Source organism: Zea mays, chromosome 9 (genome assembly GCF_902167145.1).
Source record: "Zea mays cultivar B73 chromosome 9, Zm-B73-REFERENCE-NAM-5.0, whole genome shotgun sequence".
Lineage (NCBI taxonomy): Eukaryota > Viridiplantae > Streptophyta > Magnoliopsida > Poales > Poaceae > Zea > Zea mays.
In genome coordinates this window covers 159,898,754-159,966,775 of record NC_050104.1, presented here as the reverse complement: position 1 = coordinate 159,966,775, position 68,022 = coordinate 159,898,754, and the positions used below count along the sequence as shown (strand labels likewise).

General features: G+C 44.7%; 7 protein-coding genes and 1 long non-coding RNA gene across 16 annotated transcripts; 3 read left to right on the top strand and 5 right to left on the bottom strand.

Annotated features, from left to right (window-relative positions):
* Window positions 1–2,745: 2,745 nt before the first annotated feature.
* LOC100382328 (putative CBL-interacting protein kinase family protein) lies at window positions 2,746–7,522 on the bottom strand. 2 transcript variants are annotated; one of them, XM_008660602.4, is made up of 14 exons: window positions 6,844–6,971; window positions 6,653–6,715; window positions 6,491–6,562; window positions 6,184–6,291; window positions 6,010–6,090; window positions 5,721–5,774; window positions 5,496–5,621; window positions 5,321–5,410; window positions 5,068–5,190; window positions 4,167–4,277; window positions 3,856–3,972; window positions 3,689–3,745; window positions 3,423–3,497; window positions 2,746–3,331 (listed from the first exon to the last, which is right to left on the bottom strand). In XM_008660602.4, exons 2-14 carry the CDS (start codon window positions 6,692–6,694, stop codon window positions 3,248–3,250), a joined length of 1,140 nt encoding a protein of 379 aa, XP_008658824.1. In that variant the 5' UTR covers window positions 6,695–6,715; window positions 6,844–6,971; the 3' UTR covers window positions 2,746–3,247. The 2 variants fall into 2 exon arrangements, with proteins under 2 accessions (XP_008658824.1, NP_001168548.1); NM_001175077.1 differs by lacking the exon at window positions 6,844–6,971 and adding an exon at window positions 7,203–7,522 and having other exon boundaries at window positions 3,017–3,331.
* A 7,710-nt stretch (window positions 7,523–15,232) lies between these two features.
* LOC100282436 (uncharacterized) lies at window positions 15,233–24,396 on the bottom strand. 2 transcript variants are annotated; one of them, XM_008660378.4, is made up of 4 exons: window positions 24,157–24,396; window positions 22,813–22,983; window positions 22,020–22,141; window positions 15,233–15,796 (listed from the first exon to the last, which is right to left on the bottom strand). In XM_008660378.4, the coding sequence occupies exons 1-3, from the start codon at window positions 24,244–24,246 to the stop codon at window positions 22,058–22,060; spliced, it is 345 nt and encodes a 114-aa protein (XP_008658600.1). In that variant the 5' UTR covers window positions 24,247–24,396; the 3' UTR covers window positions 15,233–15,796; window positions 22,020–22,057. The 2 variants fall into 2 exon arrangements, with proteins under 2 accessions (XP_008658600.1, NP_001353360.1); NM_001366431.1 differs by lacking the exon at window positions 15,233–15,796 and having other exon boundaries at window positions 21,984–22,141.
* Window positions 16,836–18,585, top strand: LOC103639596 (sodium/hydrogen exchanger 2). The gene is made up of 6 exons (XM_008662329.3): window positions 16,836–16,978; window positions 17,063–17,304; window positions 17,370–17,416; window positions 17,506–17,572; window positions 17,672–17,772; window positions 17,866–18,585. Exons 1-6 carry the CDS (start codon window positions 16,861–16,863, stop codon window positions 18,029–18,031), a joined length of 741 nt encoding a protein of 246 aa, XP_008660551.1. The 5' UTR covers window positions 16,836–16,860; the 3' UTR covers window positions 18,032–18,585.
* A 6,725-nt stretch (window positions 24,397–31,121) lies between the features above and the next one.
* LOC103639595 (NAC domain-containing protein 37) lies at window positions 31,122–37,634 on the bottom strand. Of its 3 annotated transcripts, XM_008662328.4 has the most exons (5): window positions 37,454–37,634; window positions 37,127–37,236; window positions 33,314–33,488; window positions 32,884–33,158; window positions 31,122–32,230 (listed from the first exon to the last, which is right to left on the bottom strand). In XM_008662328.4, the coding sequence occupies exons 3-5, from the start codon at window positions 33,465–33,467 to the stop codon at window positions 31,592–31,594; spliced, it is 1,068 nt and encodes a 355-aa protein (XP_008660550.1). In that variant the 5' UTR covers window positions 33,468–33,488; window positions 37,127–37,236; window positions 37,454–37,634; the 3' UTR covers window positions 31,122–31,591. The 3 variants fall into 3 exon arrangements, with proteins under 3 accessions (XP_008660550.1, XP_008660546.1, XP_008660548.1); XM_008662324.4 differs by lacking the exon at window positions 37,127–37,236 and having other exon boundaries at window positions 33,314–33,494; XM_008662326.4 differs by lacking the exon at window positions 37,127–37,236.
* A 7,537-nt stretch (window positions 37,635–45,171) lies between these two features.
* LOC103639594 (transcription factor RF2a) lies at window positions 45,172–47,164 on the top strand. Its single transcript, XM_008662322.3, has 4 exons — window positions 45,172–45,993; window positions 46,148–46,280; window positions 46,375–46,459; window positions 46,837–47,164. Exons 1-4 carry the CDS (start codon window positions 45,389–45,391, stop codon window positions 47,025–47,027), a joined length of 1,014 nt encoding a protein of 337 aa, XP_008660544.1. The 5' UTR covers window positions 45,172–45,388; the 3' UTR covers window positions 47,028–47,164.
* A 179-nt stretch (window positions 47,165–47,343) lies between these two features.
* LOC100191448 (uncharacterized) lies at window positions 47,344–53,245 on the bottom strand. 2 transcript variants are annotated; one of them, XM_008659773.4, is made up of 13 exons: window positions 52,777–53,245; window positions 51,566–51,738; window positions 51,379–51,482; window positions 51,109–51,192; window positions 50,632–50,735; window positions 50,469–50,555; window positions 49,860–50,062; window positions 49,530–49,731; window positions 49,393–49,443; window positions 49,211–49,309; window positions 49,042–49,101; window positions 48,831–48,952; window positions 47,344–48,727 (listed from the first exon to the last, which is right to left on the bottom strand). In XM_008659773.4, exons 1-13 carry the CDS (start codon window positions 52,987–52,989, stop codon window positions 47,578–47,580), a joined length of 2,652 nt encoding a protein of 883 aa, XP_008657995.1. In that variant the 5' UTR covers window positions 52,990–53,245; the 3' UTR covers window positions 47,344–47,577. The 2 variants fall into 2 exon arrangements, with proteins under 2 accessions (XP_008657995.1, NP_001335657.1); NM_001348728.1 differs by having other exon boundaries at window positions 47,368–48,727; window positions 48,831–48,955; window positions 52,777–53,013.
* Window positions 53,246–54,019: 774 nt separating this feature from the next.
* LOC103639592 (probable LRR receptor-like serine/threonine-protein kinase At1g12460) lies at window positions 54,020–58,171 on the top strand. 3 transcript variants are annotated; one of them, XR_559552.4, is made up of 4 exons: window positions 54,020–55,486; window positions 55,574–57,175; window positions 57,425–57,710; window positions 57,800–58,171. XR_559552.4 is itself a non-coding variant. In XM_008662321.4 (2 exons), the coding sequence occupies exons 1-2, from the start codon at window positions 54,288–54,290 to the stop codon at window positions 57,090–57,092; spliced, it is 2,718 nt and encodes a 905-aa protein (XP_008660543.1). In that variant the 5' UTR covers window positions 54,020–54,287; the 3' UTR covers window positions 57,093–58,171. The 3 variants fall into 3 exon arrangements, 1 of the variants encoding a protein (XP_008660543.1); XR_559550.4 differs by having other exon boundaries at window positions 57,425–58,171; XM_008662321.4 differs by having other exon boundaries at window positions 55,574–58,171.
* A 7,102-nt stretch (window positions 58,172–65,273) lies between these two features.
* On the bottom strand, window positions 65,274–67,508 carry LOC103640453 (uncharacterized). Of its 2 annotated transcripts, XR_002749226.1 has the most exons (5): window positions 67,360–67,508; window positions 66,494–66,558; window positions 66,252–66,345; window positions 65,963–66,026; window positions 65,274–65,449 (listed from the first exon to the last, which is right to left on the bottom strand). It is a non-coding gene; the product is annotated as an uncharacterized lncRNA (long non-coding RNA). The 2 variants fall into 2 exon arrangements; XR_002265145.2 differs by lacking the exon at window positions 67,360–67,508 and having other exon boundaries at window positions 66,494–67,352.
* Between the last annotated feature and the right edge of the window lie 514 nt (window positions 67,509–68,022).

Here is a 68,022-nt window from a genome sequence, read left to right as displayed (position 1 = left end):
CTTACGCCTATAAAAGGAAGGACCAGGGCCTTCTTAGAGAGGGTTGGCCGCGCGGGACGAGGACGGGACAGGCGCTCTCTTAGGGCCGCTCGCTTCCCTCACCCGCGTGGACGCTTGTAACCCCCCTACTGCAAGCGCACCCGACCTGGGCGCGGGACGAACACGAAGGCCGCGGGATTTCCACCTCTCTCACGCCCGTCTCCGGCCACCTCGCTTCTCCCCCCTTCGCGCTCGCCCACGCGCTCGACCCATCTGGGCTGGGGCACGCGGCACACTCACTCGTCGGCTCGGGGACCCCCCGGTCTCGAAACGCCGACAAATAATACATAAGCTGCTCATGTAAGCCAATTACAATACATAAAGCAATCTCCCGGTTAATATGCCACTACTTACGCTAACTTAGAATTTTATGTGTTGTAATAAGCAGTGTGTAAATAGTGTTGACGCCTTTTTAGACCAAACAATAATGGTCCCTAGGTCGTCCTCGCAATGAGTTTGGGCTTTAGGGATAATCCCTAGTTTTCGTCCACAAAAGGTCAAGACTTTGAGGAGCGAAATTGTAAATAAGATGCAAGACAAATAACAATATCTCAAATGCGTTCACGAAAGGAAACCTTAGAACCAAAGGGATGATTACTTCATGTACCTAAGATGGATATCCTGAAGGTGGGACACCATCTCTATGATAGCCACCACTTATTTGGGACCAAACAACAACAAACCCTAGGACTTTCTCGTGACGAGCAATGTCTTGGGTTCGGCTCGTACGTCAATTACAATACATAAAACAAGCTCCCTGAGAATTTTATGTGTTGTAATAAGCAGACGCTACAGTCCATAAATAGTAAAGCTCAATACATAACTATATGACACTTAGGATAGTGGAATGTTTCTCTTGCCTTTTGTTCAGAGAGGGCCTTAATTAATTGTAACATCACAGATGATGAACAACTACGTACTACCCAATCTGATATCGTGGCCTAGGTCGGCTGATCTGACGAACATGCAGAAGCAAATGGCCATGGTGTCGATCCTTGACCTATTTATTTGTAGGGCACGTATGAATGAAAGCCACGTACAACCAACAGACTTTTGTGCCCTGATCAGACCTGAGTATGGTATGTTGCTCGGACCACTGATCGAGTGTCAGCAACCTAACATTACCTTCGCTGACATCATTCTCCTATCAAATCCAATCATCTTTTCGTTGGACGAAAGCTCCTCTATAATGCAGCCGTGCTTTAATGGACTGAATTGGATGTTGCTTGAATAGATGTACAAAGCATGAAACACGGAAACTCGGTCTGAAGCACGTTTTTTTTTGTACGATATGAGCTCGGACCGGGCTCGGACAGGAAACTAAGCACGACGGGCTAATACGACACGACCCGTTTACCTTTAAACCCGTCAATCCCGTTTTTCTTTACACTAAACCGTGCTTAGCGACCTGTTTACCTTTAAACCCGTCAATCCCACTTTTTTGCACTAAACCGTGCTTATCGGCCCGTTTAGCCCGTTTTTTGCTCGATTTTTCCGTGCTTAACGTGTCGACCCGGCCCGTTTAAGCCCGCTTCGGACCGAGCTCGGACAGGAAAACGAGCCCACAGGCTTAGACGGCGGTCCGGTTTCTAATCGTGCCTAGCGGCCGGGTCCAAAACAAACCGGGCTTCACCAGGTCCGGGCCGGGCTGGGCGGCCGGTTTGGCCATCTCTAGTTGCTCGCGCTGCCCTCACTCCATTCCGTGGCACGACAACACAAAAAGAATCGGAATTACGTGCTTCTGTACTCAGAATTTTTGTCTCTATAGATTATAGCTGCAATAGTCCGAACAACTTTAATCCAGCCACGGCAAATCAGCACATAGGTAAGTATGTGACGCCAGACTAACTGACAAATCGCATAGGTAAGTATGTGACGCCAGACTAACTGACAAATCGCCCACCGAACTCGCACCGAGTGCCCGACGCCCCACCCGACCATTGTATGACTAGCTCATAGATCATCACTCGTGGAGGTGCTCATGCAAGAAGGGTTGTCTCATCGGGTTTAGGGTCCGAGGAGGGCGCACGCGCACCAGGCATCAGGCAAGGACGCCGACGAAGGGGCGAGGAAGATGTCCCCGTGGAGAAGAAACATCATAGGTTTTAGGTAGTTGAGTAGGAGTCCAACAGGAATAACCACTATATATGGATGAAGGGAAAATAGGAGACCAATAAATTTAAGGCATGTTTGGTTGTATGTCTAATGTCGTGGATTGCTATATATTTTCTATCACATTTGTCTACTATTAGTCACTTAATTTTTTTGTTATATCTTAGCGTATTTAGAAAATTTTGTCATACTTTCATAAGTTATTAACGAGTGAGACTAACACAACAAGAGAAAGGATCTTGCAATAATTATGGCTATAAACTAAACATGTGCCTAAACGTGGCAAGTTGGGTAGATACGTACCCAAACACGCCTTTCCAAACATATGCGCTATAGCTAACGGTATTAGTACTAATATTAATAGCTAGCATCTAAAATTAGCAATGAAGATAACAAGTCCGCTGACAGAGATACTAATCAAAGAAGTCCTAATATGTGCTAAAAATAATAGCGTATCCAACCAAGTACAACTATGTGGATCTCAACATTCCCTACACCACCAAAAAATTACTCCGGCATTTACCTCTTCACCGCTTAACTTTCATCCAAACACTATAGAAAGTGTGACGACCCCCTTCCATTCCTCATTATACATCCAACCAAACATACTTTTACTCCCAAATACTAGAGTTAAGCTTCATACATCATTCTCCATTGTCCATTTTCATAAAACAAAGGCACTCAACCCTGGTGACAACCAAAGCATTTTAGAAACGGACATAGACTTTTTTTTTCCTCTCAGGACACGTTCAGATGTTCTCTCTCTCCTGCTGCACACGTACCCCCATGCGCATACAACAACGGTACATGCACATGGAATGGAAACATATATGCCCCTATAGATGCAAAAACAGCACTCACCATTCAGAACTATTTGACATCCCATTGCAGTGTTCGGAGCATCTCACGGAGGGCCTCTTCATATGTGTTTTGTACAATTGCGCTCATTCAGAAGGAGTTCCCGTTTACAAGAGATTTTGGCTGCTAATGTGGTACCAGTAAAAAAAAAAGCATACAGTACCAAGCAGGTGGTATCACCCGAAGAGGTGATCTATCTGAATGTGGCCTCATGAGGGCTACACAGATTCTCTGGGTATCACTTATTCGTCTGTTTATTATTTGCGTCAGATTCAGCTTTCCACACGATATCTTTCAGCTCCGATGAGAAGTTCTTGTAGAACTGCATGCGATTCCCATGAAACCATGTTAGTTATTTAAAATCACCGAGAAAACGAATATTTGAAAAAAAAAACACATTTTTGAGGACGTACGCTGTGGAACTCCAATGTGTCTCCTCCGGTTTTACGAAGCTCAACCATGTGAAGTGATGGGGCAACCTCAAAAACCTGCAAACGAGTAAAATATGGATACATACATAAGGTAAAGAATTCATATAATAGAATGGTTTACTGGTCTGCTTTTTTTCACTGGTGTGAACAGTATTACTTTCTTCACTTCTTGAAACAGCAGCTAATGTAGGCCTAAACAAATCAGAATATAAATCAAACGTTGCAATTCCTGGGAGTTGTGCCAGTACCTCAGTTGCAACAGATAAGTGACCTTTTCTTCCAGATTTGTCACCTTTCAATTTCATCTGGAAGACCAAATAAAAGTACACATGAATCGTCAATCTTATACGATTATAACGCAAATTCTCATGGAACCCGTTAGACAACCCATTAGTAGCTAGCAAATGTCACGCACCTTGTAATTTTGTTTCCGCACGTTGAAACCGAGTGGCCCACATGCATCCTCTATTTTTGTCATGATCTCCTGTGCTGTGCATTGAGACGTGAAAGATGTTTCCCTCTTTACCATTCCCTACTTAGCACAGGCATGCATTAGCAAGGAATCAAGAAAAGGTTGCAGTGGAAGTACTCATTTTGTTCCCTGACCAAGACTGAGACTTACAGAAGTAGACAATCAACAGCACAATTTTCTCCAATATAATTGTAACTAATCTCTACTATATTCCAAATATGAGGATATAATAGATTCAAAGCTGAGAAATTTACCATCATCTCCTTCTCAAACAAATTTCCAAGGTTGAAACCCTGCGACCTCGAAATAAGAGCAAACGCGTTCATGGATTCCGGTTTCTCTCTTTTCTCTGCCACAAGACGGTCCTAAAACGTAAAAAAAATGAAAGGTAACCGATTAACCGGAGTCTTGTATGCAACAATTAATTGTTGGTTAATTGAGATGTTTGCCATTCAGATATTTAGGAGACATCCTATATCCATTACAAAAAAATTGAGACATTTGAGTAGCCAGAAAAAGAACAAAAAAGCTATTGTGTCATCAAGCCCTTAGAAATTCTCAATCTGGTCTTCCAAAACAAAAAAGTAAGAAATAAAAGGTTCGCCTTATAATACCCTCTGAACGATAATGTGAACAAAAAATAGGATATCAAAATGTTTTTAAAGAACATAATATTTCTTGGGAAGATCTCCAAGGCAATCATCAATTCGAAATGAACCTTTAGTTCGTATTAGCAAACATGGCCATGCGTTGTAACGGAACCCAATATACATATAGGAATCAAAATATGTATCATCGCTAGATGTGGTTTGTTCTAACTTGTATGACTGCAGCCTGCAGGTCATGAGTCCAGGTTATATATGAGATATGTAAGGTGTGGTCTAATAGTATTGGAATCGAACTTTGTATTCACTTTTGCTAAATGTGAGTTGTTCTAACTCGTATGACAATGGATCGTGCAGTCTGGGTACAACATACATGACATGGAGTGCTTGGATAGTTAGAAAGAGGGTACACTCGTGTGACTATGGGTCATGAATCCAGGACCGGGTCACATGCGTGACACGGAGTGCCTAGATAGTTACAAAGAGGTGGACGGAAAAATGGATGGAAAGAATTTTTGCCTCTTTAATATTAGGTGTATATAGATGATACCTCTGAATCATTGAATGCAGCATCAATGTCGTCAAGGCTAACATCTTCACCTTGTTCAAAACGTGGTGGTTTATAATCTTTTTTGAACCATTCATCTTCCAAAATTTCTGCAATTGTTATCCTCTGCAAGAATACATCACCTTTTATCCAACAGTAATGACAGTGACTGGATGTAATCTGGTGACTACAATACAGCAGATAAATGAAAAAAATGAGACATATATTGAAAAGGCACACCTTAATTCACACTTACCGTATCAGGATTAGGATCGAGAATGCGCTTAATAAACTTCTTCGCTCCAGAAGAAAACCATGGTGGGCAAGAAAAATATGCTTGGCAGATCTGCCAAAGGAAGTCAAAGAAAAGTTCAAAGATAACCTGCATTTCACAGGCAAACAAAGATTTTAAGTGTATTAACCGAACTTACCAGTTTGTACAGTCTCATCAGATTGGCATCATCAAAGGGTAAGTATCCAGCCATAAGAACAAATAAGATTATGCCACAGGACCATACATCTGCAGCCATACCATCATAACCTTTATCAGCAAGCACCTGCAGGAAGAGCGCGATGCTTACACATCTTGAAGCAGATTAATCACAAAAGGTAACAATACAAATAAACTGGCAACTGATGAGAGGTGAGAAACTCACCTCAGGTGCTACATAGTTTGGAGTTCCACAGGTAGTATGCAGAAGCCCATCCTCCTGACAAAAACTCAGAAGAGTTAATGGAAATTCTTATCACCTTTCCATGTCTCCAAGCACAAACATTACTTAGGAATAAATTATGGGTTCGCTTTAGAAGGTAGCAAAGTTAAGTGAATGACCCAAAATATTGCTGTAATAAAACTTAAGACGCATCAACTCCAGATAGAAAGAAAAGAGCCTGTATATTGAACACACAAAATCCATGCTTCTAGCTACTGACTAGAGATCATACATTTGTTTGTGGTGCAAATGCACTTAGGCCGAAGTCTGAAACTTTAAGAGCTCCATTTGAATCCAGAAGCAAATTCTCTGGCTGCAAAAGGCATTTATGACATGAGTTACACAGCACCAGCATCCATAGTTAGGAACTGACACATGAGAAAGAGAGCAGGATATTTGGACAGACCTTCAGGTCTCTATGGTACACTCCTCGGCTATGGCAATAATCAACTGCATTTATAAGTTGATGAAAGTATATCCTAGCTTCATCCTCTCCTAGCCTTCCAGAATTGACCTGATAAATTATTAACACCATGTGATGGACGAGCTGCCTAATTGCTAGCATTCATATGAACCTAACACCTAAATAATATGGCCGTAACTATCTATATTCATGCAAGGGTCTGAAAACTAAGCCCGCAGCATGTTAACAGTAATGCCCACAGAGTAAAAGAGTAACAACAATGAGCCACTGAAAGTTTTGAGAGCCTTACGATCTTATCGAATAGCTCGCCTCCATCAACAAATTCAAGAACCATGTATATCTTCGTTTTGCTCGCCATAACCTATCAAATGCACGCATAACGGTGGGGTGGGGTCATCAAAAGGTAATAACGAAACTTGCATCATCACGTCTGACAAAAAAAATAGTATACCTCATGCAGCTGTACCACATTGGGATGTTTGATCAGCTTCATAGTCGAAATCTCCCGCTTGATCTGGAAGAACAAGAGGAGGTGATTAATATTAAGCATTCACTCTCCAAAGTCAGGCTAAACAGTAGATGGGACGGTTCAAGCAGCTTGACAGCAGACAACTAATGTTAGCACATCGGAATGTCTTCAACCTCAATCTCTAGGGGGGGAAAAAGGAGCCCTAGGCGTGTGCAGTTTTTCCTTGTGATCGAAAGGTCACGATTTGGTCGATGCCCCCATCCTTCCTAATTCTCCAAACCGATCAAAAGTTTGAGCAAAGCTGGGATACCCAGACGCATTATTTCCCATCACAGACGTTCCTGTCGACCACGACACGACAGAGACGTCAAGGGGACCATCCCACGTGACTGGCTGCGAACAAATTATGAGTCGCGGAGGCGATCTTTCTATGGCAGCTCCAGTATATTTAAAAATTTCCCCGAGGTTACATATCATATGTTCCACAGCGGGCGGGCGGGCGAGGGGAGGGACGGATCACGGACGGACAGACCTGCTCGACCATCCTGTGGCGGAGGACGTGGTTGCGGTCGAGCACCTTGATGGCGCGGACGGCGCCGGTGCGGGAGTCGCGCGCGTGCTTGACCTTGGCGAAGCTGCCCTCGCCGATGGTCTTGCCGACCTCGTACGGGCCCACCCGCGTCTTCCTCGCCGCCGCCGCCGCTTTGGGCTCCGCCATCCTTCCCTCCGTGGGGGAGGAGGGCGCGCGACGAGGATCGCTGGGTCTGCGTTGGCTTCCTCGGCTGGTTCGACGAGACGAGACAGGGAGAGGGAGGCAGCGGTGTACGGTGGATTTCGCTTCGCCAAGAGTGGTGACCTCCGCTGTCCGCTCCGCGCGCGTGCGGCTTTGTAAAGCCACACGGCGCTGGTGGTCCCGGTCCGTTCTGTTGTGGAGGGAACGCGTGGAGTGAGACGTACGGAGGCGGCTGGCGGTCGGGGCTTTTGCGTGGCGACGCGCGGGTGCCTGGGCGGATTGGGTTTGTCTTGTGCCGTGCCCGTGCGTGCTTATCCAGATCGGGCAACCGGACGGTCTTCTTCTTCCCCCGTGCTACATCGGAGCAAGAATAGTGCATAGAACATAGCCATCCGCCATAATCGCGGAAGCGACGGGCGACGCTGGCGAGACATTGAACCCGAGCTATGCAGCAGGTTCAATGCGGATGCCTCCACTCCACACGCCCGATGGCTCCTTTTTCTAATTCGTTGTCTGATCCATGACGACACCAACCAATCATGGAGGGGTGGTCGCACTCCGACGCCGACCGCCGCACTGGCTCAGCTCCACCTCCACACGATCCTTGTTTTCGACTTTAGCCACCGTTTTCGACTATGCATACAATTACAGCAATAATTCTCAATGTACCAGCACCATGGGAAATGTCATAGTTAGGAGAGAAGTTGGACTACTGAAAAAACAATAAGCTCAAGTGACAGCTTGCAGAAAATAACTGGTACATTGTATTAGCCGAATGACAAAGCCAGTTTTGCATGGGGGTGGGGATGGACAAACATCCCATGGAAAATCTATACTACCTATTAAGGCTCTAAGGGGTAGGTTGCCTCTGCTTGGTTCTGCCTTCCGACGATCTCAACCGTCCAATACGCTTTAGAGTCTCTCAGCCGTCCGATACGCACGCTCTCACCCCCACGCATCGCCCCGCCCCCACCACGGATCCCGCATCCCCCACGGATCCCGCAGCCGCGCCGCAGCCGCTCCCTCCCGTGCTCCCTTCGCGCCCGCCCATGGATCTCCAACAGCGAGCGCCGCCGCCGCCGCCTCGCCTCGGCAAACCCGGCTCCAGGGCGACAGCTCCCGCCGGTGGGACCTCGTGTTCAGCGTCGTGAAGCCGTCCGTGATCCAGCTGCGGGGCCCACCAAGGTCAGCGTCTTCATCGCCAGCAACGACGCCGAGCAGGCCTGCGACTTCAGGATCACCGGCATCTACCACGACGGTACAAACCTTGCACCTTCTTCGACTCTTCCCGTCCGATTTGACTATCTAAAACTGTTGTTTCTGATTCGGTGCGCTGGCGATCTGGTCGCCCGCAGGGAGTTCGTGAAGAAGAACTATGGTGACATCAAGGCCCGCAACCCCTCCCTCCCCTTCCTTGTCCGCGAGTGCTCCGGTGTCCGGCCCCAGCTCTGGGCGCGCTACGGTACGCGTGCATCTATTTCGTCCTCTTTCTCCTGCTGTGGCTAAAGATTTGATTTTTACTGGTTGGGGCATTTTTGGGTGAATTTCATATCTCAATCTGCCCTGTGAAATGGCTCAATCTGCCCTGTGCATTTGAGGGAAGAGGAATTTAGGCAATTATATTTATGAGAAATAAGTTCATAAATGTAAGTTCCATGTTGGTTTGTCATACTCAACTACAAAACTGCTAGAGTCTGTGCAATGGTAACTAGAGATGGCAATGGGTACCCGCTACCCGAAACCCGGTGGGTTTTTGCTCTATTAGGGTATGAGTTTGGGTCAATTTCTGTACCCACGGGTTTGTTAATGGGTTCAAATGGAAACCCAACGGGTACGTGGGCATGGGTTTGTTCTTCCACTACCCATACCTGCAAACTCATGGGTTTTTAAAACCCGCCTTAAAATCAACATTCCTTATAAATATGTATCATAATATTATTAATTGAATATGTTCTAATTGAAATAAACTTCATGTAACAAATTTTAAGCTAAAATTAGTTATCACTTGTTCCTTTTATGCTAACTTATTAATGTATTGATTGTCATTTACATGATGAATTATTTTTTATGTTGATGTTAGTGGGTATGGGAAACCCGTTGGGTACCCGAAACCCGCATGGGTATGGGTTTGGGCAAAATTTTATACCCGTCATGGGTATGGGTTTTTTAGCGGGCGTATTTTTTCTTCGCGGGTATGGGTTTGGGCAAGTAATACCCAGCGGGTTTTTACCCATTGCCATCTCTAATGGTAACCTGTTGGGGCCAATCCGTACGTTTATATGTGCTCTGCATCATCATCCTGGTCGATCATAGTGGTCCATACCAGCATTTTGTTCAGTTTACTGCTAAATTTCTGGTGGAGCTCCCTGTGGTTTTATGTGATGTTCAATATTATTGTAGAGTAGACAATTACAGTCATGGCTAGACTGATCCTCCACACATTCAGTGTCTTGTATTCCCCCTATTCCAAATTAAATGTTGCATTAGCTTTGTCCTAAGTCAAACTTTTTTTTATCTTCGACCAAGTTTATGGAAAAATGCACAACATCTACAACGTCAGATTAGTTTCATTAAATTCACCATAAAATATGTTTTGGTACTTTAGTATTGAACCTGTAGATGTTAATATAGCTTCCTAAATGTTTGGTCAATTTACATAAGTTTGGCACAGAATTAATCTAAAGTGATCTGTAATTTGGAACGCGGGGCATAGATTGTGTTTTGTTTCCTCAGTTGGCTTACACAGTTTGATTTTATATATTAATGACATGATTTAGTTTCACAGCCATATTACAGTTCATGTAGTAAATAAAATACCATGAAATTTGCTCTTAAAAAGTTAAGCGCACTATGACCAGAAGCACATACGAAACTATACTAAACTAGGTCAGGAGTGCTAAGCCTTCAAAAGACTTATGATCTGTTGCTTATAATCCCCAAACCCAGCTTATTCGATATGTGCAGTAAGCTATTCTTTTAACTTAGTATTTTGTGGTCTTTCTAACTACCGAGAACCGCCAGGATTACGGAAATATCATAATTCCAAAAGGTCAAGATACCATAAAACCCTATCTTAGTTTGTGTAACAGGAGTACCAGATGTGGTTGCTGGTGCAGGCTTGGTTTGTGGACCAAAATACATGCAAAGAATGTGAGATGAGGAGGTAACCAAACTGTAATGAGCTTCAAGGAAGATAGCATCCGCTTGGAATGGCTTCATATGCATTAAGCCAACCACTCCCTGGCACAATTTGGAAAGATGTAGGATTAGTATCAGAATCTCACCTCTTAAATTCACTAATGTCTTCTCATGATCCATGCCCTGAGCATTAGGTTTCAGAGGAACTAGATTTTATGCTTCTGAGCTAGCCAATCTGGAATAACTTCTGATTATGGTATCAACTTTATCTCATATTTGCTATTGTTTCATGCAGAAAAATCATGAAGTTTTATTGAGATGCATCAAAGAAAATTTAGCATATAAGGATGGCAAACATATTGCAGCATGTATCATTTAAAAATGTCTTTTGCACTGGCATGCTTTTGAATCAGAGGGGACTGCTGTTTTTTATCAGGTGATTGAGGCCATAAATGATGTCCTAAAGCTAAAATAATTTGAGCCCAAGTATATTCTGTTTACAACAGGTGTCAGGTGTGTCATCGATATAAAATCAATTTGGGATTTTCAGTTTTAGTGCCACTACAGGGGAACGAAGCTGATGGTAGATTACCTTATTGGTTGCCCAATACATCTGTAGTCCAAAGATGCCGTCTCCAAAGAAACATTTTCTTGGAGTGTTAACTGCTATTTTAGTCTTACCAACAGTATGGCTGCGAGATCTTCGAGTACTCTCGTACTTTTCAGGTCTGACTGTTAATAATTTGTTTTTTTTTGCACAGTATTATTAGTATTACTAAAATAAGGATCAAGTGACTCTGCATGGTTTTAACTAATTATTATGCATGCAGCGAGTGGTGTGATGGCAACTCTTCTTGTATTCCTGTCTGTTGGTTTAGTTGGTGCTACTGATGGTATAGGCTTCCATTTAACTGGGAAGGTAGTAAACTGGAGTGGCATGCCCTTTGCCATTGGTATTTATGGATTTTTCTACTCTGGGCATTCAGTATTCCAAACATCTACCAGTCAATGTCTGACCACTCTAAGTTCCCTATGGCACTATTCATATGGTATGCTTGGCTATATTCATGTTTCGGTTTACCTTGTTATTGAATAATGAATATTTTTTCGCAAGGTGATGGTATTTTCGCAAGGCTTCTACCTGTTGCATATGGCCCTTGGATAGTTCTTTTTTTTGCATTTAGCATGCAATCCATTCTTTGTTCTTATCCCTTCTAACTTCAAGTCACCACCACTAGCTGCAATCACATTGCTTTGTTTATTTTCCAGTGAGCTAGCTCTTTTGGCGTCTAATTCTTTTTATCTGTGTAGTACTATATTAATCCAGTCAGTGGATATGAATTCTGCTCTTTGAAGGATGTGCACAGTGCACTGCTATCTTGAACCTGGCGATATTAGTCAGTGCGCCGTGAGACCAAAGAAGAGTAGCATCTGTGAAGTTCATATAATTGAAAGTCAAACTCATGTGAGTTCATTGCATCTTTTTTTATCTGACTACTATATATTCATCCATCAGAAACATTAGAGAAACAAATCCCTCTATTTTGTTTACTGCTTATGAATCTCTACTACTATTAAGAAGGTAAGAGGTAGGCTGCCTCCCTTGTTCTGCCTCCGGTCAATCTACACCATCTGTGTCATCCGTCGGTCGCTGCCCACGCCCACTCGTATCCTCACTCTCTCTGCTTTCTCTCTCACACCCGCAGATCGCTTCTCTCTCACACCCGCAGATCGCGATTCGCGATTACCTTCTCATCCTAACGTCTTCGTCATGCGTCGCTCCCTCCACCCTCGCCGCTGTCGTGGCGTCGACCTCAACCGCACCCCAGCGATCTCCATCCCGACACCCTCCCCTCTCCCTCATCCTCGCTCTTCGGATCTCGGGACTCGCCCCTCGCGCGGCCCCCGCTCGTCTGCCTTGTCCCCGATTTCTCCGACCGCGTCGTTAAGGCGCTCGACCTCTCCATCATCGTCCGCGACGGCCTCGACCTCGTGCGTCGCCCCCCACCCCCACGTCCCTCGACGCCATCGGGTCTCAATCAATGCCGGTCCAGGCCCGCTCGTCCGCCACCCATGGCAAGGGATCCAGGCTTGGGCGCCTCGCCACCATCGCACCTCAACCAACACCACCTCTCGAGGCCACATGGAGAGCAACTACTTTGATCTCTCCGTGTCCTTCCTCTCTACTCTCTAGCTAGCCGCGGCTGGGAGGTGGCGATGGGCAGCGAGGACGTGCTCGTCGAGATTCACCCCCGCGCGAGCTCCGCTTCAGCGACATCAACCAACACCGCCTCTCGCGCTTGCACGGAGAGCAACACCGCCTCTCCATAGTCTATGCTCTGGTTAACATGGCGGAGAGGATTTGTGAGCTGTAAGATTGTTATCTGAGTGGGGGAAAAGGGAACTGTGGCTCCATTGAGGATTATAGTGTTATGAATTTCTTCTACTGCTTTAGAACTCTGCTCGGTATTGTTCTTCGGTAATTCGATTGTTGCATTACTTATAAGGTATGCCTCATTTACTGTTCTTGTTTAGGCACCATAGATCTTGTCATTGTTTGAGTGCAGTAAACCATGTAAATTCTCTCTTATAAGTTGTCCTTTTAATTATACTAATAATCAATTGTCTAAATTTGTTTAGACACCATATTATTTTTTATTGTTTGAGTACAGAAAGAAGTAAACTCTCTTACCTTATAAATGTACTAATAATTGTCTATCTAAATTCAGGCACTTGAAATATACCAACTCGCATATAAGATATACATTCTATTAACGATGCCACACCAAATGTGTACTTCCCTAGGTCGAAAAGCAAGGTCCTGTCATCATAAACTCCTAGCAAATTCATCGATATGTCATGAGAACCATACAGGACAACATTACAGCCTCAGAGGTAATAAGCTTCGTTTTCTATTTGTTTCAGCCAACTTGACTTTACCGGCTTATCTTCTTCCACTTTCTGCCCATTTCCTATTTCATAAATATCAATGTGGTCCCTGCAACTACTTCATAAGCATTTGTCAGTTTGATAACACTGATCATCTGTCCTTATGCCACATACAACACTTCATAAGCAATCTGGCAACATCTACGATGATTGGGATATTCTTCCTCCAAAGAAAATCAAAGACCCTGAAGGCAAGAAGTTGATGTTTAGACAATTCTTCGTGCCTTTGCTAAATACTTTAAAATCTTGGTTGAACTCTTTTCACGGAGGTGCTTCATGTAGCACGATTTATGGTTGCAGCCAGAAGACTAGGACGACAGGGAATTTAGATGATTTATATCAGTATTGTGGTTTTAGTTTTGGGTCAAATTTCAATTTATTGAGCTCGGCACAATAGTTTGGGTCATATTTTGTCCACTATATGTTCTGTAACTCCCAAAGCTTTAAGTAGAAGTATCATTTACTTGTATCACAGTATGAGCCTATATTGTAGTACAAATGATCTTTATCATTGTGGTGTCTGACTTAGATTGTTCTTTGTAGGGTTATGATGACATTCCAAATATGGGAATGTCAAGGATTTGCAAATTTTGAGAGGTTCACAACAAACAAAGGTAATATCCTGCAGAGAAGTTGCTTTCCTTATGAATAGAATGATATGCATTGTCTCAAATGTCTATTGTCTATTAACTTTGCTCTTTGCAGCTGGTTATGCCTTCATAAAGTATCAAAAAAAATCAAGCATTGGCAGCTATTGAAGCTCTAAACGGGAAATACAAAATAGAGGTCTGTCAAAATGAGTTCGGATATCAAATCATTTTTATCCGTTTACATGTGGACAAATTAATTTTAGTATTATTTGTATTCTTTGTTATCATGTATTTCAAAGCATTACAATATTGTCCAGCGGCCACCCCCTGTTCTTGGCAGCCGGCGGCTGCGTCACGACGACAGCCACCTGAAATGCGGATTCTGGTGAGCCAGACGCGCCCAACAGCTTGTCCAGGACCGAGGCGGCTACCTAAGGTGCAATCCGAATGCAGTAGATTTGTGTTTCATTTATACTGGTGGGTGGTGGTATAAGATCAAGTATAGCAGAAGAGATGGTAAATGTTTTAGTTCTAAAAGTGCAGTGGTATATAATTGACTCTCTTATGAGAGAAGTGTACCCTTTACTGCTCTCACCTAAACCTTTTAGTGCTAAAATATGATTGCTTGATTGCCTTCTATTCCTCCAGTTTTCCCCTTCAAAAGGTTCAAGCATATGCTGCTTTGAGAAGGTATGTTTTTTATTCTATATTGCTTTTATAAATCTCTTTCAAATGGTAACTATTCTTTCAAATGGTAAATGTTCTTGTAACTACATCTCCATTTTCTTAATAATCTCTTAATGCTGAGAGAGAGGGATGTAGGGACATCAACATTTATTTGTTTGCCTTGAGATATATCTGCTGAGACACTTTTTTGAGTGTCTTTATAAAAAAACATAGTTCCTCGTTGACGTGGCTGCCTGCATCCACCACCACGCCTCCGTGCTCGCCTTCAACCTCAAGTCCCTACTTGTGACGTGAGCACCCTCGACCCCGTATCGCCTTGGTGCCTCTGTTGTTCTAATGCTTGCGCTTAGGTTTTGCACCAATTTCTGCTTCTTGCTTGCTGCACAGATCATGTTTGTACCAGCGTACCTGATCTGATCTACTTATACATGATCCTATAGTAATGGCAGATCATAGTTCATAAGAGTGCTATAGCACACTGCAACTTCTATGCTAAGATAGCTTCACCATTTCATATCTAAATTACTACATGAACTGAACAATATGTTATGCCACTTCAAGGAGTAGAGCAGTCACCTGAAAAATTGCTCATAACTAATTGTAAGTTTGCAACAACCATTAACATCAGAAATAGTAGACTTCACAACACTTTCATGTATTCCTATATCATACTTTCTTTTCCAATCCAGTGGGGAAGTGAAGGCAAAATAGGGACTCCATCTACTTGACCTTGCCATTTGCGACAGCAGGGGTCGCCGGGTTCAGCTCATCCCAGGCTCAATCCATGTGACCATGGCATCACCGAGCTTGACAAAGTAGGGGTCAATCTTGCCCAGCTTCTCTTTCACTTGTCCAGAGAGGTAGATGTAGCACTGCTGGACGGTGCCCCAATCCTTGGGGATGGTCACGTTCTGGAAGAAGGGGATGATGTCCTCCTGCCAGAAAATGCCCTTGCCTGACAACCATCAAACGAAACCATAATGCTTCTTCATTTTCTGAAATAATTTGATCAGCATCAACAAAAATCACCTACATAGAAAAATAATGAAGTCAACCCATCAGAGGACAATTTCATATACACTAATATAAATAGTGACACTGGTAGCTGAGCACATATATTTCTTCTAAAAAAGGATGAGCACAAATATTTACATCCTAAACAAAGATGGTCTGAGGATTTTTCTTCCAAGATCACGAGGGAAGGTTCTAATATGTTCTAATAATCCTTTTAACATAACAGAATTATTAGTCAATGTGATGAAATAAGTGCTAACACTCTCAGTCTGCATTCATCTTGGATTATGGAACTAATATGCTACTTGTGGGTTTTATTTTGGCATTTGTTTACTACTGTTATGTAGATTGAAAGGAGCTTAAAATCGACCCATGGTTTTTTTTCAGTTTTAAGTTTTTTAATAACACGAGTAATGTTATTTTGAATTTCAGGTTATTGCCTTAGACATTAAAACAACATAGGAAAAAAAATGAGATTATACCTGGAATTCCCGCACTTTGAAAGTGGGGCTGAGAATAGCACACTGGAGAGCACAGCCCCGCGCAACACACTCGCTTGCATTCATGGTTCGTCTCGGCTCCTTCCCAAAAAAATCAGTGATTATCTTGATTATGGCTGGAACACGAGAACCAGATCCGACAACCTCAACAAAGTGCACATTTTCAGTTGTCAAGCCAGCTTCAGCCAAGGCCTTCTCCAAGGGTCTTTTGACACGTACCAGCACAGGTGCACTGATGTGTTCAAACTCCTCTCTCTTAATAAACCCTCTCACATCTTTCTCATCCATCAAGCACTCAATGTTCAGTGGGGCCTCTGGGTTGGCGCTCAGCGTCTTCTTAAGCTTCTCACACGCCACACGCAACCTAAGGCATGCACGGGCATTCTGGTAAACATCAATCTTATATTCTTCTTTGAACTTCGTCGCGAAGTGCTTGAAGAGGGCCTCATCGAAGTCCCTCCCACCAAGAGAACGGTCATATGCATGCGAAAGCATCTTGAGCTGCCCCTTCTTGTAACCGACAATGCTGACCTGCAAGCTAGCATGGCCGACATCAACAAATGCAACGTTTAGCTGGTCATGCTCCGGGAGGTCAGTCTTACAAATGCAACGTTTAACTCACAGTTGATCTCAATAGGCGCTCTAGGACTAATATCAAGGCTTAATATCGGCGCACTTGAACTGGGAGACTATCTTGGTAAGTTCATCACCCAAAGCATAAACACTTCTGTTGCCCATATACAGTTCTTTCTTTCTGACTCTTGTACATCTTAAATTTCAGCACTTGGGGCAATATTCTCGGCCACAGACTCAATTTGCACCTTGCAGGTGTTAAGCCAAGATGAGACACCATTCTTGTACAACCACGTGTTTGGTGAAGGTGTTGTCAATGACGCAACTTCTGTTGTGTTGTTCAATGCAATCCAGAACTTTGATCCTAGAAATATCAGCGGTGCCAAATTACTGAACTTCATTGGCAGTTTCCTTTATCTGTTCGGCTCCAGCACCATTCTTGGAGTAGCTGTAAGTTATATGCTCTTCCGCTTCTAGCTTTGCTAAAGTTTACTGACATGTGTTTTTTTCTGCAGTCTGGACTTCTTAGTGCTTATACCATTAAGAAGTTGTACTTTGGCAGGTTTGTACTAGACACAACAAAAAAAATTTAATTGAAAAATTGATGGTATTTCCACATCTTACATTCCTCTTATTTGACATGCACCCGAGGCATTCAACCGATCGTGAAGTTTCCATTATGATGCTAATGGCTTATTTATCTTCCATGCTAGCTGAAGTGAACACCCTGTACTTTTAACCTCTGCAGACATTTTGCATTTTTTAAAAGCAAACATAGCTGTAAATTGTTATTAACGGGTTGCCTTTTTATTGTAAGTTGCTCGATTTTAGTGGCATTCTCACTGTGTTTTTCTGCGGTATCGTAATGTCACACTATACTTGGCACAATGTAACAGAAAGTTCGAGGGTCACAACCAAGTAAGTAGCTTCATACCTTCTGTATGGACATTTGCTTTTGATCATGCATTCTTTGGTAATGCTTATGCTAATGTACTATTGGATGGATCACAGGCATGCCTTTGCAACATTGTCGTTTATCTCCGAGATTTTTCTGTTTCTTTATGTTGGTATGGATGCATTGGATATAGAGAAGTGGAAGATTGTCGATCAAACTTATAGGCATACGGTCTCCCTCTTTCTCTCTCTTCATTGCTCAACTAGAAGATCTTTCTTCTGAATCTGTATTTTCTATCATGTGCAGCCCGGTAAAGTCTATCGCTTTGAGCAGCACCATTTTAGCCTTGGTGCTGGTTTCAAGAGCTGCTTTTGTTTTCCCACTATCCTTTCTACCAAATTTGACCAAAAAAACTCCAAATGGAAAGATATCTTTTAGGCAGCAGATAAGTCTTTAACTTAGCAACATCTTAACTTCTTATGTTCTCTTGAAACAGTTGTTATGTTCCTTACATGATATTGGTCATTCAGGTTATTGTTTGGTGGGCGGGTCTCATGAGAGGTGCTGTGTCTATTGTGTTGGCTTACAATAAGGTAAATCTTGTGTTTGGTCTATCTGGTTTGAGCTTTGGTCTGGAATTATGTTACTGCTTTTGTTTCCTCTATCCATTCCAAAACATAGGACATTTTTTGTTGTCGTAAGTCAAAATTCTCTAACTTTGACAAAGTATATAGAAAAACATACCAACATCAACAACCTTCATTTCTTAATCTTATATAGAAGTTGCAGTATTTTAGTCTAATAGATGGACATGTTTTAAATTTTGAGGAGACATTGAAACAATTTGCATCATGAAGGCGTTCGACTTAATGTTTTCAAGGTTTTGTGGCAGTGCGAGGCATTTTGGGAGGTGGTGAGCGCCTCGCTTGGCACCTTCATTTTCGTGATGATGCTGTCCTTCAGGCTGCAGTGCCACACAGGTTCGTTTGGCGTAGGTGCTGCTTGGTTTTTGGCGGTGCATGTCGGGTGTTCGACAATGTTTCCGAGGTTTTGTGGCAGTGCGAGGCATTTTGGGAGGGACATCATCATGCCCAACTTGAAGTCGTCCGTGACCACAACGGCGAGCGCGGTGGAGTACAGGGATGAAGTATTGAAGGCGTTGCCGCCAGGTGGTACCTTCTTCCCACTCATGACACTACCTCATAGACAACACAAGTCTAGATGAGATCAGGCTCGCAAGTATGACCTACATGTTGCCATTTTTTGTTAATCTTTTAAACTGAAGCAAAAGTTTTCCCGTGAGATTTTTTCCCCTGGTTGTGTCGCGGTTAGGCGTAATGGATGCCTCTTTTGCTTCTCGCATGTGCTTGTTTTTCCCCGCGTGTAGCAACCTTTGCTTAGCATTCATAAAAAAATGTTGTCGTCCCCATATTTGGATAGATATATGGATCTAATTAAATATCTCGTGCCTATCATAATGTTCACGTTGCTAGCAGATTTAAAAGGGGGTAGTGGGGAAACACCATTTTCCGTTGGTCAAGCAATTAACTCGCCTGAGTTAGTGTGAGCCATTGCTTGCTTTACTGCCACACGGGGGGTCTTGTTGCAGTTATGCAGCTGTCTGATTTGTATACCTTTTCTTGTCCGGAGATTAAGTCGGTATGTCCGGTGCATTCCCATCCCCACCATCTGGTGAGTCCTTTTATTTGTTCTTCTGTAAAAATTTAAAAATGTCTCTTTGTTTTATAGGTGAGGCCAGGAATGAGGATTCATGAACACTGCTATTCAATTATGGTTCATTCAAACATAAGGCATTGGATAAATCATTAACTAAAAAGGTTCCTAAAATCGTTCAAATACTAAACTAACACAATGTTGCTCTATTGTAGGGATTTTTGAAGCACTAACTGCATTCCCCTTCTCCCCTTCTCCCTTCCTGTTGTGCAAAGTCGTGCCCCAAACCCTCTACCATCTTATTTCAGTCCCCACTCTCTACCATCCTACAGGGAAAAACACTAGCAATCTTACATGAGTTCCAAGTTTTGCAGGTCGTTGCTATTGGTGAATGTGGTTTGGATTATGACAGACTTCAGTTCTGTCCGGCAGATATGCAAAAGAAGTATACAATCTTGTTCTCCTATGCACACAAATTGGCATTTAATCTATTCATTTCTGAGTGATTTATTTTGTATTAGGTACTTTGAGAAACAATTTGAGTTGTCTGAAGCAGTAAAACTGCCCATGTTTCTTCACATGCGTGCTGCTGGTGAAGACTTCTGTGAAATCATGACACAGAATTTGCACAGGTAGCATATAATCTATATTCCGTAGGTGGTGTTCCTCAATGATGCCCTGCTGGATACACTCTTGTTTTTAATGAAACAGTTGAAAGTACACTGGCCGTAGGAGTTACCTATGTTTCAATTCACTTGTTATGTTTTATAACTATTCCTTGATCTCTGTGTCTGTTTTTCTCTTTGGCAGATTCCCTGTTGGGGTTACACATTCCTTCACTGACTTAGCAGAAGATTGGGATAGGCTACTTTCTTTTGAGAATATGTTTATCGGTAAAATCTCTTTACCTAGCAATAAAAATCTGCATCTCTTGCAACATGATAAACTTAAGAGTAAAGATAGTCAATTGACCACCCTTTAGGTAGTTGTAACAAGCTATTTCGAATTCTGTTGTAATTCCTCTTTGTGATTCAGTTATGTGTTGAAAATTTCCATTTGGATATTGATAACTGAAACAACTATAAAATTTGATACTCTGTTATTCTTTGTCTCCTAGTGGGGTCAGATGATTATGCATCGTGGTTGCAGGTGTTAATGGTTGCTCTCTGAAAACTAACGAAAATCTTGAGGTTCTACGAGGCATTCCTGTCGAGAGGTTGATGATAGAAACAGATTCTCCATATTGTGATATAATAAATACTCATGCTAGAAGTCCGTATGTAAAATCTGTCTGGCCATTCAAGAAGAAAGAAAAGTATGAGCCAGATTCAACAGTAAAAGGTCGCAATGAGCCTTGTTTAGTCAGGTACGTTGCAACAGTTTGCCATCAATTCTTGGGTTTTCTTGCTCGGTATAGACTGGTTGCTGAGTTTTTAAATATGACAATTGTTTTCCAGTGTAGAGAATATTTGCTTCTCATTTAAGTAATCCATTCTTTTACATGCTTTCTCTGTAGAAGCATCCAAGTAATCCAACCTTAACTCATGCCCTTCTCTGTAGAGAGACTAAACAAGAAACTTGTCTTTTACATGGAAATTTGTATTTCTACCTTGATCAATGTTGTTGAGCACTGATCATTGACTTTTGTGCTTCATTAGCCTTATTCCCTAAGTCATGATTGTTCCATTGTTATTACTGGGAGCTGAACTTGTCAGACTTATCTGTTACTCAAATTTTTATTCTCACATGAATGTTGCCCCTAGAAAATTTGACTTGGAACTATCGGTTTCAGGCAAGTTCTTGAGGTAGTGGTCGGAAGCAAAGGAATTTCTGGCGTAGAAGGCCTGAGTAGAACTCTGTACCACAACACATGCAGGTAAGATAACTTCGTACCAACCTTAGAATTTTCCACTGGTTATCAGTAACTAGAAACAACCCATGTCATAATCATGTTGCTTATTTGTAGCTCCAGCTCTGCTGTGTTCGATAAGTCATCTTTTAATCGATGTGAATACATGATTAATGGATCTACCAATCTTGCAGGCTCTTCTTTCCTCAGGATCTTGACGCGTCTGCTAATGCACAACTTGAGAGTGGTACTGCCGTCCAGGATTGCTGATGTCAGAGTGATTTTTTAAAAAAATGTTTCCTTTTGGTTGGAGTTTAGTTTCGTACAACTTCCAATATGCCTATGAAATGTTTTTGGTCTTATAATTTTCCCTCGCTGCCAATTTTGCCATGTTTCATGAGCCTGATGACATGTCAGGCAAGTTCTGACTATGTACAAGTACCCTACTGAGACTATGTCGTAAAATCATTTAGGGCTGAGCATGTACAAGTACAGTTTGATGGCTACATTGTTCACTACAATCAAACATCAACTAAGCTCTATATATATATTTTATACTAATATTTAAATTCCGTGGCAACGCACGGGCATGTACCTAGTATATATACAAGGGCGAGTTTGAGAAGTCTATTTTTCCAAGAAATTTCTACTTTTCTTAAGGAAAAATGAGCTAATTTCCCTTAGAAAAATAGAAATCACTTGAGAAAATGGGGTTTTCAAACTAGCCCTAAGTATAAGCAGCCTCACCTTATGTTACAGCTAACGCTAGTGGTCAAAACTTCCTCCTAATCTGAGTTCTGTTTCTCCTCGATGCTTGACTTGCTGAGGATAAAGACGCCAAAAATGATAAGACTGGCACCTGCAAACCACTGCATAAAGGTGTCTCCATGTCAAAAAAAAAGAGAGAGAGAGAGAGAAGGGAGCTGTGTTCAGAGTAGTCAATTTGTCAATTATAGCAAGGCTTAATTGGCACAGATCATGTAGTATTTCAAATACAGATTTTAAAGTATCATGGTGTATATCAAATACACATGACCAATGGTTCACCTTTCTGAAGCCAACTAGCGTGCTAGATCAAAAAAAATCTGTCTTGGAATTAGCTGTTCCAGTGTATTATATTCTCAAGATACCACTGTTAGAAGAAGACACTAAATTGAAAATCTTTTTTTACCACGCGACTAACCGCATAAGCAATAACATAATGCTTTCTTCGACTACCTAGAAGAAAAGACTTGAGGATCAATTTATTTAAACACACGGCAGAAACTACCCAAACAAGTTGAAAATACTGCACTTGATGGGATCTGATTAAATTCTACACCCCCTGGTGAGGGAGGGAGCACTCTGTAAATCCTTGTATTTACCTCATCCATAGGTTGCACCAACTCTATGCCATGGTAAATCACTCCAGGATTTCAATCGAAGCGGGAATTAGAAAGCTAGAGAGATCGTATGCGGTACAAATAAAGCCCAATTTCGTTCACTTCTCTGTGCTGATCCTCAGGATGCACCATATAAAAACCGAGAATTCCCGTATTACCTTAGAAGGCAAGGGCTCATCAAACAGGAAACACCCCGCAAGCCCAGATGAAATGAAGTTGGCGGCGAAGTTTGTCACTGTTGCCTGGAGGGATGACAAAGCTTTGAGGCTGTTGACATAGCACCCCCACATTGTCACGTTGAAAAGTATCACCATGCCATATTTGAGCAACTGCGTTAGATCCGATCAGAATAGGTGACAGGGTTAACTGTGTCAGTGTCATGAATCAGGGAACTGAAAGCATTGGCATATCTCTATCTCTATCTCTATCTCTACTACTACAAAGCACCAGTTTTTCTGGTTTTCACCGTTGTTTTTTTCAAAAAAAAATCTTATACTTCTTTCTAATCTAACTGTGGTCCAAACATTAACTTCAACGCCCACGTCCACCAGTTTCCACGGTTATACAAAAATAAGGTAAAAACCACATCCACCAGTTTTCACGGTTATGCAAAAAATAAGGTAAAATTGTGCACAAGTTAGGATTTAAACCTTGGTTGTTGACTCCACGCTCACACTTACCTAACCATTACCTAACCAACAAAACATATATGAACAGACAACTTACTAGTTATAAGAGTTAATTCTGTGTTTCCCTTGACAAATTAAAGGAAGCACATGATTGTTTGCCATTTTCGAGGATGGATGACATTTTTTTCTATTGTCACGATAAACTTCAGCAACAAAGGCTTCAATTGTGAATTGCAGATCATAAATCGATAATCTACTGGTTGTTGACCGAAATTCTCCTTTCCGATTACTTTTTAAGTATCTTACTGGTTGTTGGCCAAATTCTCCTTTTTCGATTACTTTTTATGTATCCTCGTCTTTCATGTAAGGTTGTTTACAGTAGCCTTCCTAATTTACCTCCTATTTCAAATTTTACTCTAAACCCTGCCGTGTACAATATACAATATAAGATAATGTCTTGCATGGTCATATACACGCTGCACTGAGCAGCCAGCGCCTAAGCAGGGAGAGTACCATTGAGTGAAGTGCAGACTAGTGAGCTCGTCAAAAAAAAAAAAAGGAGTCAATGCTCTAGGAATTATAAAACCGATTGAATTCCCTTTTCAAGCACGTTATGATGTGCGCGCGTAATTTCTACATGTGATCCCATTTGTGTTCACTGTTCAGTAAACAAAAGAGGCTCAAACCTACGGTCAAATCCTCAGACACAAAGTTTCGGTTAGGTAAGTAGTCGATGGCCCCAAAAAACTCATCGTCCAGGCTCATTGACTATCCCCAAGCTCCGAAGCCGAGACCAAAAAGGAATCTCGGATCGTACAGGCGGGGCGAGCGTTAGAGAGGGACGAAGGAAGGGGTAGGCTCGTGATGCGGTACCAGAGTGGAGAAGAACTTGGCGGAGATGGCGGCGAGTGCGGCGTTGAAACCCGCCGCGAGGGCCCACACGTAGCCGCAGCCATTCGCCATCCCTCGACCTCACCGGAGATCCGCTCCGCCGACTGGTGTTGGCGCTGGACCGGCGGGGGTGGAAAGGAAACCTGGAGGACGAAGTGGACGAAAGCGCCGGACGCATACGGGAAAGCGCGCGCTACTGGACTGAGAAGGCCCAAATGTTGTGCCTTCCAAGTGAAGTACATGGGCCCTCTTAAAACACAATGGCGGTGGCAATAAGACCGCTTCACCTTTTGATCACAGTCCTTTTTTTATTTTATACTGACAATAAACGAAGTTTCAATCTTACCCTTTTAAAACGGGTGTGTTTCCTAGCAAATCAGCTAGACCACGTCACCAAAATAATCTCCACCGTCAAATCAAGCTAAAAAAACATGGGCATCCTATTTTCATCTTATATTTTATACATGAATTCTTCCATGCTCCAAATTCTTTTGTTGCTTTCCTCTTTAATGCTCTCGGACACATACGCCATATAAGGAAGACAAGTCGTTCATCTAACATGATGAACAATAATAAATAGGAAAATAAAACAAAATAGTACACGTCTGTTCCTGACACAAGACGAATAAGGAGTAGCATCAATCACTACTACAGGTATCCTCTATACAGGCGGTCCGGTTAGCCTCTACACAGGCGGTTCCAGGAACCGCTTGTGGTGCACCGTCTGTGATGTAAAACAACATCACAGGCGGTCAATCAAAAACCGCCTGTGATAGACACACATCACAGGCGGTCCAGTTTAAAAGAACCGCCTGTGATAGGCACACATCACAGGCGGTCCGGTTTAAAAGAACCGCCTGTGATAGGCACACATCACAGGCGGTTTTAATTATAAGCCGCCTGTATTTCCCAGATCCATATACAGAAGCAGATTCATATATATTTTCCAGATTCATATACAGAAACAGAATTAATAACAGCCTGTGATTCAAACACAGATTCAAACACATATATAGCAGGTTCCATAAACAGATTCATCATACAAAGATTCAAACATCCCCATATACATACACAGATTCATATCCACATATATATCAAGTTCCATCATATATACACATCAAGTTGCATAACAACTCAACATCTCAAAGTTCCATAGACAACTAAACATCTAAAGTTCCTAACTAAAGACCTAAACACTGTGTGATATTGTGTACAAACTTAGTTCTGGGAATTTTTGCAAATTTCCATTTACATTGTAGAATAGCCCTTGTTGATGAAGAACTTCACGGCGCATAAAGTAAAGCAAGTCTCTTACAACCTTAGCCACGCCGGTGGAAACCATATCTCTTTCTAACCATTCAGCATTGATCTTAGATTTAGGAACCTGTAATGAAAGCAAAAAGCAATCGGTGCTAAGAGTAATGTGATGAGCAACAATATAACATAAAAATTGCAATATAGACAATGATAGCGAACTTACATCCTCACGATTGACCATGTAATGGAAGGTGACACGACACCATTCGCATACATAATAACCGCACAGGACAGTACCCGGAGGTTGTTTGTCACCATATGGAAATAATGATATTGACAAATTAGGCTTGTCCTCTGGATGTTCGCCGCCAAGATCTTTCCAATAAAAACGTTATGCACTGCATATAAGAATAGCATTGTGAGATTAAGAATACATTTGTTAAGTTGTAATAAGTACAAGTGTGCAATAATAATCATACTTCTCTAAAATCTTCAAGAAGTCATTATACGTAGCCTTTTCCATTCTCAGTGAGTCGAAGACCACGACTTTACCATCCTTTGGCCAGATCATGATACAAATGTAGTGGTCACTATATAGACATAGACGAAAACACATGTTAATATCACGATTGCCATAATTTATAGTTCAAAATTAAACCATGTCGATAACTTACTTAAAGTGGTGCGGAGCTATTATTAAGTCCTTGCCATGTTGTACATGATTATACATGGCTCGTCCAATGTATGCCGCCATTACCTTCATTTTCTTTCTCTGATTCTGTTTGACGGCTTTCTCAAATTCAGCATCGTCCAAGTCTTTGTATTCTTCTCCTTGCCTCCGAGCAACTACTTTGTAGCGAGCTTGGGATATCATCAACGGGTCAAGAAACCCTGTCTTAAGTTGTTTCTTCTTATCATCCATGTATTGCATCCTACGTGTAATAGTGTTAATCGTTAGACTCTCGTTTATGTGTGCGTGTACAAAACTAACAAATATGAAAGTTTAGAGGTACTTACAAGCAGAAGAGGGTTAAGTAGTTCGTTTCCATCCTTTGTCGGTGGTACAACGACCAGAGATCGTCAAAGAATAAATGCCGCACAGGATTTATATGATCATTGCTCCAAAATGCATCTTCTGGCACAACAAATGTGAATTCCTCGAGTTTGTATTTGTTGCTAGCCACCATGTACCACTCATGCATTCTAATCTCCGGAGTCGACAACTTAGAAAGTTGCACCGTCGTTAAGAACGGCCTCCCATTCACAAATTTAGGAGGAACATCCTCCTTCTTGTATACCGAGATATTGGTTTTAAGACGTAATGATTCTCGAGTATGAATCATTCCATCTTCTTCCCATACTTCGAAATTGTCTATTTGGGCCGGTCGTGTGCCTACTCCATGAGATGCTGATACTGCTTTTGATTGATTAGTCATAACTCTCTGCAATTTATGCAGGTAGCGTGCCACTGATTCTGACGGTTTCTTGACATCGTCTGTGGCGATTCGCTTATGAATCTTCTTTGAAATAGTTGGCCCTTCAACATTGGTGCCAACCTTTGGTTCCTTTTTTATGTTGACGTCGACATTCTGAGGAACAATTTTGTCTACGTCCCCCTCGTCGAGTTCCTTCGCAAGAGGCGATATGATTGTTTCAACGATTTTTTTGGAGGTCGGTGTCATATCTTCCTGCACCATGGGGTGTGGAATGATTGAACTGGCTTTTTGTTGCATTGGTGTTGAATTCGGCTCATCACCAAACTTGATGTCGCGTCGATGCCAAAGGACCAACTCGTTAATTGCCTCATGCAAAGTTATGATCCCCTCAACTGGAAAATCTATCTCCCAATCTTCACAACCATTGTCTGTGATTTCTAGAACTTCGACCACAGCATAGTGTGGCGGGACAGGATTGTCCTTGTAGTTAACAAGTCCTGGTTTTACCAAACCAGTACCACCTCCCGTTATTTGTGGGCTTCACCGAGGGCGGGAAACATTTGGTGACATCAAACGACCTTCGGGCTGGGGACGTCTGCGAGCTTGTTAAGGGGCCAGACGATGGTGAGCCGGTGTACTCTGTCCGGATGTGTGGTCACAAAATTTAAAGCCGCCCCGGCTTCATCTGTGCGCTTCTCTTCTCTTATGTCGGCTACTAAGATCACTTAGCACCCCACCTAAGAGAAGAGAAGCACACACATGCAGCCGGGGCAGCTTTAAATTTTGTGACCACACATCCGGACATAGTACACCGGCTCACCATCGTCTGGCCCCTTAACAAGCTCGCAGACGTCTTCAACCCGAAGGTCGTTTGCTATCACCAAATGTTTCCAGCCATCGGTGAAGCCCACAAATAACGGGAGGTGGTAGACTACAGGACTTAATCTCTTCTTGGGGTCTACACACTTAAGATTGTAGGAGCTAGCTAGTGCTCAACTAGTAGCATCTATAGATATGGACACAAGTCCAAATTTGGTGCTACTCGGCACCATCGATATCACTAGAAAAAAAAAATACATCAAAGAGATACACTTCCCAATAGTACTCGAAGATAGTTCATTGACTTGACACTCTCTAAGAGGTTCATACAAAATACATTATCTATAAGAGTGAAACCTACGATACTCATATCGTGTTGTTTAGGACTAAACATCAACAACCCCTTGACTGGTCGCTATCATACTCAATTCCAAAATATTTTTCCAATATGTCGGCTTGAGTAAGGAGATCTGGGCTTGGGAGTTCCTCCAAATCATCTGCAGCTTCATCATCTTCAGCATATTGCAGGGCTTCATCTTGAATAATTTTAGCCCTCTTGGAGTCAGCATACTTTTTGATGGACAGAGCACACTTCTCAAGCATGTCGCATACATCTCCAATTTGAAACAAAGTGGTCTTAAGTGTGTACACTGATTCCGGTTCACTAGTATCCACAACCCCATCAGTCACTAGACTGCGAATGATGTCAACATGTGTCTCGATGACTCGAACTGAGCTCTCAACCATGTCAAGTGGCTCTTTTTCCATCTCTAAAACTGAAAATGGCCAAGTCTCACAATCAAAATTACACAACTTTCAAGAAGCAATCAATATTTTTCAAGTACCTCCCATACTGGAAGGATATGGAAATTTGCCACAGCATTGATTTGATGCATGTAACAAAAAATGTTTTTGACAGCATCATTGGAACCTTGTTGGGCATGCCGAGTAAGACAAAAGACGGACTTAAATCACGCAATGATCTAGTAGATCTTCAAATCAGACCGGAACTTCATCCAGTGGATAGTGGCAAAGGGAAGCCTTACCTCCCCCCAGCTAGCTACAACTTGTCAGTTGAGGAGAGAACAAAGATTTGCAAATGTTTGCGTGGGGTCAAAGTGCCCACAGGTTTCTCATCCAATATCAGCAGACTAGTCAGGATGAAGGACTTGTCTCTATTTGGCTACAACTCTCATGACTGCCATGTGATGATGACGATGTTCCTCCCAATTGCGGTAAGAGCCCTCAAAACAGAGCATGTCAAAGTTGTCATCACACGCTTGTGTTACTTTTTCAATGCGGTTTCACAAAAAGTAATAGCTTTAGAAGACTTGGACTATCTAAAGGCATACATCATCGAGACTATGTGCAAGCTTGAAATGTGTTTTCCTCCATCATTTTTTGATATGCAAGTACACCTAATCATACATCTCGTGGATCAGATAAAAATATTAGGGCCACTATATTTACATCATATGTTTCAGTTGGAGCGATACCTGGGAGTATTAAAAGGTTATGTGCGAAATCGCGCTCACCCAGAGGGTTCAATCATGGAGGGATACACTACAGAAGAAGTGATTGAGAGTTGTATAGATTACATCAGTGACGGAACAATGATAGGTGTGCCTGTACCTAAACATGAGGGTAAACTATGTGGGAGAGGGAGAATGGGCAAGAAAACTTTTCGCGTTGAGGATTACAAGCTAGTACATTGTGCTCATGGTAGTGTACTACAACATCTCACGATAGCCGAGCCTTACATAGAGGAACACCTGAATGAGCTTCGTAAAGAAAATCAGAACCGCACAGAGGACTGGATCATGAGGGAGCACAAACATCGTTTCAGCGAATGGTTAATGGACAAAAACATCCCATTCGGAGACTCTTCGGATGAGAAAACAATGAAGAATTTGGCTTCTGGGCCATCATGTTTTGTGACATCATGGCAAGCATATGACATCAATGGGTACACATTCTACACTAAATCAAAAGACATGAAAAGTGTTGCACAAAATAGCGGTGTTCGTATCGATGCTTTTGACCTACATGGACAGAAGACCACATATTTTGGATTCATAGAGGAAATATGGGAACTTGATTATGGCCCAAGCATGAAAATACCCTTGTTTAAGTGCCAATGGGTACAACATCCCGTGGGGGTGATAGTGGATAACTACGGACTCACACTGGTAGACTTAAAGAAAGTAGGATATAAAGATGACCCGTGGGTTCTCGCCGAATGTGTTGCACAAGTGTTCTATGTACTCGATCCAGCAGATGAGAAGATGCATGTAGTTATTTCTGGAAAGCAAAAAATTGTTGGAGTTGAGAATGTGGGAGACCAAGATGAGGAATACAATAAGTATGAAGAGATGTTCGTCTTTAACGGTCCAGATAGAATCAAGCGTGTGGAAAAGAAAATTGATAAGAACTTAAAGCCATACATGCGGAAAAATGGTAGTTCATGAAAAATTGTATGAATCAAATTGTATTTGTTATCATGTATGATCGACTATGAATTGTGGTTGCCAATTAATTTAAAATCTCTCTAGTTATCTATGTGTGCTATTATAATTCATTTAAATTGTATTTGCATATTATTGTTAAAAATTAAATATTAATTCATTTAGATTGTATTTGCATATTTCTGTTAAAAATTAAAATTATTTTCATATTTAAATTGTATTTTCATAATTTTACAATCACAGGCGGTTTTGTCTTAGGGTCCGCTTGTGAAAAGGATAGAGCATCACAGGCGGTCCTAAACAAAAACCGCTTGTGATACTATTACATCACAGGCGTACTAAACCGACTGGGACATCACAGGCGGTTTTCTAACCGAACCGCCTGTGATGTAAAAATCCTACCGCTTGTATAGAGCCAAATTGTACTAGTGAATGAATTCTACCGGTGCAAGCTTGAGCTGAGAGAGGAAGAAAAGAAGACCTCTTGATTCTTAACGCCAAAATGTATTAAATTTTTAAGGTTTTGTTGAGTGAATCCCAATATCTGAACTTGTTGTAAGTTTTTTTAGATAGAGATGTTGCATGCTCTGCTCAGTCAAATTCACTTAAACAAATAAGGAAAATAAGTATATGAATGGCATGCAAACTGTGAAAGAAATAAATTCCATAAAACACAAAGTTGCTAAAATTTTCATTCTTTTTGATCAATTGGTAGAAAGTCCATTATCGTGTAGCACTATTAAAGTTGGTCCCCAAAAAAAGGATTGTTCTCTTAGAAATCAACCTCTGCTACGAAGACCACCGAGAAATGATTCTTTTGTGCGGGTTTATCATAACTTTTTTGGATTTACTGTAAAAAAAATGGATCTCGAGCCATTTGGCTAAATAAGTTTTGGTGTTTGGTGATCAACATAACCTGTGAACTAATGTGTTTGCTAGCGTTTATTATTATAGTTCACAGGATGCTAAAGTTAACTTGACCAATACATTGAGGAAAGTAACACCTCAAAAGAAGACATATTATGAAGATCAAGTGAAGTCCAAGAAACAAAGGAAACGTTGCTTGCAGATTGTCTGGTCTGGAGCACTGGATTGTCCGGTGCACCAGGGAATAATAGCCCAACGACTAGTTTCAGGTGGCACTGAAAGCTATCTGACAAACCAGGTCACAAAGTGCTATGCATTTTAGGCCACATCAACGATAAGAAATCACATCTGCCGGAATGACATGCATATTATAACTCTGCAGTCTGCACAGAGAGATGAAAATTACAATCACATCTCTTGGGAAACATACAAAGGAAAGTAGAGAAGGAAAAAAAGAGAGAGGACCAGCTTTCAGCTATATAACCATCGCATGCACCATCCCATGTATGCATGCATCCGCGACGCACCGTGCAGGACTGCAGGCCTGGACACGCGCACGCGAGCGTCCGCTACTCATTTCTCGAACACACAAAGACCAAAGTCGCCGTCCCCGCCGGCGGCGGGGCCGAGCAGCCCCGTCCACCTCTCCGCTTCGTCCCTCCCGTCGTCGCTGTTGAGGAACAGCAATGCCGCCATGTCGTCATCCTCAACGTGGTCCACCTGCGAGCATGCCACACTGCTGGCGGCGGCGGTCGTCGACGCCGCCGCGGGGCTGAGCTGCGACGCGACGAACCTGTCGAGCGCCCTCCAGTCCGTGGCCGCCTTATCAGCCCGCGCCTTCTTTCCCGGCCGCCGACCGCTGTCGGCGGCGTCCACCGCCGCCTCATCAGCCGCTGACGCCTGGCTCGGGTTGGCCGGCGCGAGCGGCGCCGACGGGCTTTCGAGCTGCGGCAGCTCGAGTAGGTGGCTGGCGGAGTACTGCAGCAGCGCGGCGGCGCCGTCCAGCTCGGCCAGCTCCTGCTTGAAGCGCTCGCTCTTGTTGGGCTGGCGCCTGATCTGCGTGTACGACGCCGCGTTGGGGTCCACGAACGCGGCCGCGCCCGTGGCGCTGGCCTCGCGGTAGGCGTAGCTGGGGTCCCATGCCATCGCCATGCTCCTTGCTGGGTAGGCTGTTCTCTTCTTGAACGCCCGGCACACCACCCAGCCTTCTTCCTGCAGCACGCGCGCGCGGCCGCCGGCCGGCATTGAATTGATTACAAAAGGTTATTAAGCAGAACGTTTGGCTTTATTATCGCCTATCTCCGTACTGTGTGCGATAGTGGTGGAGTGCCGAACGAAGCATTACCATCGGTACTTTGACGAGTATGCCAGCAGTACAGCTAGTTGCATACAGCTGGTAAATTAAACATTTGCGCGTGCAATAGAAGGTTCACACTGGGAAACCCTAATTGGGACATGCATGCATGCATCTATATAGGAAAAGTTTTTGTGATTGGTGAGAGGCCTGCATATATATGCTGCCTAACTTTACTGAGAAGAAGAATTGAAGTCTTTGGAAGTTTCTTCTGAGAGCTAGAAAGCGATTAGCAACTGTGCTTGTGCTGCTTTATTTGCTATTGGTCTCTCCAATTTTGCTATATTAGCAGTTGTGCGCAATACTTTAAAGAGAGATCGATCTCTTGGTCTCTGTAACTGAGACATCATTAAGCTTTATCATATAGATAAATAAATAAATTTTTAGCAGAAGAGAGATTCAGAATAGATTTTAAACAGAAGAGTAGCGTGCTTAATAGTGATACTAATAAGCGCGGGTGATTAAAGGTAGATGAGTAAGCTGCAGCCTGCAGGTGAGATCATTTGCTTGCCTGTGGCTGCGCGTTCTCGTCGGTCTCGAGCCGGTACTCGTGCATGATCCAGTCGGTCTTCTGGCCGTTGGGCGCCCTCCCCTTGTAGAAGACGAGCGTCTTCCTCATGCCGATGAGGCGGCTCCTGTCGTGCACCGCCTTGTCCCTGCCCGTGGCCTTCCAGAACCCTGCCATGGTGGCCCTGTTGGTCCGCGTCCCCGTCGGGTACTTGCGGTCCTTGTAGCTGAAGAAGTACCACTCGCTCTGCTCCTCGTACCGGCCGATCCCGCAGTGTTCTTCAGTTTATTTGATCGATCCGCAGCAGCCACGATGGAAGTTTAAGCAGGTCGGTCATCGTCAGTTCAGACAGGAACATGCATATGGACAGATCGAGAGTTGTTGGACACATTATATTAGAGAGCTGCTTGCTTGTTGCTAGCTGCCAGCGTACCTTGGAGATCCCACGGCTCGATGCGGTAGAGGTCGATGTCGCGTATGACGTCGAGGTCGATCTTCTGGGAGGCCACCTTCTTCCGGAGGTAGTAGCCGACGAGCTCCTCGTCGGTGGGGTGGAACCTGAACCCCGGGGGCACGCATGATTCCATATGATCACCCTGCGCCTGCACCTGCACCTTGGTAGTGGTAGTATATATGTGCATCAGATTCAGCGACGAGGGGACGGACGACCACGCCTGCTCAGCCCCTAAATGATATAGCTCGCGAGTGGCATGCATATATACATGCATGCGCTAGTATATAAACACCGGCAAGTGCTCACATCATTCGATTCAACAAGCCTGCTGCCTGCATCCTTTTTTTTTTTATAAACGCCGGCCGGCCAGGGCAACAGCCAACAGCGAGTGCATGCTCCAAGGATATACTAGTATATATATATACACTGAATGAGTAGCAAGCATGCTGCAGTAGTGTAGTGGAGAGTGGAGACTGGAGAGAGACAGACTAGCTAGACTGAAGAGGGCTGCAGTCTAGTGTGTGTATGGGTTTCAGCGCTTTTGAAAAATGTCATCCAGCCAGCCAAACCTGTCGTCGCTGTTGGGACTGCACTTCTCTAGTGCTTTTGGCTATCTCCAACACACCCCCAATCCTATTTTCTATGTCTCCTATATTTCAAACCCACTCTACAGATAATGTTAAACAGTGTCATCTACAGTTCTGTGTTCTCAATTTTACACTAACATAGCCTTAGACAGGGACGGATCTAGCGGTGGAGCGGGCGGGACTCGAGCCCCCTACCGCTTCGGATCCCATAGAGTCACATTATAGCCTCCTCTAATATAAAATATATATAATATAATGTAGAATGAGCTTTTATACTGCAGCAATTAAGTTCAGTCGCTCCTAAACTTTTTTCTGGCTCCGTCTCTAGCCTTAGACTCCGCGTAGTACTAGATAGGAGATGTAGGACATGGTACGGCAAATACTGGGGCAGGACGCAGGCTGGACAATTGTAGGAAAGCTACAGGGCCTGCGAATGATAGTGTCGACTGTTGTGTGTGTGGGCAGGGAATTATAGCGGCGGTGCAGCCGCAGGATGCATGGTCTGCCTGCCATCTCTCGTGCAACCTGCAGTCAGTCATTCCTTCAGTGTAGATGTACGACAACCTCCCAATAACAGGCCTGCTCCTACGTACTTACTAGCTCTAAAATCACTAGAGTGCTGGATGAACGCAGCATACGTATGCATGTTAATTCTTACTATGCACAGATATACTAACTGCTAATCATCTCCTTCTCATGCTGACCATAATGCTCGCACAGAGAGAGAGAGAGCAGCTTAATTAATTATGTGCATCTGTGCTGAAATTAATATGAACAGATGATGGAAATACACAGTAGAGATAACAAAACCTGAAGGAGGGCATCTGCTAGTTTTTCCCCCCGGCCGGATCGGAGGCAGCGCGCATGCATATGCATGCTTTTTGCTTGCCGGCGGCCGGCCGGGCGTCGTAGTCGTAGTGATTAAACTCTAAAAAAACACCACGGATATACAGGCCTGGTCGCCTGGTGGGGCTGCGACGGAAAGGCGAATAGAAGGGCGGCCCTTTTCTTGGATCAGGCCTGCAAAGCTACCCTGCTGCCGCACTGACCGTACCGGCCCCGCGCCCGGCATCCTCCGCCGAGCCGAGCGCGCGGGCAGGCCACCACCACCACGGACACGGAGCGCGGAGCCGGCCGGGCGGCAAGGCACTGTCTGGCATGCAAAGGGAGACAGACAGCAGAGGAGGGAGAGTGGAGAGCCACAGAAAAGCTTGCTAGCAGCGGCTGGGGCACACACACGAGACTCCCGGTTGGTTTGCCTGCACCGCCTCTGACCGCGCTGTCTCTTTGTCGAGGAATTCCATGGCACAGCCACTGCAGGAGGAGGGAGGGAGCACCTCGTTCGCGCCCTGGCCCTGCCTATATTTGCTGTGCGCCCGCGCTAGCTAATAGCTAGGAGAGCTGCGTCTTAATTGGCCCCTCTGCTGGGAGCGTGGGAGGAGGAGCTAGCATGCATTTTGTGTGGCTGGGCCGCTGGGTTCATGCAGGCATGGCACCCTATAGGTCCAGGCCAGGCCATTGGGACTAAATCATTTTTGATGTTTCCCTTTAATTTGGCCTCTTGTGGGGTGCATGCTGCAGCATGCATATGAATGCATGAGCGAGTATAGAGGTAACTTTCCATTCAGTCTTCAGTGGTGGATCTCCTTCCATATTTCCTGCCCCACCACTAGGCAAGTCATAAGTGAAAAAGGATCCTCTATATATTTACCAATGTTTTTGTATCCTCTCTCTATATCTCTCTGTATATATGGGGATTGTGAAATGATCAAAACGTAAATTAAATGATCAATGAGACTCCTTAATTATAACAATGTGCCCATTTCTTAAATATAAGGCTGGCTGAATCACTGAAGGCACTATATAAGGATGAACAGATGGAACCAAAATGATGGGTAGGACTCACAGATTACAGTGACAAACACATCAAAGAAAAAGATCTACATGAAGCAGAGTGGCAGAGAGATCTAGACGGTGGTCCTGGCTATGTAGAACGTACGTCTTTGTAGATCCAGTTGTGGTTAATTTCCTTCCATCCAAATGAGCTGCATACAGATTATATATTTTCCTAGCTAGCATCACATATATTTTCGGCTTTGTATCAGCTGTGTGTACGTAGTCACATATATATATGCTCCTATTTCACCAAATCAAACAACACGCATGCAATGAAATCGGACATTTTTTTTGAAACACGAAGATGCATGTGTTCAAATACAACTATATATCATGTATATATACATCTTTATTATTATGCACAAGATGATTATGTATGCAAAACATATAGCCTCTATAGCTAGTGTTAACCTCGAGTAATTGATAACCACGTTAACAGTTATGATTTGATGCTTGCCCCACGCCTAATTAGGTGCGTGCGGCAACGTATATATATATTTGCTGATTACACCAATATCGTCCATTTATATTTTTGTGACAAGTAAAATAAAGCAGATAAATGAATCGGGTATGATCATGGTATAAAAAATGTTTTTTTTCAGGCCGGGGTGAGGAAATATCCATCAGGCCTAGTTTGGATACTCTAGTAATGAGTGGGATTGGAGTGTATTAAGATGTATTGAGAGAGTATTTGATCTATTGGAGATTTACACCCTCTCCAATCCCTTGAAAACACTTCAATCCCAAAGTATCCAAACTAGGCCTCATGTGTTTTCTGAAAGAGAGATGAAAATATGATTGTACATGAGCTTAGGGGCTGTTTTGGTTTCATGGGACTAACTAAACTTAATTTAGTTTCTCCCTTTTAGTCTATTTTAGTCTCTAAATAACTAAATATTGAGACTAAAAGGGAATAAATCAGATTTCCTCCCCTCTTTAGTCCTATTCTTTTGGTAATTGAAGGACTAAAAAAGAGTGACTAAAGTTTAGTCTCATAAAACCAAACATGGCCTATAATCAGATGAATGTTGTTTCACACACACGCATTCTGATTGTTTCCAAATGTAGAACTTTGAGTTACTAATAAAAATCATGATCTTTGCCTATTATTTCGGTAGCAGGTACTCAAGGAAAAATATTGATATTATAGGAATCTACTATAGTCCCCAAAAAATCTCTAGATAAATACATGCATACATATAAGTGAATTTAACAATTGTAACCATATGATGTTGTCTGAAAATATAGGCACATCTTTAATTAGTTCTACTAAAGTGCACTGGTTTTCCTCTTATTACTAGTTACTAACCTTCTTTCAGTTATCGGTCGACATATATATGGTACACCAACACCGCACTATGATGTAATAATAAGTTAATAAGGCTCTGGCGCTGGGTCTGTATGTCTGGATCGAAGAAGCTGGTGAAGAGGAAAACATGGGGTGTCTTAGCATTTGTCTGTCAGTTATGGTTCGAGCAGAGAATAATAAAAGAAGAGATCAAATAGAATCAGATCAAAATGAAACGGCCAAGCTAGATAATAATAACAGATCAACACACATACACCTCACCGGATCGATCGGCCAAGACATGTGCACAACCAGTACAATTAATTCGAAGCCTTGCATGAAACTCACCTTGTTAGATAGAGGTTCGATGTATATACTGGTCAGTTGCAGAACACAAGCTCTTGTCAGAGAAAGAGTGTGCGCATGTGTTCTTGATCTCTCGGAAGAGCGCTAGCTAGCCGGCTTGTTTTGGGGAGAATAAACAGCTTGAGGAGGGGAGGTTTGTGCTGGAGAGGTATAGAACAGAATGAAGGAGGAGAAAGGAGGGGGGAGAAGGTGGCGAGTATAAAAAAGGGAGCAAGCGACGGGGGCCGCCCTCCTTTTCCATCGCGCGTGGGCGAGGGGAATGAAGGCCTGTGGGCCCGCGCGGGCCCCGCAGGTGACATCACGCCTGCTTCTTCTTCGCTACTCTTCTTCCCCTTTATTTCAATCCCACTCTCTCTGGACTGGTCTCTTGGATCTCCATGGTCCATGTCCATCCATGCATGTACTGCAGTACCGCCACAGAACAAAAGAACCTTGATAGCAGTAGCCTGTCTTGGATTGACCCTGCGTGAAGTATACTGCGCATCCTGCCGATAGCAATGTAAGAAAAGCCTAATTAGCTAGCTACTTGGAGACATCCAAACATTAATTAGTTGAAGACATCCAAACATTAATTAGCAATGTAAGAAAAGACTACTATTATGGGATGGAGGGAATAATAGTTAGCGCTGCTAAAATTAATTAGTTGAAGACATCTAAACATTCTAGCTAATAGTTCAACTATTAGCTACTTTTAACAAATTAGTTAATAGTTGGCTTGCTATTTGTTTTTGTTATTTGTTAGCTAGTTAATTTCACTAGCAATTTTTTAGTCAACCGTAACTATTAGATCTAGTGCATTCATACATCTCTATACGATAGTATCCCATTTTTGACCAAATAGGGAATGGATGCTAGCTTGATTGTAGAAATGCTTTTCTTCTGCGGCTAAGTCTGTTTTCTGTTGCAATCAAGTGCGTGTTCTTACAAACGGTACCACCGCTGTGCTTTCAGCTGTTTATAGAGGAACATGCTGCCCGGATGACCGATGGACAAATCACACTCGGCAAACTGAGAGGGTGGCAGGCCCCGTACAGTTGTCTAGGGCATCATGATGAAACGAACCCACTGTATCGCTGCACTAGCTATAGCTAGGTTTCTGTTGATTGAACTCACGACCTGATCAGTCTGGAATTGTGTATTTTTGTATGTAATATGTGATGTAAGCGCAGGGTCTTTTATTTAATCCAGGAAATGTTTTTATTATCTCATATAAATCTATATAATTCATACTACTACCTCCATTTTGTTTATGTTGGATAGTTTAACTTTATACTAACAAAAGTCAAATAAAAAAACCGGCAACATCTCTCAAGTTATTAGCTAATAACAGGACAGTCGGCGCATCACTTGACAGAAATCGAAAAATACCTTCTCTGCTTGTCATGCAATACATACCTGCTTCTCTGCTTGTCATTATTATATTCCTTGATTATGAATTTGTGTGGTCAGCTTTAGAACTAACATGCACCAAACTGATGAGGGACTAATTGCATATATATGTTAGCCATGGCCATATAGGCATTTAATCGATTACACTTCCAGAAACGTACACGATCAGTGCGGATTATGATGCATGTCGATAACACTGCCACTGTTAAGAAGGGCGTAGGCATGCATTACAAAAACATGTTGTGCAGAGCATGATGCCACCTAGCCGCTACTGGGCGCAACAAGAAACCCTTGTTTGATAAGAAGACTGGATCAAATTTGGGGAACCCCCACATCATTCCGGCTCTCATTGCCTGCTAGCTAGCTAGCTAGCTGTTGATCAACTCGTGATCAAAGAAAAGATATTTACAATGATGCAGTGAAAGCGACAGATGTACTTCACTATCAATTTGCGTGTGTGGTGCCTTTTTTCCCCCTCCTTAATCTACTAACCGTAAAAGTTTGCTAACAGTGCCACGACTTCTATATGCCCTGATGGCCAACTTTAATTTACACTAGAACCCAACTATAACTAACGGTACATCATTAGTTGAGTCGTCAAAGAAATCTACAAGGTAGCTAGTGTTGATTGTTAACGATCGTTATAAATGTGTGTCAATTCAACGAGACCACATACATATAGCTAGATGATAAATTAAGGCAATTGTGGCCATACTTTTTGGGGTAAGGTAGGGCACGGATATATCTATATAGATCTTTTCTTTTTGTTCAAGCAAAGAAAGTTGAAAGCTCCACCTCTTTTCAGAAACAAAACCTAACCTTTTCAAGTTTACAAGGCCAGAGGCCAGGTACTCTCGATTGTCTGTTCACGTTGATTTTGAACGGTTTTCATCAAAGCGATTTTTATAGAGACGGGCTGAAAAGTTAGGCGTTTGATAGTCCGCAACAGTTTGTGGTGTATACTTGACCAGCAAACAAGCTCTATATAGTACCTGCATATATAGAAGCATGAGCCGGAGTAGTTGAGCAAAATAGATGTGTTATATATTCAGTCCAGCAGTGATCTGGCATCGGCACTGCAAGAGAACAATGATGCGCTTTTTTGGTTTAGGGACCATCCACATGAGTCTACATCCATCCAGCAGTGCTGCAGAACGACCCTTCGAGATAGGTGTGCATAGGGGAGGCGAAAAGGACCATGGTGGCCAGACGACATGCACGGGGCCCCGCCGGTCGGTTGCGCAATTAGCAGCTGGCCTCGGCATCGATCATGTTCCTCTCGCGGTCGCGGGCGAGAGAGTGACTATAATAATTCTGCGCATACCGGCGCCGGGCCCCTTCTGTCCGTTCGTTCCTCTCCCTTCTCGTCAGATCCATCCATCCAACCATCAATTGAGTCACTTACTGGAACCGAGAAGAACTGACACTGTTATTAGCTAGTAGATTAGTTAGCTGCGTGCTCTGAGATGGATGGATGGATGGATGGATGGACGATGGCCATGGATCATCAGCAGATCGAGGTCAAACAGACACGAGAGATGAGCTATATATGACCGCCTATATATAAGCTAGCTAGGGTAGCCACAATGCAAGAAGCCGGCCCGCGGGGCAGGGAGAGGGAGCTGCTAATGATCATGCAGGCTGAAGAGCGATCTCTCTCATCACGCGCGCTGATCCCGAGGGGGAAGAAACTGCCGCATGCGAGAGCTCGCCACTGTCGGCTCGGCTGCGCGCGCGGCGACATTCTTCCCTGATGAGGATGGAGAATGATCATGCGGTTTTGCTAGCTCCCTGGGCGACACGTTTTCAGAGAGATGGAGCCTTCATTCAGCAGCGGCGCGCGCGGCTGGCTCGCTAATTAAACCGGTGTCTGTGGTAGACCACCACCGACCCACATCGTCTCTGCTTTAATTTGTTTGGGCCACGGTCGATGCATGTGAGGAGAGTAGTGCCAGTCACCGAACGCATGCAGCAGCCGATCGCCACACATTTCCTAAAGCGCTGCGCTTTTCCATCTGTCGCTGCTAGCTGCACACATGCATGGTGGCCGGCCGGCGTCAGTAGTTCTTCATCCTCTCCCTCCCTTCTTCTCTCTACTAGCTGTTAGCTTCCGCCCCATCATCGGCGGGCCAGCCTGTGGCGGAATAACAGGAACAGCGCGCGCAGATCGCCGGCCCGATCGGTCGGAAAGCTGCAACGGCACGCCATGCTCATCCTTTGTGTGCCGAGGCCGCCGCGGCAGCTGATGACTCTTGCCGTCCTCCCGTACGTCCACCAAGCAGCAAGCATGTAGCAGCATCTCCCCCTTAAAAAAAGGGCACTTATATTATTAACAATAACAGGATAGGTTTAGGGCATGGATATCCCTATTAATTGAGGGGTTTATTCGGTCGTCTCTAGAGAGTTAAGCGACGGCCGGGGACTGCCATGGACATGTGTGGGTGGTGGTGGTGGATGGTGCAGACTGCATGCAGACACACAGCTATAGTCGCTTCTTCTTCTTCTTCTTATTCAGTGTGTCGTCGTTGAGGTCGGGCCTGCAGGGAGATGTGTGCGTGCATGGAAGATGGATCCATCAGTACCCATCCACGGATTGGATGGATGAAAAGCTCTTGCTGCAGCCGTCATTGTTATACTACTGCACTTCAGTGATATAAGGGCCTGTTCGTTTGCACAGAGGAATTTTTTCAGCTAAAAACTTATATAAATTAAAAAAACAATTCGGACAGGAATTGTTGCAGGGCTCCGTTCGGTAGTAACGGGAAGAGACCACCGACCTCCTGCGTGACGTGACCCTGATCGAGTTAAGCAAAGTGGGGCGGTGCAGTATGCGGATGGGGACGACGGCTCGTCGTCGTCGTCGGTCGGCTACGGCTGGCCCGCCGCCCACTACTCCTCCTCCCCTGACCGGAGTGCACCGCCCAGCATGCACCGGCCACCGCCGTTCGTGCGTGCGTCTCGTAAGGTTGTGTGCCTGCTGCCTTGCAAGTCCTTTTCGTAAGGTATAATGGGGAAACGCGGGGCAGGCAGGGCATGCCGGTAACATGTGTGTGAGATCCGAGCTAGTAGGCGGCAAGAGACCCATCGATCCTGCAGCATCCATCCTACTAGTTAGCAGCTTGGCGTAAGCGGCAAAAAGTCTAGCTAGCTAGCTAGATCGATATAGCAACTCGGCACGCACGGCGGTGGCTGCCGGCCGGAAAGCCCGGCAACAACTGATGAATTTGGCGGTACGCTAGCTAGCTGATAACGAACTACTCCCTCCCTCCGTTTCTTTTTATTTGTCGTTGAATAGTGCAATTTTACACTATCTAGCGACAAATAAAAATAAACAGAGAGAGTATGTACTAGTGTGATTGTGATGTGCATCCTTCGTGTGCACATAATAGAAGGGCCAGAAGAATGCGTGCCTAGCTGGTCACAAACAAGCCGTCAGGCCGGGATCCCAGCGACCACACATATATAGGGGTTGCTACTATTGTTTTGGTCCTACGTGCAGTGGCCGGAATAAGGCCGGCGGCGGCGATGGCGTTTGGTGAAGCGAAGGGGACCGCACAACACGCAGGGATGGATGGATGGATGGATGGACAGAGAGACACTTGTGGCACACTCTTACCGCGCTTTTGATAGCACACACACACGCATGCATGTGATAATGTGAGCATCAAGCTTCTTCTCCCCGCGCGCGCGTTCCATTCCACCGTCGTCGCTTCCTTTCCTCCTCCCTCTCATGCGTTTCTGCTCCTTGGAGCTGTACATACATGCTGTGTGTCCCTGCGACGTGCGTATGGCCTCGATCGATCGATGCTTCCAGGGCATCATTGCTCGATCGCCTCCACGTACGCACGCACTCCATTCCGTCGTTGCAGGGCATGGAGCGCATCACTTCGTGGCTGCGCGTGCATGCCTCGCCTCGAACCCAAAGCTCGCTCGAGCATGGCAATCAGTTGCCGGACGACCATTGCCATGGCAGACATGCATGCGTGTGTGTATAGCTAGCCACATCGAAAAACTATTGGACGAACGACATAATATGTATACTGTAAAAGAACAAACAGATAGAAAACAGAAGGTGGAGCGTGATATCATCATTATTCGTCGTCGATCAGCAGCTTCTTGATGACCCTGAACAACACCTAGCTTGTTTCTTCTCCTCTGTCGTCGTCGGTGTCGATGCGCGTTCGTGTGCCATCGATGTATCTCGTGGACTAATGACCGGCGGAATGATCGGTCCTCCATCCACACCACGCGCCGTCGCCCGTGACGACGAACAGATCACTAGCTAAAGAGAGACGAAATGATAGGTACGGCGCAGAAAAGTACACGACGACTGGCATGGACATGGCTGCTCATCGTCGAGTGGGCCGGGAGTTGAGTTGTTCTTCGTCCCGCGGCCTGCAGCTATAGCTGCTGCATGTTTGGGCCTATTGGCTGACAAGTGGATCGCTACTCCCATCCAGTGTATTTCCCTCGCTCGGTCTAAAAATGAATGCAAATCTAACTTATTAACAGCAAATCTGGCCATTTTAGGTCCCATCAAATCTGGCCATTAGGTCTCATCAAATCTGGCCATTAGGTCTAATGACGGAGGGCGTATTAATACGTATGGTGCCAATAGATTGAGTATCATTGGGTTGGTTGTGTAATATATTTTCATGATAGACTTAGTTTGATTTATCTCAATATTATTGATACTTTGACTAATATAAGGCCAAAAGTATATTTTTTAGGGGTGTTTGGGAGTGAAGTTTTTTCATAGTTTTAGAAAAAAATACTGCATCAAATACTGTAGTATTATTTACGTTGACAGGAAGTCTTTGCACGCAACTGGACACGCCTGAACGATCAATCCAAGCTTCCCAAACATTTCCGCTCCCAGTCTGTCACGCACGCATGGCACACCGCACACTGTAGCCATATTTTGAGCACGAAATATGCGGTCTGTATATTACTGATACATGAGTGTGACCGTATGGGCAGCTCCGACAGCGCCAAGCTACGGGCCATCAGGGTTTTTTTTAGCTTTTTTCTTATACACAATGTAGCATGTTTTTTTAAACTTTTTCGTACTAGATTTTCTGGAAATCTGGCTCTAGCAATAAGAATCTGACAAGAATCTAAGTATCGTCATGATTACAGGATGATGAAAGGATCATAGGGTTTAGGATCTAGCAAGTAACAGATTTATCTTATCGTGACGACTCGACCGATTGTGTGTTCACGTGGATAACGATTTTTATCTAAAAGATTTTTATAGAAAGAAACTTAAAAACTAGATGTTTAGCAGTCTGCAGCAGCTTCTAGCGGCTAGAATCCACAAAAAAGTTGAAATAAACAAGCTCATAGCGAGCTTCCGGTAGTGTGAAGTGATAAGTCAATTTGACGGCATAGACGGGCAGCAAGGTGACTAACTAAACTTTAGTCACTAAAATATTAAACAGGATAACGACAGTCCTCTCCTAAAGTTTAGCTCTAAAAAGTAACTAAAGTGATATTTTTTACCGTAACTACCTCCTCTTTCTTGTAATATAAGTAATGCCGTATTTATACATAGTAATTAATGTTTTTCGGTGTTAGTCACTGAAATCAAACATATTACTTGTTTGGAACTTCTAGAATTAATAGTCAGATGCTAAAACTAGGTGTGAAGGTTGCAAACATCCCAACTAATTGTTAGCTACCTTACAATTCATTGGCTGATTCAATCCAACTAATAATTTGTTATAGTTCTAGGATTCCACCATGTCAAGGCCGGCCTCTCACGGTCAGGGGGACGCCTCCGATCCGATGGATCATCGGCGACGGTATCGCTCGCTCTCCGTCGTCCGTCCGGCCCCGCAGGCAGGTGTGTATATGGCGCGCGCACGTGTAGGGCGGACGGACGGCTCGCCGACCAGCGACTATGCAAGCAATATGCACATGATGCGGGCGCGTACATGTACAGCAGAGCACGGCGGTTTCGACGACATCACTCGGGTGTCCGTGTCCCCCGGTGCGCCTTGTGTGGTCCGTCGCCGTCGCTACGGCTTGGCTCTGAGATGATGCTTGACGTCGCGTCGTACCTGGTCGGCTTGCCTTCTGTCAACTGGATGTCCCGTGTCTGGTGTCCGGACGCACTGCTAGCTGCTGCCAAGGCCCAAGGATCAGGTCATCATGTGTGTCTGGCGTTCCTGGTGCAAATGCCACGGTGGCTGCATAGGTAGACCCGGCGTCATCCCAATCCCATCCATGTACCAGTATAAGAATGGCCGTTGTCCCCGCCGGCCGCCGCGGCGTCCAGGTCCATCCGCTTCGCCGAGGCAGACAAGTGGAGACAAAGCAAGCGGCGGTCGAACCGAGCCCGCGCTGCGCACACGTACGGCGCGGCCAACCCCCCACCGCCTGCCAGTCACCAAACAGCGATTAAATACGCCGCCCGCGCGACCCAGACACCCGGCCCGCATTCCATTCTGTGCCACCGCCGCCGCGCTGTGTCTGCGTCTGCGTCTGCGTCTGCGTGCGTCGCGCGCGTGCCCGCCCGCGGTGTGCATGGAGGCGTTCGCGGCCCAGCATCAGGGGGACGTGTGCATGGAGGCCGTCGGCGTCGACACCGCGGCGCAGCAGGGCCCGCGCCCGCGCACGGCGCACCGGCGCTCCCGCAGCGACGTCCCGTCCGGGTACTACTTCGGCGGCGAGGGGCACCAGCTGCCGCCGCCCAAGGTGGAGGCCGGATGGGGCGGGCACCTCCACGGCGGCGGGGGCGACGACGACCTCTTCAACGCGTATCTCAACCTGGAAGGGCTGGACGGGCTGAACTCCTCCGACGACCGCCGGCAGTACTACGACGGCGACAGCCGCGGGAGCAGCGTGAGGACCAACGGCGCCGACAGCAGCGAGAACGATTCGGAGGAGTGCGCCGCCGCAGGCCCGCCCGTGGCCCACCACGTCAGGAGCCTGTCCATGGACAGCAGCCTCATCGGCAAGCTCAACTTCTCCGCCGGCGCGGCTGCGGCCAACGGCGGCGTCATTCCGGGGCCCAACAGGTTCAGCCTCGAGTTCGGCAGCGGCGAGTTCACCCCCGTCGAGATGAACAAGATCATGGCCGACGAGAAGCTGGCCGAGATGGCGCTCGCCGACCCTAAGCGCGCCAAGAGGTAAAACTGCTGCCACTACTGAATATATGCCACTCACTCATCTTAAAACATGTTGTTTGGCTATTGTCACAATGTGCTACGAAGCGAAGCGAAACGAAACGCTTGAAAACTGATCGAGCTGTGGTCCGTCCGTTGCTTGCTTGCTGTTTGCTAGGGTGCTGGCCAACAGGCAGTCGGCGGCGCGGTCCAAGGAGCGGAAGATGCGATACATCGCGGAGCTGGAGCAGAAGGTGCAGATCCTGCAGACGGAGGCCACCGCTCTCTCCGCCCACCTCACGCTTCTTCAGGTCAGCCTATGCTGCCCCTCGCTGCTCTTGATTTTCCAGCGCACGAAATCCTTCGCGCCGATCGTACAGCTGATCGTCGTGTGACTCAAACCAGCGGGACTCCGCGGGGATCGCGACGCAGAACAACGAGCTCCAGTTCCGGCTGCAGGCCATGGCGCAGCAGGCGCAGCTGCGTGACGGTGCGTCTCCTCACCTGTACTGCACACTACTTGCTGCTTAATTCCCAGTTCGTTGACGTTGACATGCTGGCTTGTCCGGCCCAGTTCGTGTGCCCACGGCTCTGAAACTCTGAATCGTGTTGGCATCTGGAGACAGCCGGGCGGCCGGGTTGGTTGCTTTGGTGGTTGGCTGCTTTTCTATGGAGTAGTCGTTAGCATGTCGTACAGCTACAAGTGCCTAGGAAGATGTGCTAAGCATCATCTGGGAACCAAGATTTGCTCGTGTTTTATTTAATCTCATCACTCTTTCTAAAGAAATACTAGCATGTAGGAGTACCCACATGTGCTTCGAGAGAACATATATGTTAATCCCGTGTTTCTGTTGTCTTGTCGAACAGCATTGAATGAGGCACTGACAGCCGAGGTCCAGCGCCTGAAACTCGCGACTGCAGAGCTCGGCGACTCTTGCTCGTCCAACAGTCTAGCCCAGCAGATGCAGATCCAACTCAGCGCGCATGACCAGACGTTCGAACTGCATCAGCAGCAGGCGATGCCGATAGCGTTCTACCAGCTGCGGCAGGCGCAGTGAAGAAGCATGAATCGAAGGAGTGATCTCAGACTCAGAGACATCATTATCCACCGCTGCGTGAGATGTTTGTTTATTCTTTGGATCATACATCAAATTGTAGCCGACCAATATTCTTTTATACTAGCTAGTAGTGTTTATTGATGCTTTTGCACTTTGGTAACTTGTTTTTGTAAGTGCACTTTGACACCATGCATAGGATCGATACGATACACACTCAGATGTCTTTTGCGGTGTAATAATGTAAGATGACATGATTCAGTCTTTGGAACCACAATTGAAGATCAAATGTAAAAAATATATTATAAAAACAATTGTATATAAAAAAACCAAAACGGTTTATAATTGTAAACCAAGTGAGTACATATATTTATTTGTGTTGAAGACCAAAAGGCCTCGATTTCGTACAACATGCACCACGAGCTGCTGAGGACACTTAACGAATAAAATAATCAAACGCACACGAGGGGCTTACGCTACGCATGATGATACAACGAAAGGTACACAAAACGAATTGAGGTATATTTACAGTGAGCAGTCACTTCTGTTTAAGCTAAACGACAGAATCCTCAACCATAGCCTCCTCGCTGTCACTGCCGTCTGAACCTGAATCTGAATCGCCTTCCTCGATGCCCTCACCCGTCTCGGCGTCAGACATGGGTTCCTCGTTTCCAACTCCGCTTCTGCCGGACATTTGCTTCCTGAACTCAGGATCAACAATTCCAATCATGGCACTAAGAACACGATGGTGATGACGATGATGATGATGATGATGGGTTATTTTGGAGCTGCCACGCTCAACATTGTTCTGGCTCCCAGCCGCCTGGCCCTCTGAGTTCACCAGAGTTACCAAAGCATCGCCTGCCACGCTGCCTCCAGCTTCATCGTGCTCTGTAGCATCGCCCAAGCTCCTTGGAGATTCGTTCTCCCCATTGACAGACGGAGCTGTTTCCACTGCCCAGCTCCCAGCGACTTCTGAGGCCAACAGATCAGCCGTTCTGATGGCTCCAGCATGTGTGTCCTCCCGTTTGCTCTCAGAGCAGGCACCCTCATGTTTTTCTTCGAAACAGTGCCCAACGCCATCACCGGGGATTGGAATAGGAACCACATTTGCTTGTGGCTGCCCTACATCTTTCAGCAATGCAGTAGGTTCCTCGTTATCTGGGAGCAGCATATCATCTTCTAGTGGCATAGTCTCTCCTCCCGTGTTGTCACATCTTTGGTCATCGCAACCAGCATTACCAGCTTGGCTATCTGTCTCGGGAACTTGCTCGGTATCTGTAACCTCTCTCTCAGGAGCTGTAGAAACCGGATTGCCATGAAAACCTGACTTCAATCTCCCCTCTGACCTTTCTGGACTGGTGCATTCTAGACCTTGAGTGCTGCCACCAATGGCAGTACCATCATCATCCTGCTGCTCAGTCATGTTGGCATCTTCGTCACTGGAATCATGTTCACTTACCTGAGTATTTTCTGGTGAAGCACTTGAAGCTCCCACTGTATTTTTTGAGCAGTCTACTGGCTTCATACCAGCATTATCAGTGGTTAGAGGTACTTTATTAAGATCCACACCCATTAAGGTGCTCTCATAGTTCTCTTCATCCTCCAAAGTTCTCTGCATAGCTTTCAGCTGTTCCTGCTGTTTCGCAAACAGAGAAGAGATTTCTTCTGTGGTTGAATAGAAAGCACGCAGCTGAGTCTCCCTGCGATAAGCACCAGGGGGGTAGGAAAGGATTATACATAACTTGTAGTGCACACACTTGGAATTCTTAATGCGCCTATATAAGACTGAAACATGATCCTTACCGTAGAATAATCCGTTCTCTAGCTCCCTGATACCTCTGTTTCTCAATTGATAGATCTCTAATCGTTGCAGCTATTTCAAGCTCAAGAGCTGAAACCTTTGCCCATGCTTCTTCTCGAGCAGCCTGCTAACAGAAGGATATGTCCTGTCAACTTGTAAGTAATGGACAAATAACCTTCTATGTGTGTGCTCATTTCACTGGAACATTTTTACCTTCTCATTGTCGAGTTCCTTCTTCAGTTTTCTCAATTCAGCTTCCAGATTTTCTGTCTTCTGCAATCGCAGGGGTTAAGAATGTAAGATTTCATCAGCAACTAAAAGACAATGACTAAAAAATAATTAGATATAATTGCTTAAGTCTACCATGCACACTGCTTGGTACCTTTCGATTATTGGCTGATACCATCTGCTCGTCCTGAAGCTGAGCTTCCAGCTCTCTTACTCTTTTCTCGGATGTTACAAGATTATCTCGAGCATCTTCCTGCATGAGAAGAACAAATAACAAATAGTTGTAGTGCAGCAAAGGAATGGTAAATTCGAAGCAGTCATTCTGAAATAGCATACCAGCTTGGACCTCAAAGTTTCCACAAACAAACGGGTTTCTTTTTCTGATTCCTGCAAACAGGTGTGGAAGGTTATCAAATCTATGATGCAAAAAAAAACATAAAATCGTGATCAGACTAACTGGAGTTAAGTATAACCTGAAGCTTGCTAATAACTTCTTTCTGCTCCCTTTGTTGCCTAAGGTAAGACTCCGCCTGTTTCTTAATTTCTTCTTGAGCCTCGGCTTGCACTTTATGCAATGCAGATTTCATGTCATGTGCAGCCTTATCACGCTCTTCTCTTCTTAAATTTCTCTCCTCATTTAGCTGTCCCTCAAGCTCACATATCATTCCTTTCTGGCTGGAAACATTTCAAAATTCAAAGATATGAGATCCTCGTGTAATAGTAAATGATGCAGTGAAATAGATGCATATTCTTTGTGTTGTTGTCAAATGGTAACAAGTTGACCTCATGGCAATGCAGAATACCTTGAAATTATCTCGTCAGCATCTGCACGTGATTGTTTAGATGCATTAAGCCTTTCATCCAGATCTTTTATAGAGTTCTGTAACTCTGTATTTGATGTACTGAGTGAATCTATTTGCTTCTGTTTCTCCTCAAGTGCTGACCGAAGAGATTTAGTTTGATCCAGATAAGAACTCGATATAGTTTCTCTTAGCTCCTCAAGTTCCTACAGCATCATATTTGCAAAATTTCAGTTGTAATATTATACAAAAAGAAAATGAGACATGATGCTGACGAGTACAAGCTTCAAGTAAGTAGAAACCTAATCAATGACAAAAAAAAAACTCTAATGAAGAATGGAATGGTTATTTCCTCTCACAGATAAATAGGTATTAACTTAATTGAATGTACTATTAATTTATCAAGGGTATAGTGAACTGTGCACAGTGAAAACAATTGTGAAACATCATAATCAAGTAGACTAATATTAGAATTTAGAAGTGACATTAGGCCATGAAATACAAGAGGCAAAATTATTTATGGTAGGAGAGATATAACACCGAGACAAAAGCAAAAATAAAAAAACACATCATGCAGAAAAATGGGGGAGGGACATGGAAGTAATATATGACCTTTCCATGCTGCACTTGGGCTGTTTTTATTTCAGCCCTCAAAGTCTCAATTGTCACAACATGTGCCTCAAGTTGTTCCCTGAGATCCTGAATCAATTTAAGCTACTAAGTTAGCAAATTACAAAGGTACAAAATTATTGTCATATCAAAGGAGCCAACTTACAGCATTAGATTTTTCTAGTCTTCGGACATCATCTAGTGAAACAGGACCATCAGGAGAACCAATACCAAGACCCTTTAGCCTCTTGCTTCCAGAACCACCCTCCACTTCAGAATCAAACAAAATAACAGTGCACATATCAAAACTTGTAACATAGCATGACCATCAAACAATGATAACTATCAAAACTTGTAACATACTGCCTCTGTTCCAAAAATGGATGCAATTATCATTTCAAGTAATCAAACAAATTCAAGTTTGACCAAATTCATACAACAAAGTACTAATATTTATGATGTCAAATAAGTATCACCAGATAAATTCATAGTAAACCTATTTTGGAAATATAAACATTTCTATTATTTTCTACAAACTTGATCGAACTTAAGGAAGTTTGACTTGTCCCAAACCTACAATTGCATTCTTTTTGGATGGAGGGAGTAGTCATGATCACAAAACAATAAGATAGAAACTCCTCACCTGACTTCCTTTTAAGAATGGGAGCCCCATTCTCTACACGACTGATTGCATTAACTTCGCGGTAGACAAATACAAAGGAATTGTCTGCAAAAGCAACATACAACTTGAATAGAAGATTTGAAACATCAATCACAAGATAGCAGTAATAAAATGCCACAGAAACATTATGATGAACTGAGCACAGAGAACAATAGTAGCACACAGTGCGTAATGAATACCTACCCCAGTGAACCCAGTATGAATGAATCAGAATTATTCACAGGATATTACCGTCATGAGGAGGTGATGATAATGATATAATGTCGCCATGATTAAGCTTGACCGGGGATGAATTTTTCTTGAGCCTTTTCCAGTTGATGAATGTGCCATTTGAGCTGCATCAGAGATTAGTTCAACAAATGTAGGAAAAGAAAACAGAACTGACAGATAGAGGAAGATTCAGAAGAAGAAAAAACACCTTGTGTCCTTGAGGAAAACAGGCACAGGCTCGTGGCGGTTCAGCTCCCCTAAGACAGTGTCCCTGTATATTTTGCAATGCATCCCGCTGATCTGCTGGGCAAAAATCCGAAACCGCTCCTCAACAGATCGTCCTAGGCAGTGCTCGTCAGCACTCAAAAGTATGTTCATCCCCTTCAGTTGATTCATAGAACTCCAATCAGAAGGGTGAAGAAAACATTCCTCATAATTGCAGTGTTAGAGCAACTCCAAGAGAAGAGGTAAAACAACCCCAAAACTTTTTTTTTTGAGAAAAGGGGTGACATCTCTCCAACAGGCCCCCAATGTGTCCCCAATTTTTTCGCCCCTCCCGAATCGGCAGACTTCCTCCCGCATTATTGCGCGAACCAAGAATGCCCCCAATCCATCCGCGTGCAGGAGCCTTCACTCGAACCTGTCGGCATGCAGGAGCAGCACAGGTTCTTTTTTTTTTCGGCGCAGCACTGGCTAACATGCTGGCCCAATAAACAAACGGCAAACAAGTCCCAGTAGCAATTGTTCTTCTTTTTTTTTTGGGTTCAGTTCTCAATTTTCACTCTTTGTTTAGGCAAAACTGTTGGAGCACACATCATAATAATTCACTGCTAAAACATTTAGCTTGTTGCAATCAAAAAAAACTTTTTATCTTGTTCCCAATAATCAGTTTTTAGGGGAATTTTTTTTAACATCCTTTTGGAGTTACTCAGCAAGCCCAAGCCAACAACATCGATAGTAGATCATGAATTTCTTAGGCCATCAATTGAACATATTAATGGTACCAACAGGAAGTCAGTTTTGGTAGCTTTGGTAAATGAGGCTGAGGTGGTTAAACTTTGTAATTTCGTAGCGTTAAGTAATGAGATTCGGTTCGTCCGTGGTGGAGAAAAAACAGGAAGCCTGCACTTTTCCCGATTGCAAAAAAGATTACTACATTCAGTAATTGGCGAAGCCAAAACAAATTTAAGAGACTGGCATTGACATTAACTTAACAATAAAGCCCATCAGAATAATAAACCAAACAATTCAACAAAGGTTTCAGCGGCAAAAAGGGGAATGCTTGTTTCAACCCACGCATAGCTCATCCGAACAGTACATCAAACAGGAATGCAGGAAAATACAAAGAAAGAAACCAACACTAACAATGCTCGGGTTTTAGGGTTAGGGTTTAAGGGGCGGCAGGGGACAGGGGAGAACCTGGGGCCGGAGGCGGGCCTTCTTGGAGATGGCGGTGAGGACGGCCCAAACGTCGGGCTCCGTCTCCTGGATAGGCTGGTCCGCGAACTTGCGCGCCACCGCGCGCACCTCGTCGGGAGTGACCTTGGGCGGCGTGGGCACGGAGCAGGACGCCTCGTCCTTGGCCGCCGTCTTCGGCGTCACCACGAGGTCGCCGCACGGGTCCGGCGCCATCGCGCGCGCGCGGATGGCCTCGCCTCCCGTTTTGCCGGAACGCGCGCCGGGGCGTGGAGGAGGAACGGCCAAGTCGGAAATGGACGGGCGGGGTGAGGACCGGAACTAGACAGTCTGGTGGACGGCGCCACGCTCACGCACGGGCACGTCGCATCCTGTCTCCTGTCTAGTCCTGCGGAGTTCGCGCCTTCGCGGGTGAATCGTGGGGATTTGCGCGGGTGATGGTGGGACCGGATTGATCCGTCCGCTGGATGGGCCATGACCCATGGCCCATGGCTGCGAATCTTTACGTATACGGATTAGAGCATCGATGAACAGTGTTATCACTTGATACAAACTACCACTTAAGACTTTATTCGATTTGACGTGGATTAGATCATATTACAATAGATTGAGATAGATTTTGATTTGCTATGGATTTAAATCACATTCAATGGATTAACGGTGAAACGAAAAGGCCTAAAGCACCTGTTGTGGGATGTTATCCTAGGTTGTCCCTAAAACCAAACTATCCTAGCATTATTTGATTGGATTAAATTAGAAATCGACCAGTCCTAACTAAAATCCGGCACTGGTGAGCGTGCGTGCTTGTTTATATCATCTGCGCCTATGCTGTGACTAAAAAAACACAGTGTCAGATTCTTTTATTAATAAACAAAGTCATAGGCAGAGTGTATTTTTTTTCATGTAGATGGAGGTTAAGGGGCCTTCTCCCGCCCACTTAGACTTAGGTAGTAGCTGGGCCAGCCCATGAAGATATCGAAGGCCCGAGTCAAGCCATCCTGTCTTTTATTCATTTATTATTTTTTTTCGAAAAAGTAATCTTGTCATTTTAGCAGTGGTAGGGCAGCGCATTTGTCATCAATCGCAATCGTGACAAATCCATTTATCACACGGCAGACGGCACGGCAGTTCATCCCTCATCAGCCGCCCGGAAAGCCACGCACTCCACTTTTCTGCACCATCATTCCGTCTACCGCCCCCGCTGACCTGAGCCCTACCCAAAAGCCAAGCGTAAATTCACGTGTAGATGCCGGCGCTACGGCCACCCGATCCCTCCGCGTGAATGAACTCCTCCCGACCTGCCCCGCCCCGGGCGGGCGACCAGAACACATCCGACACCAAAACTAGGCGCCCGCTTCGACGCACCATAACGCACTCCACCCACCGCCACCTACTCGCTACACTCTCCATGGCTGCCAGATAACGGCTGGTGCTTAAACTACTCCGGCCGAGCTGGCCGTGCTAATGCCGCTGCGGCTGCGTGCGGTGGCACAGCGCGGCCTGCCCCTGTCGCGATGACACGCCGCCCGGCCTCCTCCGCGCCTTCGGCGGCCCGGCTCCTCCTCCTCCTCCTGCTTCTTCTGCTGCTGCACTGCCAGTGCCACCGCGCCGGCGCGGCGACGGACGCGGAGCGGCGGGCGCTGCTGGACTTCAAGGCGGCGGTGACGGCGGACCCGGGGGGCGTGCTGGCGTCGTGGACGCCCACGGGGGACCCCTGCGGCTTCGTCGGGGTCACCTGCGACGCGTCCACGGGCGCCGTGAAGCGGCTGCGCGTCCACGGCGCCGGGCTGGCCGGCGCGCTCTCGCCCTCCCTCGCGCGCCTCCCCGCGCTCGAGTCCGTCTCGCTCTTCGGCAACGCCCTCACGGGCGGCGTCCCGCCGAGCCTCCGCTTGCTGGCGCCCACGCTCCGCAAGCTCAACCTCAGCCGGAACGCGCTGGCCGGCGAGATCCCGCCGTTCCTCGGCGCCTTCCCGTGGCTCCGCCTGCTCGACCTCTCCCACAACCGCTTCGCCGGCGGGATCCCCGCCGCGCTCTTCGACCCCTGCCCCCGCCTCCGCTACGTCTCGCTCGCGCACAACCACCTCACCGGCCCCGTCCCGCCCGCCATCGCCAACTGCTCGCGCCTCGCCGGCTTCGACTTCTCCTACAACCGCCTCTCCGGCGAGTTCCCGGACCGGGCCTGCGCGCCGCCGGAGATGAGCTACATCTCCGTCCGCGGCAACGCGCTCTCCGGGGACATAGCCGCCAAGCTCGCCTCCTGCGGCAGCATTGACCTCTTCGACGTCGGGAGCAACAGCTTCACCGGAGCTGCGCCCTTTGCGCTCCTTGCATCGGTAAACATCACCTACTTCAATGTCTCCTCCAACGCCTTTGACGGTGAAATCCCCAGCATTGCGACTTGCGGCACCAGATTCTCGTACCTGGACGCGTCCGGCAACCGCCTCACGGGGCCGGTGCCGGAGAGCGTGGTGAACTGCCGTGGCCTCAGGGTTCTGGATTTGGGGGCGAATGCTCTTGCTGGAGCTGTACCGCCTGTGATTGGGACACTGCGGTCGCTCTCCGTTCTCCGGCTCGCGGGCAACCCTCGCATTTCCGGTTCCATTCCGGCTGAGCTTGGAGGGATTGAGATGCTCGTCACGCTCGACCTCGCGGGCCTTGCTCTCACAGGAGAGATTCCAGGGTCACTCAGCCAGTGCCAGTTCCTGCTTGAACTGTAAGTATTAGTTGGCTGCTTGCACTACTCTGCAATTCGCTTCTGTGTATGTATGTACTGACTAGTAGCTAAATCACGTCAACACAGGAATCTGTCCGGCAACAAGCTGCAAGGAGTCATCCCAGGCACACTCAACAACATAACCTACCTCAAGATGCTTGATCTCCACGGGAACCAGCTCCAAGGGGGCATTCCCGTCACGCTTGGGCAGCTCACAAACCTTGTTCTCCTAGACCTCTCGGAGAACCAGCTGACTGGGCCAATCCCTCAAGAGCTTGGGAACCTCTCTAACCTGACACACTTCAACGTGTCCTTCAACAACCTATCTGGCATGATCCCTTCCGAGCCAGCATTGCAGAAATTTGATTTCACCGCATACATGGATAACCCGTTACTATGTGGCTCTCCACTGCCCAATAACTGTGGGCCTGGGACTGGGATGAAGCACCGGAAACGATTGCGTGTGCCTGTCATAATCGCCATTGTTGCTGCAGCCCTGATACTTGTTGGAATATGCATTGTTTGCGCGTTAAACATCAAGGCTTACACACGTAAGGGCACAGACGGGGACGGGAAGGAAGAGGAAGAGGTTCTTGTGTCCGAGAGCACCCCTCCAGCTGCCTCTCCAGGCTCGAATGCAATCATCGGGAAACTGGTGCTTTTCAGCAAGAGCTTGCCTTCAAGGTATGAAGACTGGGAAACTGGGACCAAGGCGCTACTTGATAAAGACTGTCTCATCGGTGGTGGGTCGATTGGTACGGTGTACAAGGCCACTTTTGAGAACGGCCTGTCCATTGCTGTGAAGAAACTGGAGACAGCAGGGAGGGTGAGAGGCCAGGATGAGTTCGAGCATCAGATGAGCCAGCTTGGTAACCTCAGCCACCCCAACCTGGTCGCTTTTCAGGGCTACTACTGGTCATCCTCGATGCAGTTGCTTCTGTCAGAATTCATGGCCAACGGGAGCTTGTACGACCACCTCCACGGCTACCGTCCTCCTCCTCGCGCTCTCTCTGAGAGCAGCAGCAGCAGCAGAGGTGGTGGAGGTGAACTGTTCTGGGAACGGAGGTTCAACATTGCGCTCGGAGCAGCCCGTGCACTCGCTTACCTTCACCATGATTGCTGGCCACAGATCCTGCACCTCAACATCAAGTCCTCCAACATCATGTTAGATGGGAGATACGAAGCTAGACTGTCTGACTACGGGTTGGGGAAGCTGCTGCCGATACTAGGAAGCATTGAGCTGAGCAGAATTCACACCGCGATCGGGTACATTGCGCCGGAGCTGGCATCTCCGACACTGAGATATAGCGACAAGAGTGACGTGTTTAGCTTTGGGGTGGTTTTGCTTGAGATCGTGACGGGGAGGAAACCTGTAGACAGCCCTGGGATAGGAGCTACAGCTGTGGTTCTCCGTGACTACGTGAGAGGGATATTGGAGGACGGAACTGCGTCGGACTGCTTCGATCGAAGCCTGAGGGGGTTTGTCGAAGCTGAGCTGGTTCAAGTGCTCAAACTGGGCCTGGTGTGCACTTCCAACACACCGTCAAGCCGACCTAGCATGGCAGAAGTGGTACAGTTCTTGGAGTCCGTTAGGGTTAGCTCTTGACCTTCTGCTGTCGGATCGGAACATAGCAGCAGAATTAGGATGTTAACATGGAAAGGATTTTCTGATTTTTTCAACAGATGAAGGTCACATTCTCTTTTTTTTTAAATTTTTTTGGTTCTTTACTGTGGCGCAGCTTCATTTGTAAATTGTATTTAGATTTGTTACTGAATAAGTCATTGTTTTGGTCGAATTACTACATCCATGTCTATGATTTTGTCCTTTCGGTCTTCGGTCTATGTAAGGCTCTTTCTATGTTGTCCGAAGACCATTTTGCTTCATGGTGTGGGCTTAAAGATGAGTTGGTACAGTCTAATTGTATATCTAGTTTGCAGGCATAGCAAAGGACCAGGAGTTTCAGTTTCCCCGGGCGCCATCAGAGAAGAGCTTGGAGGTGGCCAGCGACGAGGACCAGCTGAACAAGGACAGTCAGTCCATGGAAGCCCATTGAGACCGAGGTGTGCGTACAAGCTCTGTCCGTTGAGGAAAAGTATCACATCGCTGCAGCATATTCAGACAAAAATTCATACCACATCGCTACGGGAACGGGGGTCCATTGCATCTGCAGTCCGCTGAGACAACAGGCAAGCCACGGATGCTTCTTCTCATTGGCAGGCGCAGGTTGTTTTTTAGTATTGTATTATTGCCATTGTATGATGCTGACACCACAACCGCTCCCGCTAAACGCTAATGACAGTGGGTTTTCCCAGCTCTTGCTCTGTCTGATGTTTCAGGGGCTCATGAAGGAGCTCTTCACCATCGCGTGTTCTTTAGCTGCACGGCTCCGGCCTCCGGGGCTGCTGCACATGGACGTGCCAAACGGTGCAGAATGCACGTGAGGCCATAATGGAGAGAGGAAGCATGGCAAGGTAGAAAGCCTAGCCGTCGGGCGTCGGGTGACTGGTGTTGTACCGTCGTCTCGTGAAAATATTGGTCCTTTTTTTTTTAAATGGAACGGTATGCAGGAGAGGAGACGCACTGCAACTTTCTTTGTACAGCAGATTCGAAAGAAATGTCCTGCTGCTGGTCCATATTATCATTCATTCATGTGGTATGGAAGCACTTGGTATTGAACGTGTGAACTTTTGTTGCACCGTCTGAAAGACCATCAGACTATCTCCAGCGGCTCACCCATTCTTATACTTGTATTTAAACTTTACTTTACAAACAATACAATTTATAGTGCAAAACAATGTTTTGGGTGACCATATAGATGAACCGTTGGACACGGTCTCACTAGAGTTCATGTGAAACTAGTGAACTTTTGTTACACCGTCTCAAAGACCATGTACTAGAGTTCATGTGAAACTAGTGAAATCCTGTTACACCATCTCAAAGACCATGTATGTGGAGTTCATGTGAAACTAGTGAACTTTTGTTCCACAATCTCGAAGACCATGCATAAAAAGGCAGAGCGAAGCTCTCGAGATGGAGATACGTAAAAACAACGGTACGGTTTGGTGAAATAGAAAAGGGAACTGTTTGGTGAAATACAAACAGAAGTAACTCTATGCTTGAAAGACAGAGCTAATTCCGAAGAAATAGAACTGTTCTTACACATGCCAAAGAGAATACCAAAAAATAGTTTGGTGAAATAAAAAAAATACTTCCTTCGTTTGTCTGAAACTATAAGTCATTCTAACTTCATGAGGGAGTCAAAACATCTCAAATACAGTCAGATGTACCATACGTATCGTCAAATTTTTCATTAATTATGTTTTGCATTTTTATAATGTAACTATCTCCCTATTGTATTTTGGGTTGGTTCACCTTCATACACTTTCAGGAAAAAAAATTGAAAATGATTTATAATTTGTAACGAAGGGAGTTAATCGCTAAAAGGACAGGAGGTCCCAAACCTCTAACATTATGGCTAACAGACATATATGCTCTAATTTGGGATTTACAAAGAAGTTTTAAACACATTTTTTTTAACGACTCCGGTCTCGCCAACTGAACGATGGACGGATGAATTTGAGATGGTGATTCCATTCACGCTACCGACAAATTGCGTGGATGGATGGATGCATTTGAGATCACGCGTCGCTGTCCCATATCTGATCGCAATCGCACCATGGGCGGCCAAAGCTACCTGGGCCCTGGGCAATAGCTCTCACTCCCAGCAGCACCAAGGCCAGGCACGCTCGCTGTGCATGTGCGTCCGGCAGCGCCCAAGCCCAAGCAACCAACCACAAAAGCGTCAAAATGCCGTTACCTCAAGCCAGTTCTTCTCCAGCTAGACCAAGGCGGACCAACTTTGGATCACGAGCCAGCATTACACAGGATCAGATAATTTCCCAGAGTCACCCACCCTCTCCAGTCCTTGTCCGATGAATTGTATACATCTGAGCACAATGTACCCAAAAAAAAAAAAAATCCCTGTCTAGCTTTCCTAGACTGATTGAGTTCGCAACAATGGTACAAAAGCAAGGCCCATCGGGCGCCTTCCTCGTATGCTACTTTGACGACATGTACAGTATGTATGTATACAACTCAAAATTGCAACCAAAAGCAAGGCCCATAGGACCCCAGTAACCTGCACGGACTAGTTGATTGTTGACAGCAGCACGAGTATTGGAGATGAGTGCAGTACCAGAAGGTTTTTTGCTAATACATAGATTTGCGAGACCAGGATATCACCAGCATTGTATGCCGCACTAGTCCCTTTCAGTGCATTAGCAGGTAAGCACGGAGGGATCTCGATAGATGGTGTCAGGAACCAGGAAGTATTCGTCCTCACTGAAATCGCCAAGGGCGATGTATGTGTTCTGGATCGATGCATGGCTTGCTGTTCACCTCAGCGATGATGGCAAGAGCACGTTTCAAATCGTCTTCAGCAACAGGTAATTCCATCCCCTCTTCATACACAAAACGAGAGCCTCCTTCGATGAACTCGTTACTGTATGCAACAGGTTTGATTGGTTTCCCAGCGGCATCTCTTTTGCCAATCCTACCTTGTATTATATCACGCAGTCCAAACGTGCCGTGCCGGCACTAGTGCCTAACCACCGGCCCATGCACTACACTATAGTGTTTAATCGTGCCGTACCAGCACTAATACCTAATAGTGCCCGTGCCAGTCCAGACACTATTTTATTTTAAAAGCTCAAAAAATATAAAAAATCTTTAAGATTATATATATAATTTTAAAACTTGAATATTTATATCACTATAAAGTGAATTCATTATGTGTAAACTATAACAAATAACAACGTACAACCACGTGCATATATCACAATCATATCTATAAACCACATGTTGGTCTATGTCGTGCCTAACCGTGACGGCCAGTTAATCGTGTCGTGCTCGTGCCAGCTCATCGTGCCGGAGTGGCGGCCCAAGCACGGCACGACACTAGATTCGTGTCGTGCCGTCACTGGCACTATATGAATCGTGTCCGCGTCGTGCTGAAGCACTATGGACCGTGACGTGCTTAGTGTCGGCCCATTTAGCACAGCCCATTTGGCCATCTATAAGCGGCAGTGCGCGTGCGGTGAGATTTGGCACTCAGATAATCTGGTTCCAGGATACACTACTGTCCTTGGGGCCCTCCGTTCCGTAATCTCTATAGATGGTCATTTGGCACTAACACGATGAGCCAGCCCAACTACGACACGAAAAAGCACGGCCCAGCCATGACCCGACCAGGCTAGTATTGTGCCAGTGTCTGGCACGGCACGACTATAGTGTCGTGCCTGGGCCACCATCTCGACCCGTAGTGCTGGCACGAGCACGACACGGTTACATTTTTTATTTTAAAAATAATAGTTTACGTATATTAAGTAAATTCAACATATAATACAATAAAACTGTAACTGAACTGACTAAACAGATGCGTTTAAATCTCTTATACACTAGGTTGTGAGTTCGAGCCCCCACAACTACACATTTTTTGTCAAATTATACAATATACTCAGATGGGCTCGGTCCGGCACGACTAGCAGGCTGACGGGCCATGACTGGGCCACGATAGCGGCACATCGGCCCATCTAACACGGCACGCTTCGCTAGCCGGGACTGACGGGCGTCTCGTTTGACCATCTATAGTAATCTCCGTCGTCATATTTGTACTAGGTGAGTGCCCGTGCGTTGCAACGGGAACATATAATATTATAATAACTTATTCAAGACAACTTATTAGTTTAATTTGTGGAAATTTCTAATATTGACATCTTATGTGGCTCCCAGTATAACAAATTATAAACAATAAAGAACATGGGGAGAAGTACTTAAACATAGTTGGTTAGCTCAAAGCACAAGAACACACACATATACACATATATCCTGATTTACATATGTATTCTGAAACTCAAAAATTTCTTAGAAACAAACATTAAATTAGGTACCCTGGGCTCCTCAATTTCACTCGTCATCTGTTCTACTTGACTTGTAACGCTGAGAGCTTGCCTTTGAGTTTGTATGCATCTGAGGCGTTGAGGATGATTTACTGTCATCTTCATACATCTCACATTGATCAGGTTCATCTGATGCTTCCAAATGCAGATGAGTTGGAATCAATAGCTCTGTCACCCTCATCCACTGTCATGGCATCCACTGACAGCTAAGGTGCTTACACTTAAGGAGTCAAGTTCCAAATCAAAACCTGAATATGAAGTCCCATCTTTGTGTAATTCTCTTGCACAAGAACTATCCTGAATAAGATTATATACAAAGTCATTTACATTAAACTAACATTCTTCGATGAGGGAATGAAGAAAATGTGAAATAAAGCATCACCACATTCATTAACAAAAGATAAGCAGGTTCAACAACAAAAGTCAAGCTTCACTGATGTTGCATATAGATTGGTAATTTTCAAGCTCATTGTGCATATGGTATTACAGTTATGGTATTCACAAGAAAGGACAAAAATGAATATGTTTGCAGTGCATAAGGATGGGAACATGCATCTTTTCTTGGCATATTGCACACAAGTCACCAACAGCAACCACCTGAAACAGAACACAAAGATGTGTGTTGAAGGATCTAATCTGGAATGCATATCCTGTAATATCTCCTCCTGCAAAAAGGTGGTGACAGAAAATATCCCAACCATAAGGAACTGGTACGGTAAGATAGAAAAGTAACTACAAAAAGTGATTAGTTCAATTCCATCAATTCAACTTCAACTCAAAGCAACTGTGGCGTCGCTGGCCAGTTCATGAGATAAAAAAACTCAGTTGAAGGGGAAAAATAGGCATGGTTAGTTAACAAGGAGAACACAAATAAATCCACATAAACATTGAAAAAATTGTATGCATTGAATATGCCTCCTGGTAACTACCTGAACATTTAAAAAATCCACATGCTTAGAACTGGATAGAATGAAAACGAAGTGGTGGGTGAAGCAAATAAATGAGAAGGACTTTAATTGATTTGTTTACAGGGCAGAAGAACCTGACCGATGTTTCCATATAAGCTTAAGCATGTTTGTGTATATCTCATCAAACCTAGCTCATGTGTAGCCCTATAAACAGATCATAACTGGAAGCAAGGGGAGGACCATTTACTTTGTAAGGAAGGCGTCATCGACAACAGCAGAGCTGTCAAAGAGGGGGGCACCATCCCAAGGAGCATGCCCTTGGTCGCCGCTATTTCCTCTCTTCTCCCCTCCACATGAACGAAACAGCAACAACCTCCAGCACCCTTATTGGTTGCAAAATCTGAGAGTGCAAATATCGATTAATCCTTGAGTGACATTGTATCAATATATCTTATTACTTGCTGGTTTAGTCATTCTCTATCAAGTGTGAACTTTACAACACCGCTAACTATACCTTGTAGTGGTCATGTTTCTCAAAGAACATGTTCCACAGGAACAAGCAGAACGGAGCAATACCAGTACCGGTGGCAAGCTGAAAGAAAAATAACAATCATGACTATAAGTAAAATTTGATTGTCATTACTGTAAGGGTAAGGAACAAGCAGAACGGAGTCAGCTCTGAATCTTACCATTACAATGGTGGAGCCCGCACGAGATCGGAACACAGGAGGATGATCGTCGTCGGAGGTTGGACGGAAAGAGTTTTTTCTTCGATGCCTATATACAAACTAATCAGCGCCTTATATCTACAGTGCCCATAACTGATTCCCTAACAAATTAACAACTTATCCTAAGATCCCCTAGCTCTAATCAGTCGACTATTTGCTATCCTTGTGCCACACCCTAGTTAGTGTCAGGACCGTGCAGTTCGTCCTGGCCTTGCTGCTGTGGCTTGCTGTTCCAATGCCTCCTCAAAATTTAAAACATGTCCATCTATTATACCTCCTCCCAATTGAAACATTCCAAAACCAGTTTTTAAAGTGAGGAGACCTGTTACCTTTGACACCTGAATATATTATGCTACTGAATATACTATGCTACTGGATGAGTAGAACAAGAACCATAATATACTTTCACCAGTTAGCGCATTAACAGGTTGAACAGTTGCCAGATATAATTACCTTAGATGAAATAAATGGTGTTTTGCTGAGGTCAAAGCATTCTGGAGGAAGATACCTGAAAAAGAACAGAAAAGAATTTGTAGCGAGTCATCCCTGCCGTTCTAAATGGCCATAAAAAGAAAACAATGATGTCCTGCCAATAATAAAAATTAAATGTATGCATCGCTCACTTGTTCAAGGCATTATACGAAACACCAAGAATGAGTTTCATCCCTCTTTTTCCTAGTCCTAGAGTTGGTGAGAGGGGAAACCTTAACTGGAGCAAAAAAACAGCAAGAATCAGTTTGTTGGGAGCGTAGTAAAACTTAAGCAAGAAAGAGATACTACCATAGGTTTACATAAAACAACAAGAACAACAAACCTTAGTAACCATCAATTACCATAAATGAGCAAGGTTTTGTATCCTGATCTAGCAACCATGGTCGGTTGTCAAGCAATATAAGGAACTGATTCTTGGTATGAGGGCAAAAAAATATTGTCAGTTCTGCAAGATATGATTGTATAACCCTGCATTTAAAATGAAAGAAAACCTTATTTACTTCCCCATTCATAGTAAATAGACATAAATTTACTAAAATTTACAAAGTATACCAGGTTATCGGAGTCTACAAAATGGGTTATCGGATTTTACAAAATATTGATACTCTAACATAGCTCTATAGCTGGAGTCTACAAAACCTCTATAGTATAAAACAATCATTTTAATACATACACTAAACAAAAATAAGTAATTCATGTTCTACTATTGCATAACGGATAGCAACACAAGATTACAAGAAACCCACAGAATATTGTATCATATAACATCAAATACATGGATAACTGTATTTTTTCTGAAACGAAGAAGAGCTGCATATTTTTATATTAAGAATATGAGAAAATGAGAGGGGGGTAAGGAGCCCCTATGAAAGCAGAGCCTGCCCATACACACAAAAACACTACAATAAACTCACGCACTCACAAAACTTAGTGCAAAAGTGCCATCCATGATAGACTTTTTGATAGAGATCAAGGACAAGTGACAAGTCTACATGGGATACTGCTATAAAGCTTTGGTGCATAGTGGTTTGTGCTTGATGCTTATTCCCGGTGTGCAGAGGGGTGGGTGTGTTCAATTAATTGCAAAGCTCTTGCCTTATGTTTAAAAAAGAAAAGACATGCCCAAATAGAAACAAAAGAGAGACAACTATGATTTTATAAAACATGTTGGCCAGTTTGGTTGTGCCTCCAGGCAACAACCCAGGGTGTCAATTTTGGGCTGTCGGCACCCTGCCTGCAATGTCGTACACAGAACGACCACACTATCTCCTGAACATCTTGCTGATATAAGCCGTTTGGCCCGTGATAACACTTGAATCAGCATATGCCTGTCAAAAATGGAAGACATGCAACACGTGATCAACAGACAGATGAGGACAAACCATGATAATGATCTGATCAGGGATCCGGTCGTTGTTGAACAAGGCAACAAGGTACACTGGCTGCGATACTTGGATCGCAAATCGCAGCAGCGAGATCTGATCTGCCGTGCTTAGTTCTGATCCACTGTGTTAGTACTGTGACATACACATAACCTTCCCTAGATACTACTGTTTCGCAGCACAGGAAGCTTTATGGTTTGGTAAATAAACATGTACTGCTTGCTGTAGTAATTTTTTTTTAAAAAAATGGACAATTATGCAAAGGCACGTAGAAGTGAAAGGGAGAAAGTCAAAAGGCATTGCTGGATCAGATCTTGCTTTCAGCCTTTCAGGAAGCTAAAAACTAACCAACTGACGAATTTCAGAAAACAAACAGGGTAAGAGAGAAAAAAAGGTAGAATAGCAAAAAAAAACTTATACCCTGGTGATGTGCTCGTGCGTTGCTTAGTGATGGTGATGAAATGCGTCCTTGGGAGAGACAACTCTTGGTTTCAACTGCCTCATTCAAATCCAACAGTTGTTGTCAATGAAACCTTGTTAGCAATGGAGTTTTGAAAGTAATATAATGAAAGAACGAAATTGATTCTTTACACAAAAAATGCAATAGAAGAACAGCTAGCAGAAATATAGCATGTTTTCACGACAAATACACCCTTTTCGCTTTTATTATAGGATAAAAAACCCTGGCACCTAAAAAGACCGATGAAATTCCAAGCAGCGGCTCAATGCAGGATCTAACATTTGTTTCCCGACAATGAACTAACCAATTTTGTTTCCCGACAATAAACTAACCAATTTTGATGCGCAATTTATACCAGCACATGTAAATCAAGATGAAATTGTTAATGAGAGGCACTAAGTTATCAAGATGAACTGGACCGATCGACTAATACCACCGCTCAGATCCCTCGACGCGCCCAGATCAATGAAACGAAGCAGCGGCTCAGGAACCGGAGCACTCGAAAAACAAAAGCGCGGGGTGAATGGAGATGGAGCAGACAGACGTACCAGTGGATACGCCGCTGGGTACGGCCCCCCTCGCGTAGCTGCCATCGCTGAGGCCCACGTCCACCTGCGCGCAGCTGCACAGCACAGTCAGTCCAGATCCAACGTAAAATACAAAACCTGAGGTGAGGAGGTCTTGAGCACATCGACGCGCTGAACCGGGACACAGACAAACGCTAGAACTTCTGATTTCTAATAAAGTTGGGCTGAGCCTTTGATCTAAACAGAAAGAAAAAAGAGGCAAAACCAAATTTACGGCCCTTGGAAGACTCGGCAAAGCAAAATGTCGAACCTCGACGGTGGGGTTGCCGCGGCTGATGAAGATCTGCCTCGCCTTCACCCACGTGATCGTGACCGCCTTCTCCTCTCAAATGTTAAGCCAAAAGCTAGATAGTAACATTTAGTCAACTCAAATTTAGAGCATATCCTTCAAATACTGGATGCATGAATGACTATGGTGCATGCAATTGCATGGCAAATACAGCTAGTATTATACCCTTAGACTGAAATGGAAAAATTGGCTGGTTAACTAACCTTAAGAACACCCTTGCCAAGATAATCAGATCCTCCATCCCTCAACTCCAAGGCCTCATATATTCCTGAGAGATCAATTGTTCAAAGATATAGTGTCAAAATTTTCTATTCATAGATGTCGAACGTATGGAATTTGAGGCAACGACAGAAGGCGACATTTTTCAAAAAGTAAAGGTGTTTGGACCACAGACTGAAATATCACAAAAAGACATTCCAAACAAAATAGTGAATCAAAGTGCACAATAACACAAGCCATTTCTAAGTCATTTTAGAAGTTAATAGAAACCGACTGATCCAATTGAACTCAGTGGAGGTAGTTATCGCAACGCGTGGTTCTCCGTATCTGCAACATACAAGATATTCCTTTTGGAATTGTAAGCAAGACCCTGTAATAGGTGGCAAGGAATAGTTGTATGACTTTACATGCATGACAAGAGAAAGTTCAGATCATGAAGATTTAAATAATTTTGTCTCAAGAAAGATAGGCATAAGAAAAGGAACATTAGTTCATAACTTCAGAGCATGCAGACTCAGGACATGACAACACACAACACACTCATTCAATTTAGCAGCAATTGCATATGGATGACTACTATTGCCAAGTTATCTCAAACGTTAAGAGCTCATAGCATGTTTTTGTAAGAGCTATTATTATTGCATGGAAATAATAGTTGTTTCTTCCCCTGAGGGTGGTCAAATAGGGCAGCATCAAATTGGCCATTAAACAATCCTTCCTTAGAACTCCCAACTTGACATATGAACTGCCCTTCCAAGTTGGTCACCACTTTAATCACAGAAGAGAGAAGTAAGGCTTTAGTAGTAAAAAGAACAAAAATCAATTTTCTAAGATAAGCAAACAGTCTAACTGATGTGCCATATTGATTCGATTGAACTTGAGGTCACCAGTGTACTTTGCTTTCCCCCAATTTTTCAGCGCTAATCCCTACTATGAACAGCTAGCTACACGCAATCCGGCATCAAACACATGAATTTTGGAACGGCGATGTACATACCTGCATCACATGGCGCTCGCTCTAACCTTTAGATCGGTTGCAGGCAAACTCTCGTCATCCTATCCTCCAAACATACAACAACACAGGAAAAAGAAGGGGACAAAAACAAGAATCAATTTGTTAACATGCGTTATCCCTAGGTGTGGTGTCTTGGACGTAATCATCAACTTCCATGTTAATTAACCTCTTCTCTAGCCCTCCTCTTCTTTTAGCTTCTTTAGAGGCATCTTTTTTAGCCTGCAACATAGTTCCAGATCTCACGTGCCCAACCCAACTTGCAAATTGAGTCACCAAAATCGAGATGGGCACAAGATCTGAGGAACATAAGAAGCAGCACGAAGGGAAAGAAGAAATGAACTAAGAGCAAAAAGGCACACCTCCTTCCTAACAAGGTTCCAGATCCTTCGGATCATGCTCTCCACCTACGTGTTCTTCTCCTGCGAGCTTCGCATCGCGTTGACCTGCGCGCACCACACACAGATCGATCAGCACATACCGCGGTTCACCAGCGAGGAA

Excerpts from the sequence above, each read along its gene's own strand:
- LOC100382328 (NM_001175077.1), bottom strand. The coding sequence starts at position 7,388 with ATGGCGGAGCCCAAAGCGGCGGCGGCGGCGAGGAAGACGCGGGTGGGC. Across the intron at positions 5,622-5,720 it reads CAAACTATGTAGCACCTGAG|GTGCTTGCTGATAAAGGTTA; the intron begins GTGAGTTTCTCA and ends CTCTTCCTGCAG. Across the intron at positions 3,332-3,422 it reads ACACATTGGAGTTCCACAGC|TTCTACAAGAACTTCTCATC; the intron begins GTACGTCCTCAA and ends AATCGCATGCAG.
- LOC103639596 (XM_008662329.3), top strand. The coding sequence starts at position 16,861 with ATGCTCCGGGAGGTCAGTCTTACAAATGCAACGTTTAACTCACAGTTG. Across the intron at positions 17,305-17,369 it reads GCACCATTCTTGGAGTAGCT|TCTGGACTTCTTAGTGCTTA; the intron begins GTAAGTTATATG and ends TTTTTTCTGCAG. Across the intron at positions 17,417-17,505 it reads AAGAAGTTGTACTTTGGCAG|GCATTCAACCGATCGTGAAG; the intron begins GTTTGTACTAGA and ends CATGCACCCGAG.
- LOC100282436 (XM_008660378.4), bottom strand. The coding sequence starts at position 24,246 with ATGGCGAATGGCTGCGGCTACGTGTGGGCCCTCGCGGCGGGTTTCAAC. Across the intron at positions 22,984-24,156 it reads CCAAGTTCTTCTCCACTCTG|TTGCTCAAATATGGCATGGT; the intron begins GTACCGCATCAC and ends GATCTAACGCAG. Across the intron at positions 22,142-22,812 it reads ATGAGCCCTTGCCTTCTAAG|TGGTTTGCAGGTGCCAGTCT; the intron begins GTAATACGGGAA and ends ACCTTTATGCAG.
- LOC103639595 (XM_008662328.4), bottom strand. The coding sequence starts at position 33,467 with ATGGAATCATGCGTGCCCCCGGGGTTCAGGTTCCACCCCACCGACGAG. Across the intron at positions 33,159-33,313 it reads CGAGCCGTGGGATCTCCAAG|AACACTGCGGGATCGGCCGG; the intron begins GTACGCTGGCAG and ends AATAAACTGAAG. Across the intron at positions 32,231-32,883 it reads ACGAGAACGCGCAGCCACAG|GAAGAAGGCTGGGTGGTGTG; the intron begins GCAAGCAAATGA and ends CGCGTGCTGCAG.
- LOC103639594 (XM_008662322.3), top strand. The coding sequence starts at position 45,389 with ATGGAGGCGTTCGCGGCCCAGCATCAGGGGGACGTGTGCATGGAGGCC. Across the intron at positions 46,281-46,374 it reads CCCACCTCACGCTTCTTCAG|CGGGACTCCGCGGGGATCGC; the intron begins GTCAGCCTATGC and ends GACTCAAACCAG. Across the intron at positions 46,460-46,836 it reads GCAGGCGCAGCTGCGTGACG|CATTGAATGAGGCACTGACA; the intron begins GTGCGTCTCCTC and ends CTTGTCGAACAG.
- LOC100191448 (NM_001348728.1), bottom strand. The coding sequence starts at position 52,989 with ATGGCGCCGGACCCGTGCGGCGACCTCGTGGTGACGCCGAAGACGGCG. Across the intron at positions 51,483-51,565 it reads GTTTTCCTCAAGGACACAAG|CTCAAATGGCACATTCATCA; the intron begins GTGTTTTTTCTT and ends TCTCTGATGCAG. Across the intron at positions 50,063-50,468 it reads CCCAAGTGCAGCATGGAAAG|GAACTTGAGGAGCTAAGAGA; the intron begins GTCATATATTAC and ends ATGATGCTGTAG.
- LOC103639592 (XM_008662321.4), top strand. The coding sequence starts at position 54,288 with ATGACACGCCGCCCGGCCTCCTCCGCGCCTTCGGCGGCCCGGCTCCTC. Across the intron at positions 55,487-55,573 it reads TGCCAGTTCCTGCTTGAACT|GAATCTGTCCGGCAACAAGC; the intron begins GTAAGTATTAGT and ends ACGTCAACACAG.